Source organism: Chiroxiphia lanceolata, chromosome 13 (genome assembly GCF_009829145.1).
Source record: "Chiroxiphia lanceolata isolate bChiLan1 chromosome 13, bChiLan1.pri, whole genome shotgun sequence".
NCBI classification, from domain to species: Eukaryota; Metazoa; Chordata; class Aves; order Passeriformes; family Pipridae; genus Chiroxiphia; species Chiroxiphia lanceolata.
Genome location: NC_045649.1, coordinates 10,347,718 through 10,419,327, shown reverse-complemented (window position 1 = coordinate 10,419,327; position 71,610 = coordinate 10,347,718). Strand labels below are relative to the sequence as shown.

Below are 71,610 nucleotides of genomic sequence, written 5' to 3'. Positions count from 1 at the left end.
AGGAAAGTCTCAAAGGGGCTGAGGGTCATGGCTTCATATCCCAGGCACAGGGCAGCTCAGTTCTTCCTTGTACACCTTTTAACTGTCATCACTGGGCTTTGAATTTCTCAGGGTCAGCATCCTTAGCAGGAGGAGGGAAGCAGCTTGGAGATTTGAGAGAGCTCACAACCCACCCTGGAGCACTACACATCTGCCCAGGCTCCTGCACCCTTGTGTGGAGTGTTGCTACTGCCAGTGATAAATACAGAATATATTGTTTTGTTTCTCATCTGTTAGGAGGGGAAATTAGCTTTTGACTGTGGTGCTGGAAAACTTTGAGCAGCACATGACATACAACCTTCCCAGTTAATAGGTGGAAACAAAAGTGGTTTTACTCTCCTAAATAATGTCCCCAGAGGTCTGTGTGCCTCTGACAGTGTAGTTAAAGTTGAATGGCCACCTGTAAAAACTGACTTTCAGGAACTGTAAGTAACATGATGGCTGGGGCTAATCTTTAGTCTTGCCACAATTCTTATGTGGGGCCTCATCCATTTGAATAGCTACAAAGCATCTTCATGTCCATATTAAGATATAATATGTGACCTACTCCCCCACCTTTGTCCTTCAACATTCTCCCCCACTTTGTTTTCTTGGAGGATGAAATAGCAGCTGAAATATTGCTTCTGTAGTTAATATACCTGGCTACAAATATGGCAGTAGCCTATAATTTAATTTAGGAAAATTAGAAGGCTATTTCTGACCCGGCAACATTAGAAATTGAAGTCTATTTGTCACCTGCAAACACAGACCTCAGATAGCAACAGTGCAAACTTCTTCATATTGGTCCCTAGGGTGATACTAATGTTGGCTGGGAGGAAGACAATTCATTTTGTGGACACTGTTTCAGAGCAAAGATTACCTACTGTGCTTAATTGTGTGCCTGGTTAGGAGGACATTGTATGGCTGGGAACAGTGTTGATGTTGATACACCTGTGATCCCAGGACAGAGATTCAGCTTGCTTTCAAGCTGAAGAATTGGCACTCATAGTTCTAGCAGAATATGAGAACAAATACCAAAACCCCACCCCCCCAGCATTGCAATCAAAGAGTTGTCCAGTCTTCAGGTGTGATGTCAGTATGTACAACCAAACCACTGTGGACATTTCACATGCTACCTTGTAATAGACTTGAAATAACATGTACCAAGCTGTAATTTGCTCATTAAAAACATCTAGAGACAGTTAATTTACCAATATTTTTTTTTAATGAACTAAACACGGTTTTATCTACTTAGAAATTGATGTCTATTATTACTTGCTCTTTCCAAATTCTGGTTCAAAGAGCCACTGTTTTACTAAGAATTAAATACAGCTATTGGGTTTTGTACTTGTTTTTGTAGTTAAGAGCATGTGTAATTAGCAAACATTACATTGTTGTACAGTGTATTTTGTTGGTAGAATTGTGGATGTGTTTTTCTGATGCATCTTTGCAGGTGTAATTCACTTATCTTTCAAAAAAATCATCAATAGAAGTATTTGTAACTGCCCCCTTCTCCATGTACTGACACAGTGCACTGTGGATGCTCCAGCTGGGTTGGACAAGCCTTTGGGCAACCTGGTCTAGTGAAAGTGTCCATGGTAGGGGGGGTGGAATGAGATGATCTTTAAGGTCCCTTCCAACCCAAACCACTCTGGTCTATGACTCCAGCTTCTGGCCCTATGACAAACTGTTTTGCTTTACAGTTTTCAGGCCTGTAGGCTGCTGTCATTCAGGAAATACCGACATCTATTGAATTTCTTGGAATCTGTCAGCTTTGGGTATTGGTATTTTTAAGATTGTGTACTTGCTCAATGCAGCTCAACTTTGAGTGTTTCAAATCCTTTTAAGCATAGACTGATTAAAATAATTTAAAACTAGTACTGTATTTATTCAACAGTTTTGTGAATGAATAAACAAAGGAAAGGATTGCATCTTTATTAGCATGGTGAAGAATACTGCTTCTGTGGTCTGCATGTTGTGATGATGATTTGACTTCCTTGGAGTCTGGGTGATACAGACAAAGTTTACAACTTGACTGTTGCAAGGCTCAGTGTTGTCCAGTTTCAAATAACCTGTAGCTGGCCTTGTGTTTCTGTTTTGCTAAATGAAAAAGCTTTCGCCAACATTTTCATTGCAACTGAGTAAATTGCCAAAGTAGTAATTAGGCTGAGGTTGGATCCCGTTCTCTGACTTATAGCATTGTCTCACAGAGAAGGCAGCAAGGGAATTATTTACCTTTTAATTGTAGTTCTCTGAAGGTGGGAGTCTCTATGGATTGATGCTCAGGGGGTCTCAGCTGTTGTGACCTTGGGTACTGAATGACTAGATTAAATGGTAAAGTTTAGAACTGGTCATAATGAGTTAGTACAAAAAGATGCCTTAAGGGGTCTATATGGCATATCATAGCCCCTAACTCCCAAATCCTTTTCAGACTAATTATAATAATTAGAACTTAAATAGGAATAAAACCCCAGCTCTCAGGGGGAGGTGGGAGGATGAGTGTGGCTCTAATAGCGGACACCATGCTCAGAGAACTCAATTATAAGCAAGTAATTTTCTTCTCTCCAAAAGGTAATTGGCCTCTTCCACATCTCTTTTCTCACAGATGATGGGGGAGAATTGCATGGAGAGGGTGCTTGCTGCCAGTAGGATCCAGGGTTTCTGGTTAATGTGCGGAAATGAAAACCAGCAATGGCCTTAATATCCTCTTGGACTAAAAAGAAATGTCCTGAACACTACAAAATGCCCAGTAGGATACATATGGAAAAAAACATTAGAGTATAGTAGGTGGATGTATTGAAAGCATGTTGTCTTCATTGCCCTGGACTTAGATGACTTCCATACAAATCCAGAACAGGAGCAACTCTTAAAGCTTGTTGTTGCATTTCAATATCCCATTATTGAGACCATCCCACAAATAGTGTTATAATTTGGCTAGATATTCCTCTGAGACTGCCAGTAGTGGCCAGTTAGTTCAAATGTGGCAGCAAATTCATTATAAGCAGTACAGCTTAGGTTTTGCATTTTTAACATGCACATTTAAATTCCACTTTTTTACAGTTTTAGTTAAGGAGCTTCACTGTAAGGTGTTGCCAAGAAAAGAAGCTGCAAGGATAAATCTGTACACCCCTCTCCTGCTGCTGTTTTTCCTTCTCTGGCCAGGCCACCCCAACCAGCTCTCCAGCCTGGCAGATGTACAACTCCTGAAGGATCTAAGTGAGTAGAGGTTTGCTCCTGCAAAATTCAAAAATACTCTGCTGATATTCAGTTAAGTTTGAGTGGGTTCTGACCCTTCAGAGTGTTTGGGATCCTTTATAATTCAGGAAATTGATTTACTGGGATGCTGACTGCAAATCTCTGCTGTATAGATTGTGGATAACGCCAGTGGAACAAACCTGTGATTGAAGTTATGAAATCATAAAATGTCCTGCAGAGGGCAGGTTACTGGCCAGGTTGATATCCCTAATTTGACACCTTTCTAGTACCTCTGAGATTTGCTTGCAGTTAGTAAAATGCATAAAGTTCTAGAATAGAAACATGTGGCTTTTAGTTTTAAAACATTTTGTAACTGACTGATTTCATCTGACAGTAGTCTCAGCACAGATAGCAATTGTTTACAAAACCAGATGTTTTTATCTCATATTCTATAATTCTTTACAGTCAGGGGGGAAATAAATAAACCAGTTTCCCAAAGACATATCTTTATATAATAACAACAGACTGTCTTCACATTCTGTGTGGTCTCTGCTCTGAGAGTATTAAAACTCTAGATGTCCAAATGTCTACATTTTTAGGGACTTTTCAGACGAGGCAGCAGCCCTTTTCTTCCAGCTGCCCCCAAATCACAAAGTTAGTTACGCATATTTCTGTCTACAGTGCCTTTAAGGATGTACTGAAAGTGCAATTACCCCAGGAACCCCTTGGCTGGAAGATAAAACTGATTGTTCTCAGCTTTCCAATAATGGGTAGAGAACTGCACAATGCTATGCATCTGCAATGGACTCTGTACTGCTTCTTGCATCAAATATTGGGAAACTTTTAACTAACAAATCTCCAAATGGTGTTTTTAACCTCACTGGTGTTCAGCATCTGTAAAAGCTGTGGTTGCCATAGTAGCAAGTTGTTGCCTGAGCGATAGTGTTCTCATGATGTCATCAGAAAACAGCCTGTTCTCAGGAATACCTTGAACTCCGTATATAAAAGTGCTGCCCTCAGAGTAGTTCAGCACGGAAACAATAAGAAATGCATGTTTTTATATTGTTATGAAATACCTCTTTTCTATGTGCTGGCACATCTTGACATCTGTGGTGGAATTTTTAAAGAAAACAGTAGAATTGCTTTGAACTTGTTGAAAAAGGGTTATTATGTAAAATGTGTATCTGACAGTGAGTGTTTTTTACATCAACCACGACGGTTACGTGCCTGTCCTATAGGCTGGCTATTGTTTAACTGTAGTGTTTCATTCTATGTTGCAAGGTTCATAGGAGTTTCTTAACTCCATTCCTGAAAGAACTCCAAGTTTAAAGCTTAGTGATGGTTTATTCTTTTCTGTTCTCAGCACTTGACAAAGAGTGCCCTTTTCCTTGACATATATTTCTATATAGAAATAATAGACACTCTATGAATTGTCTCTTTTTTCTGGGCTGGATTCATATGTGATAAGTAGCAGCTCTGAGATGGAGGATCTGAGATAGCACACACTGCTGTGGGAGTGGCAGCAAGGGAAGTTGCTGTGGTCCTCTGTACTGTACAGTGCATTTCTACACATCCTTATCTTATACCAAGAAGTTTTGAGTAGAATGAGTCATGTGACTGCATTTACAGCTTTTTTTACTGCATGGCCATGCATCCAGGGCCCTTTACATGGCCCCCACACATATGTAGAGTGACCGAGCATCTCACCTGGACCATGAGAGTGTTCACTGAGACTGTTGCTTTCTGGCTAACTGTACCAGCTCTGGTTGGGATAACAGAGCAGGTGTGTACTGGCACAGCTACTTCTCATGCCATGAAATGCCTGCTCTGTTATCCCAACCTGGCAGGTCGGTCTATTCCAGTGTAGGGCAGAACTCTTGAGGGGTCCAGCCCCCCATGTTTAGGCTGAAGAACCCAGCCAATTCTTAGTCTCTCTGAAACTGCTAATATTGTATCACAAGATCAGGTATAAGCTGCAAAGATATTGATTTAATCTTTGGAATGAATTATTTACTTTGCTGTGGGGATGGTGGGACATTGTCCCAAGCTGCCCAGAGAAGCTGTGGATGCCCCATACCAGGTGGTGTTCAAGGACAGTTTGGATGGGGCCTAGAGCAACCTGATCTAGTGGAAGGTGCCCCTGCACATGGCAGAGGGTTTAGAACTAGGTGATCTTTGAGGTCCCTTCCAACCTAAGGCATCCTATGATTCATTTTAAAATAACTTTAAATTAAGCTTTTGAAGACAACAGAGATTGAGCTATGTAGATGGAGAAAGGTAGTGTTTGTAAGGGAATGTTTGCACTGTGTATGTTTCACTCGAAGTCAAACAAAATATTTTGCAGAATCTCTTGTATTTATTATCGATCTCACTGCCCCTCATAAAATAGAAAGGATTATTTTCTGCAACTGAAGGTTAGGTGTTTTTTGTTTGTTTGTTTGTTTTTTAAACAAATAGCTGTTAAAATTGTGTGATCATAATGAAGAATAAAAAGATTCTTCCAGCCTCTTCTTTCTTCCAGAAAAAAAATGGTAATTGGCCTGATCCAATTTTTAATAGTGGCATTTATTACCTGTTGAGGCAAATAAGTTTGTTTAATTCCCATTTACTTTTCTTCCCTTGGAAGGATAGTTCATTTATATTTCATTTCATGTAGGACACTCTGGACTTGAGCTGTCTTGTAGCAGAGAGAGCTGGAGAATGGAGCAACAACTGTATTATTGAAGAGCTCCATAGCCACAGACTGGGAAAAGCATGATCGGATGTGATTTTCAGAACAGATGCCCAAGCAGAGTTGGCAGTTAATTAAAAGCACTATGTACTTAATGATTAACTAATCACAGCGTGATGGCATTCAACGGAGATGCAAGAAACTTCTCTGCTGGATTCAACAGAGAAACTCCTAATGTCTGCCTTCAGGGTACCGTACTTACAGCCGTTTGCTTTTGCATTACCAGCAGAGACAACATGAGCAGTTAGTCTGGCAAATTTCATTAAGCATTGCTTAGCTAAAACTTTAAAAGCAGAAAAGATGAGCTTAGTCAATACTGTATCAGCTATACCTACAGCATAGCATGTCTTTAGCAAAGATATTTCACAGCCATATTGTCAAACAAATGATTGCAAAGCGCTATGAGCATTTAATCGTGTTTCATGAGGAAGACATAGTAAGTATTATTTCCATTCTACCAGTGAGTAAATAAGGGGCAGAGATGTTACATGACAATTGATATGTCTGTAATCAACAGCCTGGAAAGGTCTGGATTTTCATCAGCAGATGATATTTATTTTCTTTGCAGTAGAATTACAAAATCATGCTTATAGAGTAACACCTATTCACTTCAAGGTTATCTTACTCTCTCCATTTTTTTTGTTTGCTTGTTTGTGGTTTTTGTTTGTTTGTTTGTTTTTTTTTAAGATTTACCCTCTTATTCATTTCTTTTGTGCAGGATGTAACACTCTTTTTGCCTAAATTTATGTGCAGCACCTAGCAACATAAGATGCTGTGGTGTGACAACACAAATAATTACGATATTGCATTTCTGCATTTCACAGATTGTGATCATAGAAAACCCAGTTATGTGCAAAATGTGATGCAGAAAGCCAAGGCATTTTCAACCCAATTAGAAAGCAAATTTCTAGGAAATCTCTAGGGTGATTGGTTTTTTGTCACAATTCTGCTTCATGGTGTGGATGCAGTCCAGGCAATTAGAGCTAGAAAGGAGAATGACAGTAGATTTAAAAAAAAAAAAAATTAGTTTGAATTCAGTGATGATACTGAAGAGAACATTTTAAAATTATTGTTACAGATTGCCAAAGATAATTGCTCCTGTGTGAGCATGTTTGGCAATATAAAATGGCTACTTCTTCCAGCAGTGAAGTGTTCTGCCTGCATGTAAGGATGTCTGGGTCATACTCCTGACTTGTGTAGGCTGTGAGTGCAGGATATTCAGCCTCTGTGTTCTTTCTTCTCAGATTTGTGGGTAGCAGTATCTAATATGGGAAGAAATGCTTGGAGTAATTAAACACGTACACTGTGCACGAGAGATTCTTGGCTAGAACAGGCTATCTCACCCAACACCAAGGCAAATTGGGACTTATTCTCTTGATATAGTTTGAAGATCATTTACTTCTTTGCAGTTAGATCTAATTGAGGGAAAAAATAGCATTTATTACCTCCAGTGTCCCTTTTGCCATGGCCAGCTGGTGTGCACATACTGTGCTTCAGTTTGAAATCAGCTTTTCCCAAAGCAGAGCTTTTGGAAGAATAAGCAACCAGCTTTTCTCTTTCAGGAAATAGGTAGAATAATAAGACTGACTGGTTGCCCCTGTGCTGGCAGCAGCCATTCCGCCCATGTTCCCATCAAGCAGGGTCTGTGCCCCTTCATCACCCTGATAATCCCTTTTACTGTCATTCCCCAGTGTTGCTGCTCTGACTGTCCAGTTTCCAGCAAAGCAGATGAACAGTGAGCTGCAGGCCAGGCACAGAAGGTAAAGGTGTTAAGTAGAGGTCCAGTCTCTTGGTGCCTGATGAAAGCCAGGATGTCCTTCTCTGGATCCTCATGGCACTGCTGCACTTTTCTGGTGCCGCCGCAGACAGGACAAATTCGTTCTGCTCTGCGTGCCACCTCGTGGCTGCTGGCATGTAGCTCTGCAGAGCTGAGACCCTGTCCCGGGGATTTTCATGTGCTGAGTGGGAGTCACGGACAGAGCAGCCCAAGTGTTGTTGATCGCTGTCCAGAAGCCTGAGAAGGTGAAGCACTTGTTAAATTCCCTCATCCTTCTGTTTCAGATCCCTTGTTGCACTGTGGAGAAGCCAATGCAAAGTACCTAAAAGTAAAGATGATTTTAGGATAGTCATTACTAAAGTCAAGTTGTTTCCAGACCCCTCTCAGAAGAGAGGAGTCCCCAGGGCTGCAAGGCTGTAGCACAGCTATGGGGCTCAGAGGTGGGAACACTGCAGGACTTCTGCTGCAGTGCGTGAATCTGCAGATTTTGACACCTCTTTTAAAAAGGGGTAATAGCTGTTTTTCCCCATCCAGGTAGTTGTTTTTCTATGAAGAAAGACATCAGCAGAGATTGACCTGCAATGAGCTTGCCAAGAGAAGTTGTCTGTCTCTATTAAGAAAGCAAAACAATAGCTGCTGACCGAGTTAGAGGCAAGAAGGAAACCAAATATTGGCACAAACTGATCTGACAGTACACCTTCTTTGCTGCTCTGAGAGGAAAAAAGAATAAAAAAAAGTGTTGCTAAAGTGAATGTGCTTGTGCTTTCCACATATAAGAAGAATATAATGTCCTTGTTTTCAAGGTAGAAAAACAAAGGGAATAAGTGCAACACGAGCAAAGCATGAAGTGGCTCCTCTCCATGGTAACATGTTACATCAGTAACATCTTTTTTTGTGGTAAGGCATATAGGAAGCTCTTAAGCCACACAGGAAGAAAACATCTTGACTAGCTCTCTGAAATAAACAACCAAGAACACCACACATGAGAGATACTTCAAATTGTATTTGGGTTGTGGGATGTTACTTCGGTATCATAACGGACTCGTGCCAACATATCAGAACTTTCCATTGTCATCAGAGGGACTTTTAACCTTTTTTTTTAATTGAATCCTGAAACCAAGATTACTGTAGAAAAGGCAATTCATTGAAAAGGCCATTTTTTTAATGGGAACAACAGTAATATAGTCCCTGTTACAGTATCCTGGGTGCAGAGAAGGCTGACCTTTCTTACAGGTTGGCAATATAAAGCTGAGAGCAATGGGAAAAGCCAAGAAAGGAAAACCTTTCTATTATTTCAGATTTCTCTGTTAAGATTCTCCTCTAGATTTTCAGTCACTTCAGGACAAAACCCCAGAAAAGAGATGCCAAGAAACAATGAGATCAGAAAGAATGGCTCGTGATGGCTGAAGCACTGAGTTGCTCTGTGGGAAGAGACAGCCCCAGTCACACGAGCTCAGCTATCAAGTCCTGATGTCTGTCAGAAAACACTCTGATAGTGTTTTCTGATCCCTTCCCTTGGTATCTACTTGACAATGTCCCTTCCAAGAAGAACAAGCTAGTAGGAGGAGCGGATCAGTGAGAGAGTGAGTGGTGTTCTTGCTGATAGTTCAGTGTTTGTATGTATGCCCACCTGAGGGCGAGTTCTCCTCTTTGTCACTGCATGAGACAGAGAATAGTGCTGGTTCATGCTCTGACAGGAGCATTGATGAAAAACCAGTGTTTGCCAAATGGAGAAATTATAAAAGCCACCAAAGTAACAACAAAAAAAAAAGATGTAGAAGTTAATATCTTCAAATACTGGAGAACAAGAAAAATTTGAGGTTTTTTTATCTTTAAATGCTAGAGACTCAGATAAAAAATTGCTTGCAGTTAAAGCATCAAGATGGGATGCAGGTAGCTGACTTCCACCACTGCTGAAGAAAGGCTACTTTGTACAATTGTTAGAATGAGAAAATTCATTGAGATCTAACCTTCAATATAAAACCCTTACTTTCTAAATTGTTTTTAATGTTGTGAACCATTGAATGATAAAAATAATTTCTCATTATGTTTGTCTCATTTCTATGTTACTCTGAGTTTATTAAAATGTCAGGTTTTTCTTAACATAGAAAGAATTTCTAGGTGAAACTTTATATTAGAACTTTATGTTCGAGTTTTTTGTAAAGGAAGATGATAACAATGTGTTAATATATTGAATTTCAAATTTCGTATTTAGCAGTATTGTCCTTCTGTGAAAACCAGTGAAAGCACTAAGTAAATAAATTTTCCAAAACCTGATCCTGTGTTATTTCCACTTGCTTCAACAACTATCCACCCTTTATTAAGACCAGCCTATAACTTGCAAAGCAGGGTAGTGGGGTAGTTCTTCTGTGAAGAGATATGTACACTTTTTGATGTGCCGTGTGTGGTTCATTGTAGTTTTTCTACTTCCTTACAAAAGAAAAAGCATCATATTTTAACATAGGTATGCATTAGCTAATGAAAAGGTTCAGAAAATATGGCTCAGAGCAGTACAATAGCACTCCCTCCCATTTTTATACAATCAAAATAGCTTTACAGAGAAGGACATGCTACTTGGAAAACGAGCCTCGAGATCAATCAGTTGATTCTGCTTGTTGCTATGTAAACTTCTTGCTTAATTTTCAGCATCCAGAAGCTTAGAGGATGAATTGACCTTGTGCAAACTTAGCCAACCTCAGCAATCGCCCGCCAGATGTGCACTTCATTATTTAGGTGATACCACACTGTCAGACTCCTTCTGAAATGAAGTGGACATGCCAATGCAGCGTCTGGTCCTCAGATCCTTAGCTCCAGTAAGTAGAAAACACTGTACAGACGGAGAGCTGATTCCATGTACTCCAGGGAGACTCACGTGGATTTGAAATGTTAATCGATGCAGTTCAGAGCTCTCTGAAAGTTCTGTCCTGAAAGTGGTAGAACTTTAAAAATTCTGAGCTACTTCATGTCTCCATTCTAAATGTGTGTTTATAATGTGTTTCAGAGTTCAGGATTTCAAGTATTTATATAGGTTTTATAGCCAATAACCCTTAGTTATTTCCATTTTTATACTACACTTTAAATGTATTTGATTTCAGGCTTTGCACATTTATACTTGCAAGAAATTGTGTGCCATCATGTAAATTAGACTTCTACACCTTTCCTTTTGTGTTTTTTATTTGGCTTTTTTTATAATTGTTTGTTTTGGGTTTAGTTTAGGGGATTTCCTGTTATTATTTTGTTTCAAAGAACTGGCATCACTGTCACATTGAACACCTGTGAGACTCCCTCCGTGAGAGGAAAATTGAGCAAGTGAGTCCCCAGGACTCAACATTTCCTTCTTTGATTAGCAGGTTCAGGCCATAGGGAGGAAAGGCATTGCAGAGCTGTGGTCCCCTCATTAAATGTCCTGGTTAGGACACAACTGGTGCCCAGCTACCCTGGAGATATATGATAGCTACTGAAAAGAACTGGATGGAGTGATCAGTAAAATTTGAGGCTTTCTATTTCCAGAGTGGGCAGTGAAAATGGCACAGCAGGCTCTGGGAGATCCACAAAGCAGCAAAAGTGAGCAGAGGCACCTTGGAGAGCAACCTGCTCCAAGAAGAGAATAAGCAGAAATAGCTCAGCTGAATCAGTGCAAGCCATGCAATGAGTGGATTTCAAAAGAGCAGTTTGAAAAGCGTGCTGACTCTTGCAGAGAGAAAGGGGGACTTGTAACAACACTGATTTTCCACCTAACTTGATGATTGGTTGTGAGTTTTACTTTCTAAATAAACATGTGCTTGGGGGCAAGAAGATGGCAGTCCCCCTCTGAACCTGATGTCTCTTTTTTTAGGAGACAGCTTAAGAATTTCACACCTCACTTAGTGCCAAATTTAATTTAATATTTTTTTATAAAGATTACTTGCACAGTGTGGAGGCATTTGGTTTAAGCAGGGTCTGAAAGATTCTGAGCCTTCAGAAGTGTGCAGCAGAGCATGCCAAATTAAGCTGGTTTTCTAAGCATAAGCAATTTCTTTGATTTTCATTTATTTATTCATGTGTAATTACTTAAAATTACATATGCAGCTAAAAGAAAATTCTCTGAATTCATGGGGAAAAAGACCATTTAAGCTTTACAAGGATGCACAATACTGTGACAGTTAGCTGAATGGGAGTTCTTCTAATGGTATGAGGGTTATTTTATGCAGTACTTTTGCAGGGGAGGAGTTTACTTCATTAACTGATGATGTCTAAAGCTTTGACCATTTCATTCTTTGTACATTCAGTATTCTGTTCAGCCATCATGCCAAGCAGCTTTCATTGTAGCCTGCACTCCCGTACATTTTTGTATATCTGAGGGGGCCTTCAGGTTCCAGATAAAAGATTTGTGTTGTGAAAGGTGTTATACTGCCACTGGATAAAACATTCTTTCTTCATGGATCTGCAATCCAAACAGACAAACCGGGAAAGGAGGAAGAAGGTGGGTCATGTCTGAGACATCTACTCAACAGGTGAGAGCAGAGAAAGAAATCAAAATTCATGACTGACTATAGCATTCCACACAGTACCAATACTGTCTGCACCCTAGGTGCAAGCCCTGCTCTGTTTTGAAGGAACATCTCCGTCCTCTCATCAAAATCTATCACTCTTTTTTCTGTAAGGAAGTAATCATGATATAAGTATACAAGTATAGTTCGACCATACTAAGATATGCTCATGCATATTTGTTAATCAGGTTTATTTTATTTTTGCCATGGACAAATCAAACTTAAGCTTTGAAATGGAGCTGGTGTAACATATTAGTACAATGGAGATCCCAAAGAGAGAGAGAGGTTTTGCAGTTGGCTCTTAAACCATGTATCCTCACCCCAAACAGCCGTGCAACAGTTGGTTTCAGAATGAGTGACCAAATAGTGTGTACAGTCTAAAACAGATAGAGATGGTTTGGGTTTCCCTTGGCCCTGAAGAGAGTAGGCCCCCTGGGGTCTCTCAGAGGAGAGGCAGTGGAACAGTGTTGACCTCAGTCTTCTGGTTTCTTTCTCCAGGCAAGAAACAGAATAAAGAGAAATTATCAACAACGTTCAGCTTTGTCTCCATTGCTGTTATTGAAGAAATACCTGGTACATCATAATGCTAAAAAGCAGTCCGGAAATACATGGAGAGCAAGGAGGCACTGCAGTCAACCAAAGTGACTGATAAAAGGCTGAGTGAGAGCTTTCCCAGAGGCTTCCCATGTCACCTGATCAGTACTCAGTTTTCATCAGACCATGGACAGACCTGGTGTGTGTCAGCCACGAAGGGAAAATCCATGAGGATGTGGCTGGAGGTACTTGGAGAAGAAGAAAGCACCCAAACCACTTCTCCTTGTGTGTACATATATATCTGGAGGTGAGTCAGCCTACTGGCATGAGGAGAAGAGAGTTGGAAGCACAAGTTACTTGCCTTAATAGCACTGTCAAAAACTTTTAGTTTTCTTTCTTCAAAAGCATGTGAGAACCAGAGAGGACAGCTTAAGAGGAAAGTTGCTCTAATGGAGAGAGATGTGGAGGCAGGCCACTGCACTTTAACTGTATCATTATATCACTGTGGACTATCCCCCATCTGACACACACTCTGAGCTCTTTAAAAATCCAAGCACAAGATGTTTAGCTTAAAATTATTTAACAATATTTTTTCTGTGTTAAGATCCAGTTTTTCCCCAGTGTTGATAAGCCTGGCCTGTGCTGCTGGTGCTGGAATGCATGGAGTAGCTGTATTGTTTTAAGGAAACCTGTTTGATACATGAGCCAAATATTGGAAATTTTGAGACTGTGTTTTGCCCTAGAAATCTTTTTTTTGCAGTCCATTCTGTTGCAGACCTGTTTAAAACTAGTTCTTTAATACTTATGGAAGCAAAACTTGCATTTTGAACAGGTCAAGGGAATGATTTCAGCCGTAGGTTTACTGTTGCAATAGAGACTGAAAGCATTCTCATGTTAATTGATTATTTGGGAGGAAAATTCACCTGCACACAAAAGGAATTAAAACTGTAGTTTTCTTTAAAAAACTGACTGAAACAGTGCCAAGATTTTGTCTCTAGAAATATTATTTATCCTATATTACATGTAGCCAGTTTCCAGGGCTGATCATCCTGGAACTGCATCAACAAAGGGTAATGCTTATCTCTAGTGAAATTCATCCATTAAGAAATGTATCTCTTAACATCTCAGCAAACAGGTATTTAATAGCACTAAACTGTGCAAAGGCTGTCCCCAGAGCATTAAATTTCACCTTAAATGCATCGTAATCATAAGTATATTTTGAATAACAAGGTAATTGTGCATGAAAACTGTTAATTACTTATGCAAATGGTTTGCTGCACTCTGGATCTGACAGTTGTCTGGGCTGCATCTGGTTTTCTTTTTTTTTTTAAAAAAGTATCCTTGTAGTAATTTGTCCTTATTGCCTCTTTTAAAATTCCTTTAACAAAATATCCCAAAATTCTAATAGTTTTTCATTGTGTATAATGTCCACTTATCAGCTTATTCTAAAGCTTTGTTTCCTGTTGAGGCACTTTTACAGCAGTGTTTGATTTGCTTGAATTAAGTTGCACACAGTTCTTAATCGTCTTTGACAGCTAATAGTTTAACTCACTCTGCATTCAGTCCTGTCAGCACATGTGTGGACTGTACACCCATGCGCCAGCTGTGCAGTTTTCATCAGCAGTGTTAGAAATAGGTGTTACCTGCTAAACAAATAATACTGGTGGGGAAGAGACACTAGTGAAAAGCAGAAAGAGGATTGAGAATGTGTTGGTACAAGCAGCACTGCTGTCAAATTTGTCTTAATTGTACATGCAGGATATTCATTGGATGAAAGTTTTAGTCCTAATTAAAAGTGTTATTTCTCTGAACTGTCCAATTTGAAGATGAAAGAGAATTCATTGAGGTGTGCAGAGAAGGGCTTTGTACATCTCAGTAGTGAATTTTTTTAATGATGAGAAACTTTGGGCCAGTGTTCAGAGCCCAGCCCTGACCTCGGAGTACCTCTGCTGCAGGGCAGAGACAGACACCGTCACAGGCCTTGTGCAGAGAGCACGTTTAAAATGTTTTTCCTGAGAAGTCGGTGGACTCCAGTTTCTCACTTCCAGGAGCCCCCTGGTGCTGAGAGGGTTGAAGAGCCTGTGTGTCCCTAAGTCACAACAGGAATTTTGCAAGTTAAAACCACTTTTCTTATGGAAGTCTCAACAATGTTATTTGGCACAGGACAACTTTAAGGAAAATATGCTGTTGGGAATATTAGCAGTAGATGATGGCTGGTGTTGTTTTGTGAAAGATTTCTCAAGTACATTGACTTTCCTGCTGCTCTTAACTACCTGTGGTAAATCACAGTTGCTGCAGCTGAATCCTCAAACCTGCAGACATAAAATCAGAGCTTCAAAAATTTGTTTGCCATCAAATACATGAAGGAAAGTAGTTTAGCAGTCTTCTATGGTCACCAAAAGACAAGTAGCAACCTATTTTATTCCTCTAAGACTTCTAAGTCTTTCTGTTATTGCAATATTTGTCTGCTTTTTGAGATTGGATTGATTTTGCAGTCACTTAAATGTGACATCATCCATCAGAAACCAGAGAGAAAGGATAAAATTATATATAAACTCTCCCCATTGTTGCTCTCGGGGAACTCCACGGGTATAATTATGCCACAGAAATAGGTTGAACAGTAATACAGAAAACTGGAATAGGGCTAAACAAGAATGACTGACGTGTGTTGTCCCCTGTAAAGAAGAGTTTCCAGGCTGTGTGTCTTTATCTCATGTGGCATTAAGAGGGATTCGTTGCCTGGGTAAAGAAAAAAAAAGTAAAAAGACGCTAAGGAAAACTTAAAATATCATTGTATTTGCAGGACATTATCACCAGTGTGTGAGTTTGTATATGTAAAAAAGATTCTTCCTCTATTAGTGTTTTTAGATTTCTCATTAGATAAGGAAGAAAACAGTGCCCAGCGTTTAATCCACCTGAGAAATCACTGGAGTTGTTACTCTCTTCTTTTGGGTATTGACTCCGTTGGCCTCATTCTGCTACACTGTCGATCACCCAGTAGTGCTTTTGTTGGTCTGTCACTCTGCAGAGATCAAAAGCAGTGAGAATCAAGCCTTTTGCAAGCACACGAAAGCTTTACCACCTGGAAAAGCGTGTCAGCTTTTTTGATTTATTTGTTCAGAATTTTTCACTTACTGCCTTCTGGGTCAAATGACAAGTATTTGGAGGCAGAGTGTAGTTTCAAAGTCTCATTTTTTTAAGGAACCGAATTATATAGCTCATCTTAGTAGAAAAAAATATTCCTGATCAAGACACTTTACTGCGTCATGTTTCTCAAAGGATAAACCTACTGAATCTCTAAGCTGTTTTTCTTCACTAGTCTGATTCATCTAGTGAAAATGGGGGGAAGGCAAGTACAGTTATCAAGGCCCAAAGGCAGAGGATAAAAGTAGAAAAATTGGCTTCTCTCTTCATGACCCTCTCTTTGGGAAACAGTTTTTGCTTATTCGAAGGAAAAAAAAAATTATTTTCTTTATTAACTTCTGAAGAAGTGTGTAACTCAACACACAAATCTATACTCAGTGACATGTTTTCTTCCTAGCTTTGCTCTAATATTTTTGACAATCCCCATTAAGCCTAATATATCATAGTATTTTCTTCTAGAAATCAATTTTCAGAGACAGCTGGCCTGGGCTAATACTTTAGGAAAACATAGATATTTTAAATTTCTTAATGTATTCCCTTAGAAATATCGTAATAGATGGGGAAATAGAGAGGTGGAAATTTTCCTTAGATGAGCATGTGCCAGACCTGTTTGCTTTTGAAGAGCTGTGATTGTCAGAGGTCCAAAATGGGCCAAGTCACATTAGCACTAATTAGCACTTCAGCAGCATCATTTGTGCTGTAAGCGCTGAATTCACCACAACTTGCTACTGCCTCATCGTGGCAGCCTGTGAATAAATCCTTAAGTACCTAGCAGATGCTCTGATGTTTAGAGGCTGTAAACCTTGCCACTAACTAGATAGCATGATAGTCTACATTTCTGAGAACCTGATATGTTCAAAACGAAAAGAAATATACTTCTTCCTGTTACTAAGGTGAGAGACATGCACTAATACTGAGACAGTGTTTTCATATGCTACAGGTTTAATTACGTTATTTTTGTAAAGCATTGTTCCAAGTTTTTCTAAATTCTATCCAGTATTGCATTATTAATCTAATTTGCAAACTAAAATCTGGAAGATTTATTTATAAGAAAGGGCTTTTTTGCACAGGCATCTGCCTGCATGCTTGCCTAATTCCCCTGTCCCATTTAGAAATACGAGAGTGAAGGTGGCTGCCTCTGAAACAAATAATGCAGAGGGTCTCTTAACAAAGCAAAGGGCTGCACTCGCTCTTCTCTTGCAAAATTCAGCGGCGCTGCTCCCTGGCTGTGTGAACAGCTGTGGCTACAGCCCCGAGCAGGAGGGAAGAGAGTGGGTACAGTGGCAGTGAGATGGAGCAGGAGGGAGAAGGCAGCATTTGGTGGAGCAGTTGGGTAGAGATGAATTTAAGGCAAGGGACGGTTGGCAAGAGGTTTTTGAAAATGGTCAAAACATGGAACAGAGCTAGAAGTGTGTCCCATGATGCTGACAAGATAACCGAGAGACTGGCTGGAAAGAGTTGCATGAGGACTCTTAAATACATTTGATTTGAGCAATGTTTCTAATGCTGATGAGACTGGACATGCTTCATAGGACTCCTTGAAGCTTGTTTTTATACTTTAATCAAACTAAACCTTCTGACAGCAAGCAAACAAAGGGAGTCTCTCTGCTTCCTCCCTGAAAAGGTCCCTCTGAGAGAAACTTTGTTTTTCTCTGACTTAGAAACCCAGTAATGCTCAAATGTGTTCAAAAAAGACCCCAAACAAAACCCAAAACAACGACCAACAAAACCCCCAAACCTTGTTTAATCATCATGAAGAACTGCCTGCATTTTTTTTAACTGAGTGCCTTATCTAAGGGGATGAAACCTTTTAGTAGTAAAGGAAGAAAATTGCCTTGGAATGGATGATTTCATTGGTCATCCATCTACTGCACTTTAAAACAGTAAATGATCTTTCTGATGTCTCTTCCCACCAAATATCAGTCCTCATTTTCAGGGTTTCTCTCAGGCAATTGTATGCATTAGGGGATGCTGCTTTAAAGTAATAAAATATGCTATGAGTGTGATGACCCAAAATTAATGTTTAATGCCACAGAAGAAACATAACGTTGAATGCTTCTCCCAGGGTTAAGTGGGGTATTTAATCACCAAAGTTTTGGTGTTTGGCCTTTTAAAATACTTAATTGCATACATTCAGGAGTCATGGCCTCCAGAGCATTACACAGAAGTTTGGAAAGGTTGGGTTTGATCACAAAACACTGCTTATATTGATTTCTTCTGGTATTCACTAAAACTTACAAAAAAAATTTAAACAGCACATTTCTGTTTGTATAATCTCTATTATGATAAGTACAGGAAAATGTCTTTTTCTTTCCTCTGGATTTTAGTTGTGAAAATGATATTATGAGAGATTATGATTCAAGAATACATTTTCACTTGTCTTAACTATTAAGAGTAGTGACATCTGCCTTAGAGTTTGAATTAAAAAAGGCATTGTTGTCTGGTTTATTATTATTATCATTGCTCCTACATTCTTATGCAAGTCATAAAACCATTTTAGCATAAATTCCTTCCATAAATGCTATTTTTAAGTGCTATTAGAGTTGAACACCAGTCATTAAGTCCTTCTGAGCAGTAACAACTGGGAGAGTTTAATGGAGCCCCCATCAAAGATGAACATGGAAGAAGATGGAGAGAAGCTTCTGTGCATGCTGCCTGTAGCCTGGAGGGGAACAGAGCAAGGAGAACCTCTATAATTTACTGTGCTTCTCTGTTGTAAGGAAAAAAGAATTAAAACACGTAACCTAAACCAAAGCCCAGTAAAGCCTGTGGGAGGCTTTCTGTTAACTTCAATGTGCACTAGATCTGGTTGATAGATTTCTAAAATATAAAGCATTTCACATGGTGTGTTGAAGAGATTTTTCCATGCAATGGACGCACATAATGAGATCTTTCATTCTCTCTTTTTCCCAGATTTGGCCTTGAAGAACACCCCAGAGCTGGATGTTGCTGAACTTTGGGCAGAGTTAGATTCTGACCTGAATATTGAGGACAGAGTCCTTGTCTATTTTTGTTTGTTTCCACATGTAAGTTCTTTATCTTTTGCTCTTCTGGTCTTTGTTATCTGCAGGGTAAAGGATTCTGAACCAGATACAGATTTGCTCATGTAAATCTGGGCTATGGGGGCAATACCTCTTCTCTGTACCTCATCAACAGACCTTACTGCTTTCCTCCTGCAGCAAGTCTTGTACTCACAAGGGTTACCTTTACAGATAAATGCTGGTAAGTGTCTATTTTTCTCAGCAAGAATGCACAAGGTAGAATACCTCATAGAAAGTCAAGATTTGCTTTTCACTTAGATAAGTGCCTACCAGCACACCATTGTATCCTCCTAGTCGATTTGGTCAGCTGTTATTTAGTTTCTAGAGTGCATCTTTGTTCAAACCACCTACATATCCCAAGTATCAGAATTTATTTTTTTGTATTAAAGAGCTGGTTTTCTTTTCTCTATGATTCTTTACAATGCTATTCATGGGAGCAATGAGGAATTGTTTTTTCTGTACAAAACAACTCGTTCTTCAGAGAGAAAAGCATATTGCCCTCTTTGTGTCTGGAAAAGAGAAAATCATCCCTTATTTCTCATCTGGCACTTGGACATTGGCTCCAAAAGCATTCCAGTTACTTTTTGGACTGGGCATCTATTTTACGGTGTTTGGAGTGCTGCAGATTCCAAAGGCCATCTCCTGCTTCTCTATTATATGTACTGCCACAGCTTTTCCCGGAAAGACGATTATCCTTTGCTAGCTTTAAAGTCACTGAGAAGGCTTGAGAAAGAGGAGATGAGACATCAGCTGAGCAACAGTTCTCCACCCTTTCTGTTCCTTTTCATCAGAAGATTGGGATGGAGGTGCTATGTGCTACTTGGGAAGGCTATATACTTACTTAATGAACAAGGGAGTGGACAGCCTGGGACAGGGAGAAAAGTCATCCATATCCCTTTCTCAGCAGTATTTGACTGAAGCATTCATTTTGTTGTCCCCAGCCAAGTTCTGAGTTCAGTACCTACAGTCTGAAAGACTGCTGCTGTCCCTAGGGAGTCCAGACAGGAGAGTCAGAGCAAGCCCTGGGACCTGCAGCAGGCTACCAAGTATCTCCAGTTCTACTGTTGGCTCGTTTGCTTTGCTGGTAGATATTCTTCATTTTGCTAAGTTTAGGACCTCACTGCATGAAAGAGATGGGGCAAGCAGGGGAAGGTGACTTCGCCATTATTTTGGATTAACTTTATTGTTTTCCAGAAATAAATCTAAGAGGTCCAAGAACAGATATAGGGTGAGGAGAAGTGCCTGTGTCACCAAAGGGACATTGCTGTGCGTTTATGTAAGGTTTATCTGAAGGTTTCCCTCTGTAGTTGAAGGAATGAGCCATCAAAGCTGCTGTTTCCAGTTCCTGGTTACCTGTAACAGTTTCAGGTTTCTGTGGTTTGTCCCAGGATCGTGTGGACATCTCACTGGCACACAGGGCAGAGACAGAGCACCTGTTCCTGCTCAGCTTAATTCCATTAAGTGCTCTCACAGCTGACAAACTCTAAGCAGTACAATGAAGACTATGACTGTTTGCATTGCAGACCCCTTTTTGATGTTCAATAGTTCAATATCCCAAATTATTTTAGTGAGTAGGTGTGATGAGAGCTTTATAGAACTGCGAACAGTCCATGAACCTAATACCCTGGGACAGCTCATTTGCCTAACACAGAGCATATGAAATACTCAACTGCTATAACACAGTGCAAATATTTACTGAAATCAGTTTTTAGTGTTTACCTTGGAGTGGGAGAGCACATTTTGAGCAATTATTCTCTGTTATGCCCAGCTATACAACGCAGAATATATTCAGAACAATCCTGTAGTCAAGCCATGAATATACATATAGATGCTTTAGACAATGAACTAGTTAAAATGTATCCTGTTGTGTTGTGCTGAGCACAGGAGAAATAAAAGGTGTAACTAGGCCCAGGATTCTGTGTCGGAAATGGTGTTTTATATATTCAGCCATAATTAGCAAGATACAGCTCAGAAGGCCCTTCAAGAGTTTACTGTGGCATTTCCAGTGTCTTGTCTAAACAGCAAAGCTGATGTCTTTGGCAAATTCTTATCAGCATCTGGTAGCCCTGAATATTTGTGTTGTACAGAAAAGCAGCAAGCTGTTTCTCATGGCACTCAAAGCTGGGGGCTCCTGGGCAGTGCTGTCAAGGTCTCTCACAGGAAAAGTGTTTGTGCTTTTGTGCCCTGCTCAAGACTGTTGGTGCCACTGCATCTTTGGCAACATGCTGCTGCTGCCACCAGAGCAAATCCATTCCGTGCTCAGAAACAAAGGACTACAGAATGAGATTCCTGTTAGTGTGTGGCACTGGTAAAGCTTTCCACCTATTCCTTTAAGCAGTTTTTCAGTTCCTTTGTTTCTTCGAAATTGAGAGAGATGAGCTGAGGAGGATGCAGGTGAAAACAGTCCATGGAAAGAAATTTTCAAAGAGGTCACTGCTATTTCACTGGATGAGGAGGAGCTGAAGGACAGCTGTTCAGGCTTGCTTAGAATGCAGATCTGTAGTAAAAGGTAGAGATTCTCAAACATTCATCAAACACTTCATACCAGGGTATGATGTTTTTCAAATACATTATTTGCCAAATGGTTTATTTTTCTCTTTTCTCCCCCACTTCAATAGATTTTAAAAACCCCTACCACCTCTGTTTATGTGGAGGGTTTTCTTGAGCATTTTGGGAAGGTGACACAAAGAGTGTAATAGTACTCATGTGTCTGTGTTCTGGTACCCTTCTGTGTGCTTTGGCCTGTTATGAACAACTATGCAATGTTTAGGACAGTAGAAACTGGCTCTGTGTTGTGTGTGTGGGCTCAGCTGCCTGTGTGGTGTGTTACTACAACAGGGCCTCGTGGGTTTGAAAGCTTGCCAAGTGCACTTAGAAAATTCCTGAGCTTCAACCCCTTTGCTGTCCAAGTTCTTGCTCTTTTATTAAGGTTTAAACACCTGAAATACTTCATTTCACTATGGATATGATTCGCACTTGAGAGGAGATGAGAGTGACAGATGTTTTTTGTGACTGTGCTGTTGAGTTCTGCCCTTCTACCTCAACAAGGATTTCAATGTGGCATCTAAGTAAGTTGAACACCACAGAGGTGTTCAGCCTTCACTTGGTGGCACTCTTTTTATCACATAAAGCTGTCTGTGGGTGCCTGGAGTCATTTGCTGTGAGAGACCCTTTCATGGATTGAGGAGGCCATGCAAACAACTCAGTGAGATTTAAAAGAATCAACAATTCACCTTACTTCTCTGAGTCTCATAACTAATGTCACCCCAACTGTGATCCTGTGTTGGGGTATGTTCCTTACATATATTCATTTGCCAGAAGTCTATTTGTAAACAATTCCTATCAAATTCCAATTCCTACCAAACAATTCCAATTGTCAGTGTGACAATCCAGGTATGAGGATGATTATAGTGTTTCCAAAATTTAATAACCAGGGACAATGGAAGGAGGTGAGGGATGTGGAAAATCCTGCTCCACTGGGGACTTAGTGCTCCACAAAGGTATTTGCAAATTCCTTACAATAGTTTTTTTTACTCCTGAAGCACGTACTTTAAGAATACAACTTTTTCTGTATCCAATTGCCACATAACAGTACCAAGGTTTTATGTTGTAGATGTAAATCATAATTTGAAGTCAGGTGACTCTTAATGTATGGATTAATTAGAGAGAGGATGGATCTGCAGTATAACATAGTTCTAACGGGGTTAGGGCTGAAATACTACAAAAAAAAGCTATTTTTTTTCCTCTTTGTCTGGGAGCCATTATCTATTTTAATTCCTCTCTATTGAAGTATGAATCATGTGAATCCTACCTTTAATTTGTTTCTTTATCAGTGCTTTGTTGACTTCACAGGCTATACAAAGCACAGCAGGGGAGAGCTGTGAGACTATGTATCAAGCATTATAGCGCATTAGAGTAATCACTTTTCTCTCTAACACATCAGATGTTGTCATCAAGTTTTATGAGTATAGGTGTTATTTTTCTCAGAATCTCCTGAAACAATTCATCTTAATTAGCAGCAGTATAAGCTTCTTCATAAAGTTGGAATACATCTTATCGTGAAGAAATTTTGTGGTAAATGCACCTGCTTATTATTTCTAAACAAAGCGATAAAAAAAGAAATTCCATGGTTCAGAAAGTTTCTTTTTGAAATTAATTTGAACCTGTTGGTGTAAGATTAGAAGTTGCAGTATTTTCCTCTCAAGGGATCAGATGGTAAACTCTGCTTTGTGGTTTTCAACCTGACTGCTCTGAGTGTTCCTGAGCCCCATCCTTTCTCCTGGCAGACCCCAGTAACTGCTGACACGGTGCCAGTTTCCCAGGTATGCAGGTTGCTTTGTTCTCCTTGCTGTGACGTGACATGTTTTTTATCATCCTATGTGAATATGTAGATATTTCTTGGTTTTCCACTTTGGTCCAAAAAAAAAGCCTTTTAATCAGGGTCAGCAAATGCACCACAATTCCAAAAGACAAACGATTGCAAAGATATAATCCAGCTGTTGATGTCCAATGCTATGAACAAGTTTCTTAAATGTATGCTCAGTTGTTGCTCACCAAATTTTCAATTCAAAAGAAAATATGGGCCAAATAGTCCCTGTTCCCTGAGCAGGGCATGGTGGTCAGCTGTTGTACCAGTTCACGAGCAGCTCCCAGTAAGCTGGCACTGGTGTTGAGAATGTTGTTCCACACAGTGTTATTTCTAGTCCCAGTCTTTTGCTCCTGTTTTTTTTTTCTAAAGGGATTGATGAATAGAAGACCCTGAATGAAGTGGCTTGGCATTTGTTTTCTGACGTGGCAAACAACAAAATACAGCACGGCCATAGCGGTGTTCAAGGCCTCCTTATTCATCAGCAGCCTTAAAGTAGCTGTGCCCTGTCATTATGAAACGCTGTGGATATTTTTTTTTCGTCGGTTGCAAAGTGGAATTTGACAAGGAAAATGCTCAAAGGGCGATAAGCAGTAAGAGACATCTTGTACATTTGAATAGAGCGCTTATAGATTATTTTTATTATCATCTTTTTTGCTGTGGGGTGGTTTACTCTTTAAAACTCTCAGCACTATTCCAAGTTATCCTTGCAAGATTTGCCTTTGGGTGAGCATATCCCCTTCACCTCTAAATTTTTTACAACCTCATGCTGGGTACTGTGAGGCTTCTTGTGTTTAAGAATAAAGGTGTCTTACGGTGCTGATTGTCTGAGACCAGGAGCTGGTTCAGCACTGTGAGGGCCTGGAATATCATCTGCCCTGCTCTGGCTGGGGCCAGGCAGGAGTCAGCAAACCTGCTGACCTTGCCCTCTCATTCATGGATTCTGTCATGCTGGGGGTAGCTCACATGCAACGTGGCTCTGAGTGTGCAAGGCAGCTTCATGTTGCTGTCTGAACACCCTGTGCTTTCATTTTCTGTTTAAGTGGGGATCCAGCTGAACTAGCAACTAGCATGTTTTTTATCTAGGTATTGCAGCCTTACTCTATGAAAAGATTATTTGAACTTTCAGAGAGCAATGGACATTGAATTATTTCCCCCCCCAATGATGTTTTCTTTTCTGGTGTTGAATTGAGTATGTGAATTTGGGTGTCAAAACATGTATCTCGAGTTCTGAAAAGGTGAGAAAGTGTGTCTGTATATATGCAGTCAGCATCACAGCTTTGTGCAGATTGTCAGTACTCTATATAATGCCTGGCAAGACAGGTTATAGCAAGTTCTGGCATTTATGGAGAAGCAGTTTGTCCGTTCATGTCACTCGATGCAACAGCTGCATCTGAAATTTGTTGCCCTTTGTTTATAGGCTGATCCTGGTATTTGGAACTCTTAGAGTGTTTCACTGCTCAGGTGTCCAGAATTTAAAACAAAATCAATTATAACTGCCATAGGCAAGGGGTTTATGGTCATAATGTTCCAATGACAGTGTCAGGGGAAAGCATCAGGAACTTCCAGCTAATATTTATGTGCAGACATTTCTACACAGTCATCTTAAAATAGCAGTAATTGGTACAGGAAAAGCAGATACAGCATGGTCTCTGTCCCTACAGAAGAGTAACTATATAGATAGGTAATATAACGTTAGAAATAGAAAAATAAGATGTGATACAAAAATGCAAGTCATATTTTAGATGGAAGATAGTTGGTTTTGCTGCACTGGCTTCTAATGGCAATCTCTTTGCAGGTTACTTCAAAAGTGGTGGATTGAGGCACACACATAATGACCCGTTCCAGTCAGAAACAGAGACAGCTTCAAAGGGTGTTGCCAATGAGATCTACAGAATGGGACGTGTGAGTGTATACAAGAGCAGTGTTGGTACCATTTTGCATGGATATCTTCCTGACAAAAAAACTAAAGAAAAAAAAGTCAAGACTGCACATTTTGGGGGATTAATCATCTGAGATTTTTCTTTAATTTATCACCAACAGGAGTAATGTTCACTTTCTGTTTTACAGGGACACCCACATAGACTTTAAAAAGCATAAATAAAATTATGTCCACACAGGCTGTGGGTCTGTGCAGCAGCTGTTCACATGACACTATATTTTATCTGCATACATTTAATCATTTTTTTTCCTAAGCAACTGTCTCAATCTGTCAAAATATTTGTAAATGGATTCAGTTTCCAGTGAAATTTGCTTTCACTAGCACAACAGAAAGACAGGGAAGACTTATGCCTAGTGGGAAAAAAAAAAGCAAAATTGTTTTCCATTGCAGGTTGAACAGCTCAGTCCTAAGGCGTTTGCCTTGATGGCTGTGTGAAGCCAGTACTCTCACTTAGCAGCTACCTCATTTCTGGGCTGAGATGTTTCATTTCATCAGACGGATTTCTCCACAGCTGAACAAGCACAAACAACATGGTAGGTGACAGAGGACAGCTCTGTATTTCAGTAGAGGAGGGACTCACCTGAAAAGAAGGGATATTGGGGATTTTTTCCTATTTTTACCCCTAACACCCTCTGTCCTTCTCTTGTTTTCCTCATCCGTGTAATGTATCAATGCTTCCCTTTTGGTATCTTGGAAGCCTCTATAGTCCAAGGGTACCTGGGGATTTAGTGATAATTTACTACAACTAAACAGATGAGCTGGTAACTGCCTCCCATCAGTTCTGCAGCAGATTCAGTGTCTGTGTTAGCCCAACCTCCTTGTAACTGACCCTCTGAGCACACAGATGTGGGGAGTAGATCACTTAAGCCTCATGGCTTTCCAGATCCATGGCTGTCCTTTTTGTGAGATAACACAGGTCCTCATAGACTCATCAGATAGGGAGGAGCAATGTGTCCTGAGAAAATGGTGATGAGGGCAGGCATCATTATGATGCAGAATTGCTTTCCAGAACTCTCCTGGTTTAAAGCACAGGATGTGGGATCCCTTCCCCAAATGGAAACACACAGATAGGCCAACACTGCCCACTGGTATGGTCTCAGTCTTGTCTAACTTCAGCTGCCTGGGGGCTCCCACAGCAGCTTTTGTACCTGCAGTCATATCAAAGCTGTGCACTTGTAGCTGTAGAAATCCACGTTTTGATTGCACCCTGAAGGAAATAAGCCTTACAGCTCATATCAATATATTGAACTTTAACTTTGTTGTATAAACCAGAAAATCCTGATGTCAAGTCTATTTTTAAGCCCTAATCTGTAGCAATGAAAGTGAGAGATTGATGTGTTTGCTAAAGCAAAGGGATTTCTATGTGCACAGGACTACCTGAGGCCTTACAGAAGGCTTTGCAGGGGGAAGGAGCTGGTTCATTTAGTTGTGTAACTCAGTGGATGTTTTAGTCTTGGCAGGAGCTGCTTCTAGGGTAACTAGAGCAAAGAACACCCTTTCCTTACGCACCAGCAGTACTGAGCATTTGGCATAGTCTTGAGCCCATCCTTTTTGCCTCTGAATTAGGTTACAGGTAAACCAGGTACCTTATTTTCAAAGCAGAAACAGCTAACAGCCACCCTGCCTTGGCTGAGACTGTTGTGTATGCTTCCAGCTGGGACCACTGATGCACTTGTTGCTTCCAGCTGTGGCTTAAGGCAGGCACTGGGACAAGGCTGACCATCTCCTGGCAGAGATAAATGCCCTCCTGTCTTTCCCAGACTTATGCCCCACCATATAAGCAATATAACCTCGCCTAGGCAATATGTGCTTCTTCAGATTGTTGTTCCAGCAAAACTCTTTGTCATTTTCTGACAGCCACCAGGAATGTTGAAATCTCATGCATTTCACACCAAAACCATCTGTTGATGTCAGAGCTATGTGCAGGGTCTTCAGTACTAAAGAAAATTAGACCACTGATTATTTTGCTTGTGGCTCCTTTGGCATTCTGGACTTGATACTCAGTGATTAAGTGGCCAGATGTCCTGAAGCTGTTGCATACAGCTGGACAATAAACTGTCTGCTACAGAGAAATAGCAAAGGCCTTCCTCCTTTATTAGGGTAAAACTGACAGTTTTATTGACTGGCTTTTTGCCTTGGTCATATTTACAGTGTTACGCTCGACCTATTTAAATCATTTCAGTAGCAAGCTGGATACTCTCTGAAAGCAGTTCTGATTCCAGACTGAAGAATAGGTAGTTGTTTAATGAATGCAATGAGCTGTCATATAGCCACATTTTAATATGAAAAATAATTATTCCTCTCTAACAGCTGACAGTTTGTTCTGCTGTGGGCAAAATACAGCTTTGATAAAGTACATTGCCTAAATGAACTCAGCTAGTTTGAGAAACACACTGCAGTAACAAATCAGTGCTTTTACTACCTGTATACAATACATGATTTTATGTTTTTATACATAAAAGAATCTACTGCAGATATTATAAACACAAGATAAATAAAAAAAACAACCAAACCAAACACAAAAAAACAAAAAAAAAAAAAAACAAAAAAAAAAAAAAAAAAAAAAACACAAAAAACCAACAAAGAGCAAAGAGAGCAAAGCCAAGAGCAAGTATTGGTCCACATCAAATTAATCATGTAGTTGATAAATGAAGGATCCCTGCAGCTCCATCTGCGGGGCTGTTTCTCAGGCTCTGGTCTTGTAGGCCACTGCTGCTCTGTAAGACATCAGAAGGACTTCTGTCAAACTGTGGCAAAGAGAAAAAAAGCCTCCTCTTAAAAAGACCCTAAGCATATTCCCACAAATGTAAGCAAGCAAAGTTTGTGTTCGCATGCAAAATTAACAGTGAATGTGTCTTAATTAGTTGTAAATTAAGCTATTGTGACAGCTTGGCAGAACAGGATCCAGGAAGACGAGACACTCCTTTACTCTAAAGACATGACTTAGAAATATTATTCTAGGAAATGCAGCTACACTCTTCTTGATATACTGTCCTGATCTGCTGTCACACTTGTATCTCACCCCTCTCAGGCCCATAAGATGTTCCAACAGAGGTGCCGGATATGTTTCTGGGGAGCAAGTGACAGTCTCCCACTTCAGTGTTTACATTGGTGGCCGCACTTAATCAGAATCATACCAGTTTTTTTCCTTTGTTGGTTTTATCCTTTTTCACTACAGCAGAGAAAGCCAGGATTTTAGGACCGCTCTGCTGGAAAATGTCACGTAAATATTACCGACCCGCTCGGCCAGCAGGAGCTTTGCAGGGCACGCTGCGGATCGGGCTGTCCCCCATAAAATAAATAAATAAAAAAAATTTGCTTTGCTGTTATTTGGACACTACAGCGAGGAAAGTTCCGTGGGGCTTCTGCGCTGCCGGGGCGGGGCAGCAGATGGCGCTGGTGCTGCAGGAACCGCCGCTCGCTGCCTGTTCATTGACTGGAAAACAGGTAAAAAGGGGGAGAAAAGGAAGGCATTTCCAGGGACTCATTTCTCTGGCTGTTGATATGGTTTAGGGAAAAAAGAAAGTGGTAAATATTAACAAATTCCACTCAAAAATAGCGGGCTGTGTGCCCAGCTATTTGACTAAGCGCACCACCATAAGGCTGTTGCCAATAGTCTCACAAATAACTGAAATTTGATCGTACAGAAGTAGTAGTTGCAGTAAAATAATCGAGGTCTGATCATATAAAAGTAGTAGTTCGATTAAAGGTAGAAAATTGTGAAGCATAATGTATAGAATTGTTAGGAGTGCTATGTCTGAAGTATGCAACCATGGATACCTCACCAAGAAGTTACTGGACCATGTATACTGCTTGGAAATCCCCTTACCCTTCCCATCTTGATCTGAGTATCAAGAATTCCAGTCAGTACAGCTAAATAGAACTAAGCAATAATTGGTTTTGAGTAAAGATATATAACCTATGGAACCGATCACTGTAAAGGTTAAATTCAAGAATGGACTTATGTAACAGAAAAGAAGTATAGAAATGAATGGAAGAATGGGCTTATGTAACAGAAAGGTATGAAAATGAATGGGTATTATTGCTAAGTGGAACAAATTTGGAGGAGCGATGCCCCGTGTTCCCAGCAAGCTGAATAAAGAAGTGTCTGCTTGTTTACATCTAATTGGTGTTGGATAAGTTTCTTTCGTCCTGTTTGGTGACAAGGCTGTGCTCAAAATGTGCTTTGTTTTCAAACAGCTTAACTAAGTAAAAACCAACAAACAAAGAGCAACAAGAAAAAAAAAAAACACAAACAAAACCAACCCAAACCAACCAAAAAACCCCCAAATAAAAAAAAAAAAGCCAAACCAAATCGGAACAAAACAACAAACAACCAACTCCCCCAATCTAAGGTCTGTATGAGCATGCTGAAAGACCCAGGAATGTCTCCATCCTCAACTGACTGGGGGAGTGCTGGAGGAATGTGGAGAAATGATAACAGGCACAGCCAAAAAGGGGTATAAATGAAACAGTTTCAGAAGAGAAGACAAGTTTGGAAAGAAATAAAAAAAAGTATTGTGACGTATTTGACTACCCAGATCATGCCAGAAAACGAAAGGGAAGTGTACAGGTATTGTACAAGAAAGTTTATTTCAGATTCTCTCTCCTGTACTAGCAATATAACATGATCCCATTGTACCTATTATCTCACCCCATCTATTGTTTTGCACAGCCAAACCCTTTTATGTAAGTTGTTATATCTCACCTGACTTCAGTCAGCACTGTCAACATGTACCAGCTGTCTCTCCCTGTGCATCCCCCTCCGTTCCTGCCAATTCTCTAATCTTTTCAGGAAGACCACCTTTTTTCACCAATTTTTCTGTCTTTCAATTCTGAGACTTATGATGGTTTACAATCCTTTCCAGTCTCATAAACTTTGTACTGTTCTTAGTCCTTGTAGTTGCTTTCTAATAGTCAGCCTTCCAGTTACCTTAAGATCTCTTACCTGTATTTATTGTTTCTACTCGGGTACTTAAGCATCTCTCTAATTTAATTCTCTGTATTCTAATATGAAACTTGAAAGAAATACAACTGTTTATAAATAAGGCTTTTATGGAACTCTATTGTTGCCTACAGCATGTTGCTGAAAGGGCTCATGAAAAAATTAGAGAAAATTCCACATGATGATCTCATTGATTTTCCTTCTGGCTAGGAAAAACATTTGTTTAGCACAACAAACTTCTTGAACATATTATAGCTTACAAATGGAGTATAACATATATCCACTTGTTTGTCATGTTGAAGGTGATTTATTTCTGGATGACATAAAAGAAATCTCATGATTCAGCTACTTCAGCACTGAAGTTAGCCACATTTTCAGCAGAACTTTGCTGTTATTTGGACACCTCAGTGAGAAAACTGCTGTGGGGGACCATTGAGTTCTTTGCTATTTCAGGGTGTCACAATGGTATCTACTATTTAAAAAGTCTGGACCCAAGTGGATGCACAGTGTTTTTTAAGTAAAAGCTAATAGCTGTTGCTGCTGAGTAAAAGAAAACTCTGTAAACCAGTGTCTCAGGGGAATTGTACCGGATGCATGTGTTGTCTGTCTGAGCTGCTATGTATTAGCATAAATCCATGAGTTAAATCATTATTTGTAATTTGAAGTTTGCTGAAAATCTTCTAAAGTGAGACCAGGAAGAAGATGCACAATTATTTTTGTTTTGCATAATGAGCCTGGCTAAGTAGAAGGTCACCTCAAAGTAGAGTTTTTCAAGGATACCAACATTTCCTTATCCTATCCTGTGCGTCTGATAAAATGGCTGGGTCTCAAGATGTGTGCTCCACTAATTGAAGGTCATATTAGCATGAAAGGGTCTAACCTTGGCTGATAGCTACCATTTCAATTTAACATTGGTTTTCTTATAAAGCAGAAGTATGTTTCTCCTGCAAGAGTTACTCTTCATAATGCAATCTCATAAAATCTAATGTAGAATGGTACATTCATGTCTATCAATTTAATCTTCCCCTTATTTTAAATAATTAGAATGAATGAATAGAAATAAAATCCACATGTAATAGCAAAGAGATAATATCATGTGTGTATATGAAATATCACTTGACACTGTTTCTACAGTGAATTTAAGCCTTTGTTGATCCTAAGCAAAAAAAAAAAAAGTCAACTGGATTATAACACATAGCCTCAGTGAGGGTTTCCAGAATCTTAGAAATTAATGCAGTGTTCATGAATATGGAAGAGGTTTCCTTGTGGGATTCAGAAATGAGGTGACAGTGCAGCAGCTGGCCAACAAATCCATGTGACTACTGGTACAAGGGTATAAATATCATCCACTGCTGCAAGCACAACTTAAAGATGTGGCATAGATCAGTTTTTAAGTTGTCTGCTGTGCAAAAGAACTGTTGTCTCAGTCAAGAAACACAAAAAATAAAACCTATGGTTTAGGTTTTATTGTGGGGCCAGGGCATTCCTTTGAAGCTTCAGGTGCTGGCTGAGGCAGGACACTTGCCTCAGTGATTCATTGCTCCTAATCAGGTCAGTTGTTTCTTACAAAACTAGCATTTACTAGGTACTTTGGTCTTATTTTAGCATTGAGAAGTGTTCTGAAAAAGGGGTATGACTAACAGGTGTAGATTCTATTCAAGTATGAAGAAGTTAGGTGCATTTTAAAAGTATTTAGAGCTAATGAAAACCAAAGTATTTTGAAATTAAACTCACGTGATAAAACCATGATCCTAAATTGAAGTTCTCTGTAACTATGTTAATGCTGTCCAGCATAGTTGGCTCGAATTGCTATCTAGATGTTAAAAATATCAGTCACCTCAGATAAGCTGTTATCAGGTGTGCAAATTAGTTTGCACATAAAATAGGTCTTGACAGGTCCCAAAATTAAAACTACCTGGTTCTGTGTGGCATTATTTAGTCCTACTTCACCAGAGACCCCCATCTGAAAGTTGTCTCTTTATTGATTTGGGACATAATGGAGAATTGGATTAATGATAGCTGGGATAGCAGCATGATATAGCACGTTTGGAAGGGGACATATTACAGCTGCCTTTGTCTGAGCATCAGTACGTGACTCTGGGAAGGTTTTGTGCCATGAGCTGGATTTCTTGTAAAAACTTGTCAGAACGATTGGCATTCTTGATCAAGGGGTTTGGTTTTTTTTCTGCACTTGACTGAGAATAAATTATAACAGTATAGTTAGTATTTGTTTAGAGAGAAGAATTTGTAGTCATACTGGAGAATGCTGAGCAAGGAGACAACTCTGAAGAGATGCCTCTCTTTTTCTGAGTAATTGGGCAGCAGGATCCCGAAGCAATTTGTTTCTTATACAATCTTCCTCGCAAAACTCTTTGCTGAAATATGTGGATACCTGAGATGTGTCACCCTGAAAAAAATCAGCAGAGGAGTTCCTGAAATTTAATTTTGTACACATCAACACGTTTCTTGATTAGACTTTAAGCTTTCAAAAAAGATGCCAGTGTTTTGCTGCAGTAAAATTAGGACTTAAATCTTCATCCAGTTGCTTTTTCTCACAGCACTGCTCTCTGTGGACAGAAGCAGACAATCTGCACATGCTTTGTTCTCTATCCCCATCCCTGGCACATGGTCACTGACATTGTATAGACCAAAACATTACTGCAAGCTCTGGTTTCCCAAACGCTGTCAGGTCAGAAAAATGGTTGACCAAGCTCAGGTGACTTATTTTTCATAGTTGTTGTGTTTTGTTTTGTTGATGTTGCTTTGTGTTTTTTTAATTATAGGTCAGAAGAAGAAAAGGCTCATTACAATCACAATGTATGCCATGCATAAACCCTAATTTACAACTGCGGGGGGAACACTGCATTCTGGATTACCTGTCAGTTGTAGACAGCAGTTATCACTTCAGACTTACAACAAAGGAGAAATGGAAGGCTTCTCTGCTCCCAGGTACTGTTCTATTCTGCAGTGTCATGGTGAAATATTAATTACATTTATCAGAGCAGGATTAAACGTGGAATGAATGATTAATTATTTGGCACTGGGATAGATTAAAGTTCTGTCCGGGGTTTATGTATTCATTAATTACTTGTTAAATCAAAGCGACACCACTTTGGAGGAGGAGCAGTCTTTTCAGCTCTGCTGGTGCAGTGGTTTGTACAATTTATTTGGTGTTCGAAGGTGCTATCTGTAACAAATAATTGTCATGATAATATATTCTACTTCTTAAGCATGATGAAGAAACCTTTAAGCGTGTACTGCACAGTTTGCTTCCTTGCAGGTCTTAGCCTTTTATTTTCGTCCTGTATGATGTTTTGAAAGGCCGTTTAAGATTTAATGTAACACATCTTTGATGAATTTTTGCTATCAGAGCAGAAGCAATAGTCTGGAATGGCTTTACTCATGATCCTCAGCAGAGGAACCTGCTACCAGGAGAGCAGATAAGTGTAAGTCCTCTGTGCTGGATGGTTACCTGCCCAGTGCCTCCACTAGTGTGGTCATTCCATGCCACAGAGGTCACGTATTCTTTAGCAGGACAGGACAGCAGGAGGCTCATATTAATGATTGTGTCTAAAATATGTATCTTAGAGTGTTTCTGAGCTGATAAGATTTTCCAAGAACCTTGGGAAGGCTCCACTTTTCTGTTGATGGCTTTGTGTACATGGAGATGTGCCTTGTGGTATTTTCACTGAACTTTTACTGGGCTGATGTCAAGATTGACCAGTTACTGCAGTTACTTGGATTTGATAGCACTTTATGCATATAGTGGCACAGACTGAAGGCTGCCAAAAGGTTCAGCTTTGCCCTGTCCTACCTTCCTTAAGAGTAGGTAGCCATGCTGTTCTTCATCATTATATTAAATAGCTTATAGATGATATTAAATAGCAGCTGTGTTGCCCTTAATTGGGGGAGTAGGGGACCTTGTAGTCATGTGTGCCATTGAACTCTTAGCTGATATTTTGTGAATAATAAAAGCCACCAGGTACCTACATTGTTTTCTTTGTACAAGGAATTCCTCCTTTCTCCTCAAAAGACCCGTTTTCATGATGTTCAGTATTTAACAAAGGGAGCCAGGACAAGGTTTGCCACTTTGTGACTAAAGGTTTACTAACATAGGTAAATACTTATCCTTCAGCTTTTTGTTTTCTCTGTTCACACTGCATATTGTTGAAGTGCAGAATCACAAGCTGTAGGGTCTGAGTGTTTATAGGAGTTGTAGAGGTTGATTAAAACCAGATTCTGTCTGAGTCCACGTGGATGTCACAGTGAGAAGAGAAAATAAGAGAACTGGTCAGAAACCCAGGTACTTCTAGAAATGAAAAATGGGGAAAAAGTGTCAAAATATATGAACACATTTGAAAATATTAACCTCCCCCAAGCACCAGCCCCCCCCTGCTCCAGAGAACTCGGCTGTCTGGGACATTGCTAGGACCACAGGCAGCAACTGCAATGAGATGGTTATCCCTTCAGGAAAGCCCTAAAATTCCAGGACTTGAGAGAAAATATTATGAATGTAGCACTGCTGAGAGATGCTAAAGAACGTGTCACACTGAAGATGTGATATACCACTGGAATCAATAAACAGCCCTCTGACTAACTGGAAACAGTGGTGCAGTTTCTCATTCCTGCCTCATTTAAATAAATCCATTAGTATCAGGAATCAAGTTGTGTGTCCCAGTGGTGCTGTGTCATGAAAGGATATTCACTAACCTAAGTGTAGGGGACCCTTTTGGGGGAGCATGCCTTTTCTGCAAAGCATTTCCCAGGTTTTGGAGGCTGCTGGATTTGTGAGTTGTCATATTTATTAGTCAATTCCCATTTGTCACTATTATTATTAAAAATGACAACACTAGTTTTTGTATCCTGGACTGTGTTGTACTGGTCTGAGTAATAACATTCTTTATTTTAAGTCAAGAGCATTTTGTTTATGTACTCTATCCACAGGGGAAAATATACTTCTTCTATTGCTGCAATGCACAAGGGACAGTTAAATCTAATAAGTTAATCTAGACTTCTAGAAACAAAATTAAATTTTCAAATAAAGGCAAAATGATAGCTAAGGCATAAATCTTTTATTTAAAATAAAAAATAAGCTCATTCAAATGCAATCAGAGAAGACAGATGTAGGTAAAAAACAAGTAGAGACAGGATATATGGTGCATAAATTTGCTATGTCTATGTGATAGATCAAACAGGGTGACCTTAAAAATGTTCCTAAAACATCAGCTAAAATATGAAATTTGCATATATTTAAATACTGCTTATTAATGAAAGATGGACTAGAAAGACTGTTAACACTGAAAGTAAAATATAGCACAGGTGTAAAGTGTATAACAGAAAGGTCACATTAGCTATCAGTGGCTAAAATGTAAATATTTACTAGCTTGAAGCTGGCAGGAAGTTCCATAAATTAGAAATATTATCTTCTACTATTTAATATATCTTCTTAGGGAAAATATTTAGCTGAAAAAAAAAAGACCGTGATTCAGCAAAGTTCATAACTAACTAAATGCTTAACGTCAGACATCTTCTTAGATCCAAATTACCTTAATGGGACGACTCACAGGTGCAGTTTTACCAGAGACAAGGGCAGGTCTCTCTGATGAAGCATGTTACCAAAATCATAGAGGCTGCTATGAAGTTTTACCTGCCTTTGGATTGGTAAAAAGACCTATTTATACTCAGATTCATCAAGTATTTTTCATTCTCTTTTTCTGGTCCAAACCTGTGGTAGATGGTTGTGTTTCTAAGTGTCAGATCAGATGGGCACCTGGGAGGTGGCATTTATTTCCTATTCAGGAGAGAAAATGCAGCTTGTCAAGAGGACCTGATATTAAGTCATAAGGAGCTCTTTTGCGTAAATAGTCTCCTTGGACAAAAAACTGCCTGGGGTTTCTTGATTCCTGCTGTCATTCTTTCCTGGAGACCTTTTCCTCTGTCACCCTGTCCTCACAGCAGCATGTAAGCCATGCTACTTCCTGGGCCAGGATGTGTTGGGATTGAGTCCCCCCCAGGTGTCTGCAGTCAGCCTCCAGCTTTTTTACCATGTCCTCAGAATGGGAATTTCTCCAGCTACGTAGGCAATGGCATAAGCACCTCTTGTTCAGCTCCAGTGCCCTTAAAGAGTTTGAGACTGGCCTGTCCATCTGGTCATCCCTAGAAGTACATTGTAATTATCTCCTGGTTCTTAATAAATCTGGGTTTTCTAGAGATTTCCGCTGTAATTGGATCAGCCATTAATGTAGCCCAGATTTCCTACAGTATTCTGCTGAGATTACACCTGTTCCAATACAGTGACCCAGTTAGAGCCAAGATACTTGTGTGACTATGAAAAAGGAAATCCATTTGTAAAATGTTATAGGTATTTTGATGTACAGTATCACAATAAAAGGCATGTATTTAATGTGAAAAGCATTGTCCAGCCCCTGGAAACAGCAGATGGATGTGTCAGTGGCTTTCCACCAATCCAGATATGGATGTAGGTACTGATAGGCAGAAGGGGATTTATCTTTTCAGTTGCCTTGTGTGATGTTTTGTTCTGCTGTTTTGTTAGCTCATTAATGTTCTTTTGTGGGGGTTTTGTGAATGATTTGCTTTTAAAGTGGTATAATCCTGAAAGGTCTTTTTTGTATTCATTGCTAGGAAAAGTGTAAGTTCTTCAAGCCATTGATTAGTGACAAATGCCATCTTTTGAGAAGTTCTCTTAATCTTTGAGATGTCTGTTTTGAAGGTCACTCCCATTTATTAAAGAATTGCAACTGTACACCTGAATATTTCATGAACTGCTGGTATTGTTTTTAGCTTTTGCAACACTTCTGCATAGGAAACAAGTCAGATAGCAGAAAGATTTTTAAAATAACCCACATATTGACCCGTTATTATGTTGTCATTGGTTAAGCTGGATTTTTTCTGTCACATTTTTATTACATAACACAGGACAAATAAAAATCTGAGGTGGTGTATATGTGCACTGTGGGAATACTGTCTTCACACCGAGTGTCAGCTGTGTGGGGTTGTTCAAGCAGTCCTCATAAACCTCTGGTAACATCTCCAGCATATAGGGTGAAAATACAAACCTAGAGAGCAATAGAAAATAGCCAGGGGGGTTTGCAATAAAAGTGTGTAGGTTAATCACTGGATTCCCTTGAATGCCTTGCATGGTACACGTCTCGGGCCCTTTTCTTTGGCCTCAGTTGCTGAGGGACGTCATTCTCTGTGTAAGACAGGATTTGGTGCATCATAAAAAGCAAAAGTCTCTCACTGTTTCTTGATGAGGGCTCTTTTTGCATGTGGCAGGAGCCTGTCATTCCATAACAAAGGTCGTGGGCTCCGTCTCCACTGATAATTTGTGTTTAGGTGTCTTACATTTGCCCTGTCTCACCCCATGGGAATGGGCTGTTGAAGACAAGGTCCCTCACACTGTGGGATCATTAAATCCAGGTCATCTATAAAAGATTTGGTCTGTGAAAGAAACTTTCCTATATGTTGTTGTAATAAAACATGCCTTGGCAGGAGACATTTTTGAAATGCTTCTTGCAGGACTGCATCAGTGTAAAATTTAAAATTTGCCCTGTACTCTCAGCACTCTGAAAACTCAGCTTCCAGGATTACAAGTGAACTTTACTCACCTACTGTTTTCTTTAAACTTGAAACTTTTGGCTGCTTTGTAGGCTGATTTAGGTTACAGAATCATTAGAGCTTGCTAATTTAGGGAAATTAGGTTTATTTGTTTACAAGAAGCCTGTTCAAAAAATGATATACTGTTCCAGTGTGGTCTTTCCTATGGATTAGGCACAGTAGAGTATGTGTATTGGGGCAGCCAAAATACAAGTAGACAATTAGCTTTTCTACCAGAGACTAGTTTTGTTAACATTCCCTTGATTTGACAGCTGGAATAGATGAATGTCATTACTGACCTTTTCGATTTTACAGCTTCTTCACTTCCATAATTCCAACTCCTGCAGCTGCACAATGGAAATGAACTTTAATAATGTTCCCCAAACTCCTGAAAATGCCTTACTTAACAGTCACATTTTACAACACTCTAAACAATTGGAACCTTTCATATCACTGCTTTTAAAACCATAGACTAAATCAATTAGCATTAGCAATTATGTGGTGGACATTTCTCGACTGTTTTGTAGAGCAGATCTGAATAATCAGGCATTAAGTATCCACACTTCAATGTGATATATGATGATGGAAAAATTTATTCCTGAGTTTTAATTATTGCTGGAAGATATTCTCTAGGTTCTGCAATTAATGTCTTTAATTTAATGTTATAGGGTCAAATACTATTCACTTTAGTAATGAAAGAGCAGAAACCAGTTATAGAATGTAAGTTCCAAAGGTGCAACTGTGTAAGCTGTGGTATCCCACTGAAATCGAAGTAATGACAAGATGTTTTTCTAGATGAGACTGCTGTTGTTCTTAATGTAGTTAATCATAGTCCGCATTTTTTTGAATTATGTTCTAGTTAAAAAAAAAAGAGAGAGAATTAGAGGGGATTCCATCACTATGGAGAATGTGAGGTGAAGTAACTTTAATTTAAAGCTATTGTTACAGTTGGGGGTTTTCGTTTTGGGGGTTTTTTGTTTGTTTGTTTTATATACAAAATAAGACTAGTCAAGATTTGATTATCCAGATCAGGTAAAAGCATAGGATTCAAAATTGGAAAGCAAGGTGAAATTGTACAGAATGGCAAAGTTAACCTCAGAAACAAGAATCCAAATTGTTAGTGATGTTACTTGATGGGCTCTAGGGGTGACTGGGGCCCATTGGCTGCCATGACTGTGGGGCTTATGGCATTGACCTCTTGCTCTCCCTCCTGCCAGACAGCCTGGTTAAGTCCACAGTGTATTAAACACGTTTTAACATATTCTAATAGTCCTTTTGAAAGGCTTATTTCAAAGCTCTCATGTATCTAATGGGTTGAGTCTCTTCTGAGAGTTCAAATATCCTAATGAGATTAACTCATTAAATAACTGCCCATCACTTAGTTGCTGATAATCTGTTTTGTTTGTGACACTGGAAGAGAGAGCTGCCTCTGAAAATGTTAGCACTGCTTGGAGATGATTTCTCTTTGAATATTTTTAGATTATTACGTTTTCTACCCTAGACAAGCCAGTATCATTTTCCCTGTCACACAAATGGATTGGACTGTGCAATAACAGTCTTTCTCCCTTCAGGTTGGTCAGGCAAAGGTGACAGGTTTTGCCACCATGACACTACCTCCTTCTTTAAGGAACAAGACTTAAACTTCCCTTTGACTAATTAGTTGTCTCTCAAGGGATGGATTTGTCAGCACTTACAAAAGCAGAATGGCACAGATGCCTTCCACAGATCCCAAGGAAGGAAAAAGTAAAATAATTTCACCTCAAATTTTACAAATTGGCAAAAAAACCCACCACAAATAAAATACACATATGAATATTTATGAATCTGTAAAAAACATGGCAGAAAACACAGGATAGCACTAAACCTGTATGCTAGTGTCAAGTGGCAGGAGATGTTGCCTCCTTTTAACAGAGGTGGTCTGAGTCTCATTTCTGCTGCCTTATTTGTGTCCCGGTGATCAGGGACAGCTTAGGAGTGAGTGGCTCATTGGGGAAAGGCCAGAAAGGAGTTTGGTTTTGGAATGCCTCATGCAGGGAGCCTTGGCATGGAAACAGGTGGCAGAGGGGCCAGGAAGAAGTCCAGGCAGTGAGACCTGGTTTGGCTGTCGAGTTATGCTGGTTGCTCCAGTTTCAAGATGCAAATGTTCTGTCCCTGGACAAAGGACACACATAATGCCAAGCCTGTGAGATTCCTTTGAGGAGCTGGCTGGCCTTGGATTCCTGGCATGCTTTAGCCTTAAGGAGCCTGGGAGTTTCCAAGCAGGATTGCTCTCAGGTGTGCTCAAAAGAAACAAGGAGCTGTTTCTGTCACCTTGCACTTACACAAGGGTAGTAGCATGTGTACTCACAGCAGCAGCCTTTGGGAAAATAACAGTGCCAAGCTCTAATCTGAGATGTCCCTATAGCACAACCAGCACATAACCATGTTGGTTTAAGGCACAGTTTGAATGGTCTGAACAAGCCGGGATGTTTCTGTCCTCTTAATGAACCCACACTTGCAAACGAGTATGTGCTATTATGATGACTGATTAAGATCACACTGGTATTGTGATGATACTAGTGTAAAATTAGTAATTTCCTTTATAGCTCTTTAGGATACAAAACAGTATTACATGCATTGTTTAAAAGATTTAAGATATTTTTCTTACAGGCTATGCTACTCAGGTGTTTGTCTACACAGTCTTTCTGGTTGCTTCTAAAGAAAGCTCTGGTTTATTGATGGTCAGCTGTCCAGGAAACTTGAAGGGTGCTCTTTAACATTTTTCAGTGGTATGAGATTGTCTTGCTTTTCAGAAGTTATTTTTGGCGAGAAAAGCTCACCAAAATTTATAGTTTTGCAAATAAAATGTGAGCATTTTGACTGTTGGTAAGGGGAAAATATAAACAACACCATTACATTTTTCTCCTGTGTTTTCTGGTATTGGTTAAACCATTTAAAATAACAATGACTTTTGAATTAGGACAGAAAGTAGGAAGGGAAAATATTTTGTTTTGTTTTTTGAAGCTGTGGTCTCTTATTACTGTCACTAGTAGAAGGACGCAGAAAAATTCTTAATTGTCTGCACAAGGACACAATACATGTTCATCACTAAGGTGAACAATATCTGAATTATTGAATCTACTAAAATAAATCCTTCTTGTGTTTGGTGTGGGGGGTTTTGTTGGCAATGCATTTTGAGCATAGCCCTATGGTTGGTCAAATTTTCCAACATGATATCTTCTATTTAATATATTTCTGAACAGCCTGGGCTGTGACCCTAAGCACAAATATTGGAGCCTACATTACACATATCTTTACTTCTTTTGCATTGTAAGATAATGTGTTATACTTCAGAACTGTTCTCCACATTCTTGGAATGAAGAAGTGGAAATATCTCTGTTTCCTAAGAGTGGACCCTGTTTGGGTCCATTCAGATGAAACTGCAGTCAATGTCTGTTTGGATGTAGCACCACTTAGTAAATAAATCAAAACAGAGAGCAGCAACATTCATTGCTCATTTTTGCTTGCTGTAGACTTGTTTTAAAGACAGCAGAAGGAAATGGGAAAGGAGGGGAACTGCCAAAGTCACATCTGTACCTGACTGTGTCTAACATTATCTTTTATGTCAAATCATTATCATACCCAGGAAAAACCACCGGTGTTTAGTGCCAGCTGTCTGCTGATTCCAGCAACGGAACTGGGAGAAGACACCAGGAGCAAGGCAGTCATTACAGAGATATGGTACCTCTGTACTATTGACACTTTTAGGTGTTTGCAGTGTCACTGTGGGATAGTGGCAGGAGGCAGTGTGGTGTGGAGCTGGGAAGCACATGGAAATGACTTGGCCACTCAGCTGAGCTGTGACAGCAGTGCTTGCTGCCAGTCCACTTTCCGGGAGGGAAAGGGCAGCAGGAGTGCTCTAAAAGAGCATCCAGCACAGTTGCTCAGGACTGGCCCTGACAGTAGGCATCCCAGTACTGCCTTCTGTTTGCTTCAGCGATGAAATTTGTTGACTCAGAAGTTTGATTAATATTTAATGTGAGAGACAACACATTGATGCTGATTTAAAAGAAGAAGCGAATGTACACTGTTATCTCTTGGGCTTTTCACAGATATGAATGATGACAGATTTCAATACTACATTCAGAATTACTCTGGGAAAGGATGTGTTCAGTCCAGGATGCTGTCCATGGTGTGGGGTGTGCTCTGGAAATGCAAAATAATAACAGCTTATGTTAGTAGCATAAACCGCCGATTACATGTGCTTTGATGTGAAGAACCACACTGCCAACTGAACTTGTAGCTGCAGTCAGGGACTGATTCACCACATGATCATTTTTAGCCAAGCAGTTTCTGAATCATGGGCCTATAATTGCTTCAGATTCCTGGTATTGATCTCTTATGTCAAAATAATTGAACTTTATGGCTGACTTCTGATGCTTATTGAGAAATCATATAATTACTTCCAACCAGCTGTGAGTCAATAGCAATTGAGTACATACCACTACTCAGAGTGCTTGATATATAAATTTCCTTCTAAATAAACACAAGACCAACAATATATTAATAAATCTAGGAGTCTGGATGCATGGTCCTAAGTTACATAATTACATCACCTAATATTTGTAATACCTGAAATATCTGTTGTGTGTTTGCATATAAAATATACCTACTCCAACCCCAGCCCTACAAGCTGTGGGACTGCTGTTCCTGCAGAGAGCTGCAGCAGGCTCTGCACCAATGCAGCAGTTTGAGACACCGAGTAGGGATCGAGGTCTTGTTGGCCTGGCAGAAACTCTTCTATTTCCATCTGAAGTTCACACCAGTCTAGAAAACCCTGTCCTGAATATCACTTGCTTTTTTTAGCTTTGCCTTTACTCCTTTGTTTATACCAATGAACTGTCTGGAGCCTTATTTACAAAGCCCTGTATCCAGCACACAGTCATCCTTGTTCTCCTTCAGAGAGGGTCTTCAGAGTAGACATACACGTATAGTCTGTTCTTCAAAAAGCTCATACTTCTATGATTTCACAAAACCCTATCATTTCTGTTGACTGCAGGTTGGTGACAAATAAACAGTTGCAATCCTTTTGAACAGGCAGCTTAAAAAAGCTCCCTGATAAGCTGAAACTCTTTTTCTAGAATGGCTTAAGCCGAGAACTTTTGCACCCCACTGCTGATGGGGAAAAGACACACAGAGAGCTGGTAAGGGACTTAGGTGATTAAAAAATGTTTTACTTGAAGGTAGTGAAGGCTTCGTGTTGCCTCTTTGAATAGCTTTAGCTGTCAATTTCTACACCAAATCCTACCTGAGAAAGCACATTAGCTTTACTGAGTCTTGTTTCCCATGTAATCACTGTGCTGCTAGTGCTGGTTTTATTCACTCCTGCATTCCTTTAAATATTGTTTTATTAATTCTCTTTCCTTAAGGGGAATGAAGCATTAATCAGCTAGTGCATTTAGTACCTACTTACATTAATATCTAGGCAATACAGTGATTTAGAATTCTTTACACCTTTTTTTGCAGGTTTTTCTTTATATTCCTTACTATCTTGAGGATGCCTTTCCTCATGACACTTTACAATAAACCTTTGCAAAATGAATAGCTTTCATTATGAAATCAATGATATTCCCTCTAAACTTCAGGGGCAATGTCAAAGAAAAGCTACTATAATTGCTAATGCTGAGCCGTTTTTTATGGCCAAACTCTACTTTCCAGATGTCACAGCAATTCAGTCTTCACCTTCCTCAGCACTTTTGCCTTCCCTTGTCACTGTGGTTCTCTTTCTCAAGAAAGTGACTGTCAGCCATGTCTTTTTCTGTTCTTATGTCTTTACTCTGTTTTCTGTTTGAATCCAACCTTAAACGTACCCTTTTAAGCATAAATGGCACGAAGTTTATACTTGTGATTCTGCATAGCAGGAACCTCTGGCCACTACCTCTCCTAAAGCATGATTATAAGAATGAATTTAAATTCTTAGTAACTACTTCTTATGCTTCAGAATTAAATGTGTTAATTTTAATTGCCTTTTTTTTCAGGAAGATCTACCATACAGACACAGAATACTACCTGTGATCAGTAGACTCTTCTTAGTACTGCCTTAGGTGTTAGAGATTTTAATTGGAAGTGAGGTTCACAATAGCATTTTTAAGAAGCCAAATCCAGGGTGCTTACTGGGACTAGCCCCGGGGTGCTTCCTGCTTGCACTGGTTGGGTCCAGATGTGAGCATTCTGCTCAGTTTGATCCTGGCTGGCACATGGAGACAGTTATGGATCTCTGGGGCCCAGAGGAAATGGCTGGACAGAGAACTTCCTGGGACTGCTGCATCGGCTGTAGACATGTAAGTCCCTCAAAGTTCTGTTCAAGATTCAATTAGGCACATTGTCTCTTAAGGTGGACCTGTGTTCTTTTGTGTTTATCTATCACAGCAACAGGGAATGTGGACTACTGAGTTTGGTAAAAGCCTTATGAACTAACAGGTAGAAGTACTCAGCAGTTGTTCATTAAAAGCAGATAGTGTGGCTGTTCCACTTTTCAAAATCTTACCAATGTGCAAAATTGCATCAGCCTGTCTCTGTGTCAGAGACACGGTTTCTTCCCTTTCCATTTTTTAAGGTAATCCTGGGGTTCAGAAGAAAATGCAGTTGAAATCCTAAAAGTTGTCATCATCTTGGTATTCCCTTGATTAAAAAGTTTAATGTGTCTTCCTATTTTTAGTACAGAAATAGACATCTGAGTCATTAATTTATTTGCCTTCTTTGAGGCTGTTGAAATGTAAAAAAGATGAGTTAGCAGCCCCTGGCAGTAGGGGCTATAATGGAGATGTTGACAGGCAGACTTGTAGCAGGATCAGGCTACCAGGCACTACAATTAGATTTCACTCAGAGAAGATACTTTGACTTCTTTAAGTAACAGCTGTAGTTAAACAACTCTTTAAAGTCTGTCTCACCACCATACATGTTTAGATGATTGAATTTTTCTCATAACCAGTGTACCATACCAGTGGTTATCCTGATGCTCTGTTTCACTTCAAAGGCATACAATTGTCTTATCTCATTTCCTGCCTTAATTACTTTAAATGTACTGACAAGAACAACTGACCAATTATTAGTACTTTTTCTCATCTTATCTCATTTGTTATCCGTGATGCTCTTCCACGTCGTAATTACTTCTCAATTTTTCATGACTCAAAATAGGAGATGTACATAATGAATACAAATAGCAAATTGATTAAATGTAACATGCATTGTAGCACCAGTGAGATTGTCATTTGTTATTAATGAGAGAGATTTGTCAGGTGCTCGTGAAAAGGCTTGTGACGCACAGCAATCCAAACCTAAGAGCTGGAAGGCTGTAGCTGACCTTCAGCAGTTTAATTGTCATTCAGCACAAAAGGAAGCTATGCATGATTTTCAGGATAATTTGATATTTCTCTGTTTTGGTGCCATCTTAATTTTTTGGGCTTTAACAGCAGAACTTGCAAGTCAGGACAACTAGGTATATTCCAATAAATGGCCTGTCATTGTAAGGCACCAAATTTCAAAGCCAAAGCTGTCCTGTAGGAGCTAAAATACTGATTTTACAAAGCCTTCGCCTGCACTGGTGTGATGAGCAGCACAGAGTCAGGGAGCTCATGCAAGAAATACAGGAACCTGCTGTTCAGATCTCTATGCTGGATTTAACCAGGCACACAAATATATACCTTTTGCATCCTTACTAGTTTACCAGCCATCAAGCAATGGATTTTTCCAGGGCCTTGTTCAACTGCTCCTGATCAAACTGGTTCATGTTACATAAATAAGTATTCACTGGAAGCTGGTCTTCTACATACTGGAGGGAAATATTTATTATTAGAGTTGGTGGCTTTGAGAGACCTCTTCCATACCAACGTCTGACAAGAAGTTTGATAGCCAAAAATCTTTTGTGGAACGAGGAAAGTTTTCTTTATTGTATTCAAGAGAAACAGATCGGAAAGCTTAAAAATGAAAATGGCAATGCAGGAAATTACTTCCCAACCTTGAGCTCTGAGCCTTAAAATCCAAACAGCTGAATCCTTGTCCCCTAGATGCAGCTCCCTAATTTCAGTGTGGATCAACAAAGGGGGGTTTTTTTCAGAATCAGAGCCTTGATAATACCTTATTTCACTGTTGATGTACATTGCTTTTTCTGCATTAACTTCAAAAATACTTTGCACAAGGTGAAGGTCTGACTCATGGTCAGTTGGTTTTAGCCATGGACCATACTTAATTAAAAAAACCATAAAACATTCTTCCTTTCAAATTACAGTGTGGACATCAGTATTATTTACCTGAGTCTATAAATCAAATGAAGATTAACCCTTGTTATTTAATTCTTTCAGCTTCTGCTTTCACAAGTGAATGTAGGGATTTTATGGGCATTATTTAAAACAAAAATTTTGATCATAAAGCCTTTGAAGAACTAAATAAAAATGTTATGCAGTTGTTAAACACCACAAGAAGAATCTTTGAAATTTACTGTGAAATTAGAGACTTTATTCTGCATAATTTATACAGTGAGTATTCATAAAATGGACTACAATTGAAACTCACCTGTCATCGAAAGTAAAAGGATGGAAACAATAGCTAAGGGAGACAGGGAAATAGTGTTATGGATGTTATTTCCTAAATATTTTCTAAGGAACGGTTTCTACCAGTTACTGAGGAAATTAAGGAAAAGTGACAAAGCAACAATCATTTGCAAGTAATAGTTCTTTTTTCTTTTCATTATCTGTGCTGCCTGCCCTCAGATCTCCTGCATTGTTCAGATTTAAAAACATTTCCTGCTGTAATAGACAAGCCAGAGACTTTCCAGCCAGTCAAGGAGGAGAGCTGGGCTCCTGCAGTGCAGCTCTTACCCAGGGCAGTGCTGGTTCTGCTGCTGCAGCTGGTACTGAACAGCCACCTTGGCTGTGCCCACTAATGATGGGTACTTTTGCTGGTTCAGAGCTTGGTTTGATTAAACGTGTGAAAATTGGGCTATAATTTTCAAATAATAAGTTGGACTTCCCCCATTCTGCTTATTTTCTTTTCCTGCCTCCTAACCTTCCCAGGGGGATGGGACTGCTTTTTCTTGCCTTTGGAAACACTTTTGGCTCATCAGGGTTTTCTTCTTTGCCCTGCTGCTGCCAGAGGTCATCTCAGGAGTGCCTGTTTTATCTCTATAAGGGATCTCATTGCTAAACAAGAGTCCCCTGGGCAGGATTTACACCCTTCCTCTGGAAACACTGGAAGCTTTTGTCAATTCCTGCTCTTTCACACTCATGTCAGCTTGCCAGGGACTATCATTCCCTGAAAATTTAACAGAGGAGACCTGACAGGATTGGTGCTACAAAAAATAAATGTTTAATAATGACAGGATAATACATTTCTACTAAACAGCTGACATTCTGCACCTAAGCACAATGGGCTAACAATTCCCTTTAGGACTGTGCACCCAGTAAAATATTTATGTAACAGGTGGATGGACCAAAGGTACAATGAACAATGCAGAAGAGGCAACACCTTATGACCAAACTAGCAGAAATCCTTAGTGATTTTCTCACAAAATATGACTATTTGTGAACTCTGAAAGAGTTTTGGGACTCTTGGCCCAGAATTCTTATGTATCTTTGCCTACATCCATTGTGTATTAAAGGTTGTGCCATCTATGAAACTACTATGCCATGTTTCCAGCCCTTGAAGAGATTTCAGGTGCTTGTTCCAGATGTGTTATGAACAGGTGAGTGACCACTGTAGCCATACACTTCAATAAACTCTCCTTTCATGATAAATCTGGCTAAATTTTGAAACATTATGCTGTTAACACCTAAGCACTTAAGTTGTTCCACTGGCAGCTGTGGGAGACTTTGTGGAGCAGCAAAATATCAAGCTTTATCTCTCTCTCTCTTCCATTTATTCACCTTCTTTCATGTATAAAGTCATGTGGTTAGGGATTGTTCAACCTGAGGGAGGAAAAATGCATTTATACCTTTAAAAGTGTACCTGTTTGAGCTACCTATCAAATCCAGTTTCCCCTAGTCTTCCAAAGTATTTCTTGAACATAACCACTTGAACCTGGACTTAGTTCATAATTGGAAAATTTTTAAGGACATTTTTCTTCTCTTGGCCCTTTATACTGTATTTGAATTGATGTAAATAGCAGAAGCAAGAAAAAATATTTAACAATCTGATCAAAAGTACTGTTTCTTCACTACTTGTATTTTTACATCTTTGTTGGATAACTCATGACACCACACAGACCAAGCAGTTCAAGGTAGGTTAGAGCAGAATTACTCATTTATCCAATTAAATACTGTTCTTCTCTACACCTACAACTGAAAAATCTGTGCCTCTCAGTCAAGTAGGGGTGGACACAAGGCAGTGTTCAGCAAGGACAGGACTGTTCTCCATCATGGGAGTGGTGACAGTGGACTGGTTCACCCTGGAAAAGCAGATGGTACAGTGGGTTGATACACCTTATACAAGACCTGCTACATTCTCCCTCTGAGCTACTTTCAAACCTGGGGCCTGCAGGCTGAGTCTTAAGTTAGCAATGCATCTAATACATGTGCAAACATAAAAGGAATCTTTCCCTGCCTTTCTTCTCAACTTACAGAAATATTCTAATTAGTTATTTCAGGTGGCAGAAGGGGAAGAAATTTGGAGCAGGGCAAATGTGTGACTGTTGACTTTGCAGTAGTTCTGTCAAAAAAATATATTCTACTTTTAATACACACCATTTGGAAAGCAAAGCCCCTTTTAAAATACTTCAGAACTCATGTCCTTTTTAATTGCCTGGAATTCATGGTGGCTGTGTGAGAAAGCCATAAACATATACAATCATAAAAACACATTTAGACAACCCAAACAGAATCAGTGCCATATTATTTTAGTTTATTATTCCTGGTGGAGTACAGATTGGTCTTCCTACTTTGATATTTATTTATACCAAGGAACTACAAGAACATAAATGCCACTCTTGGGATAATCCTAATGCTGAGGTCGAACAGAATATGCATTGCATCTGTCTCATTTGCAGTAAAATGAAGGAGTGTTTAGGTGTAATCCTGCTAATGAAGGACAAAGTTGAAGGTCAAATGTAGTTTTCAGAATGAATGTGTCACTGTGAAGCTGAGAGAACTGTAATTCTGCATTAAAAAGTTTTCTTAAAATATCAAATAACTAAGATGAGGAAAAGGAAAATGTAGCTCTTTGGTTTTATTATTCCTTTTTCTTTGAGGCCACTCAAGGATTGTGCTTGAGACTTTAGTGCTCACATGAAAAATTAATGATGGGTTTTTGCTAGACAGAAAGCCTTCTTATTTTGCACTTGATTAACAAAGAAAACTCAATGCAAAAGTGAGATACTCAGCAGGGGGTGGTTCTCTCAGAGTCCAGCTCACAGCTTCACACCACAACATTTATTGACACGGGAAAATACCCACTTTTATCCAAAGACAGTCAAACAGGATATGTGCAGGGCTGTACATACTGAATAACAAGGAACAGATTCTCCACAAAGGAAAATGTCAACCAAGATAAACAAACAGCCTCGCAGCAGGCTGACCCTGCCGTGCCTCTGGGCTGTTTGGAGTCTACTGCAGAGCCAAGTGCAATGTTAGTCTTTTGCTAGTTATTGTCAGGAAGTAGATTATGAGCTGAAAGGCTGGAGGGTGACTTCAGACAGTCTGCCTGTAGCGGAAGAAAAGCCAAGGACATGTAGGCAGTATATAACACATACAAGCCAGGTCTGCACTCTGCTCACATGCCACTGTGATTTGATATTCCTCACCTACAGAGATCTCAGTTTTTTGGGGGAGGGGGGAAGGGCCTGGGTACTTTTCCCACAGATCTTTTCCCACTATGTAAAATCACAGAGTAAGCTCACATGAGCTTGTCCAACCGAAAGCATCCTGCTTTAACCCTGTCATTCCTGTGTACATCCCTCAATTTTTAAACCTTCTTGTTTTGGTCTAGTCAGCTAACTGTGCATTTTCTGGGACTCAGAAGGGCCATCTGCTACCCACACAGTCAAGGGGAAAGCCACACAAAAAAAGAAGGTATGAATTTTACAACTTATAATGGAATTACAGTGAGTTTTACTTATTTTAAGCTTAAGAAAAGACAGACATCTGTTACTAGTATGTATTTATGATTTGTCCCCAAATACAGGAGACTTCCATATATCTGTTAAAAATAAAGGTGCACAGTAAAGAGCTGAGTGGGGTTATAAATCTCAGGTCAGACTTGGGGTTCCAAGTGTGAAGAATGAAGCAGATAACTCTGGACAAACTGGACCAGAAAGCTTTCTTTTCTTTTTTTGTTATACTAGAAAATGGAGAATGACATTCACCCCCACGCTCCCTGCCCACCCCCAGAACTCCCCGCCAAATACTCCCATTATGAACTACAAGCTCTATTTGTATGTAGGTTCCAAAAGGAGTTTTGAAAATACTATGCATAAGTACTCAGTAAAGGTACAGAATTACTCTCAAACATGTAGAAACCTGTTATTCTTAAAACTTCATTCCCACAGGCAGCAAAGATGAAGGTTTCCCATGCAATCTGGAGTGACTCTTGCTTTTGAAATAAGGCAATCTGGAGAACGTTAAAGTTGGTAAGAACTGGTCTTTTGCAGGAGGATGCAAGGCAGGGTGTTTAAGTTATAATTTCTAAATGATAGGGAATCTGTTACTCTGTGGATAAGAAGACACAAAGCCACAAATAGCTCACCTGATAACAGCACTTATGAGCTTTCCTGAAAGATTTCATATTTTGTCTGATTTAGTTACGGTTTTTTTGCCTGAGCACTTCTTTTGAAGTTATCTACAGTGGTGGCACCAAGGTGCAGTGGCTAGTGTACAATTATAGAACCAGGTTGGCAGACTGATTGAACTGGCTAGCTGCCATTTTCACAGCAACTATATTTTTTCCTTGTGGATTTTAGATCAGATCCCTGCAGGAACAGATTGAGTGGAGTTTTTATATTGTTATTATGAATGTTTTGTTATTGCAGTAATGATTTTTTGATATTTGATAATAAAGCCTTGAGATTATAGCAGTGGAAGCCTCAGAGTACCTTTCATAATCTATTGATTTTGTAGGATTTCCATGGTGCTTTTTTTTCTTAGCTGTCATTGGTCATTCATTTTTTTAATTATTTTTGTGGGGATTTCTCTCACTACTTTTGCCTGCCACACAGTGCTGCTGCATGTGAGGTACATACAACCAATGCACTTACGTTATCCTGTCAAGTGCTGCTAATCAAATACAAGGTAGCACAGCCCAAGTTTGGTCCTGCATCACTAAACTCAGGGAAAGCTTTACTTCAGCTGCACTAAGTAAAGGATCAGACCCTATCTGAGAACAGCTGGATGTTTTTGATATAGTGAGGTTATATTCCAGTTTGTAACTAAAAATTTAGACAGCTAGTAGGTTTTAGGACTGAACATAAATTATAGCCCTAAATTGTAATCTCTCTAGAACAGGAATGGTATTGCTGTGTGTAATCTGCAAAACATCCTGACTATTTTGGCAGGAAAGGCAGAATTTGATGACAGACTTGTAATTGCAGCTGTGAAGCACAGAAGTAGAGATGTGCCTGGGAGGGAGAGGTGCCCTGCACTCCTGGGAGCCTCCCACTCATGGGAGCAGCTGGGTCACTGTTACACCCTTGCCAGCCAAGAAGCTGTCTCTGCTCTGGCTTGTCCAAATTTATCCTTATGCTGCTGAGTGGCCAGTCTTGGTTTGTCCATCAGCTGCTGCCAAGCAGATGGCACTGGCTGTGTTTCCCTCACCTTTGCTCAGCAAAAGCTCTAATTTGTGTGTCCTTCTGCTCCCCAACCAAAAGTGTCCATGAAGTCTTACAGGCATGTATTTATTCTTGAGACTTACAAAGATTTTTTACTCTGACTGAGGTTGACTGACAGGCTCAAAGGTTCCTGTAAGGCAATATGACAGAAAAATAAGAACAGACAGACAGACAGTAATGGCATGACCCTCATTTCCTTAGGAAACCAAGCTAAAAATGAAAATGTAACCTCAGACCCTTTGCTGAGGGCTTCCCTTTTGAAAGCCAGGATGAGAACAGATATATTCCAGATCAGAAGAGACATGTGGAGATTACTGTATTCTTGTGACTATATTAAAGGAGCCAAGAAAAGAAAGTAATTGTGAATAACTTTTAAGTCCTCTTAAATCACCATTATTATTAAAATTATTAATAACAATGTTATTGTATTTACTTTTCAAAGGAAAAAATGGTCTCATGGTACAGTTAAAACCAGAGAGGGATACCTGGGGGACAGAATGCAGAGGTGCTCCCCTGTACCTGCTCTCTGCCCAAGGGACAGACTGAGGAGTGGCTGCTGTCCTGTACTGCACTGGGCTGTAAACCATGCAGCAGGTAAAAACAAGTGAAAAAGGAAGCTGGCATCAGTGGCCCTTCCCTAGGGAAGGTATGCATACAGCAGAGAGGTGTTCCATTTCTGTCTCATGTAACAGAAGCTGTGTGCAGCGAGCTCAGGAGAGGAAAGCTCCATGTCCTACCCAGACTAGCCTCACCTACAAACTGTAGTAGCTCACAGGCAGTTTGTAGCCATTCAGGTGAGTGTCCTGTATCTGTATGACTTTTAAGTTTTATTGAAGCTCTTCAGTCAATTCACCAGTGACCTTGAGAGATCCTCTCAGATGTGCTGGCAATTGTGTAGTTGATGCATTTCCATACAAGGCACTAAACCCTTACATATTGGAAAAGTCATTTGGTCTGTCAGAACTTGCATGGAAAAATACAAATATTTCATAAGGACAAGTGGGCAGATTATTCTCAGGGTATTGATTCCACATTTTGGTTTGCTGAAAACCTGCTGCTAAATAGACCTCCCCACTGGAGAGACTGAGCAACATGGTCATTTCAGGGAGAGACTCTGGGGATTTATTGATTGGACGTGAGAATACTAATCATGAAATAGCATAGATTGAACATGCTTTTGTGACTACCATTTGCATATAAAGGTAACATTTCAATATTAGGAAGGGAAGACATTTCAGAACATTAACAGTAGCTGTCTCAGATCGAGTCATATTCCTTTACCACTTCTTCAGGCTTCTCATTTTCCAGGGTCTAGAGAACTGGGACAATACACATATAATGCTGTCTGTAACAAGTAAGTTATCAAATACATTTGCTATATTGGACAGATACTGAAAATGAAACTCCTATCTCCAGCAAACCTAGAGAGTAATGTTTTCTCTCCCAAACTTACTGGAAAACTGTATACATTTTGGGTTTTGAAATAGCTTTCTGTTTGCTTCTTGTAATCAAGAAGTTAATTCAATTAATTTCAATCAATTTTTGTAATCAAACACTTTAAACTTGCCTTCCTCTTTACATATTAATTTTGTCAGATTGAAGTATTAAAAAAACAAAAATGAGGAAGCCCTTAAAATTTTGAGCAAGACTACACTGTTATATAGTTTATCATATTTGTATATTTTGCCCTTTATCTTTCTGTTGCGTTAGGGGTTTTTTTGTTTGTTGGGTTTGGGTTTTTTTTTTACTTTGCTTTTTTAGAGTAGCTCATCAAAGATAGAACGTGTATCTTCTTAGGCACTTGCTAGTCCTCTGCTTTGTCAGTGGACCCCCAGGCATCTCCAGTGGCAGCCCCAACAAAAGGATTGCAAGCTATCTGCAGAGGACAGGCAGTTACATAGGCCTAAATGGGCTTGGAGGACTTATGTCTGTGTATTTTATCTGGCTTGGGGCATTTCTCCCTTGTTGGCCACGCCAGCCACCCTGTGAATTTCAGAGGTCAAGGTGAAGAAAATAGGCACCTCGTTTGAAACCTGGACCCCAACAAAGCATTCACTACCTTTTCAGAAGTATCTAGATGTAAAGGCTGAGACAAATAATATTTTAGGTTTGTTTGTGCTAGTGATGTAGGCTAGACCCAATGAAAGGTCTAATCTATGCTTCCATGCACAAGTGGATGCAAACTGCACTAATTCAGTGCAGAACACAGAATGCTGGAGTTTTCTGTGCTGCTGTACATTTGGGTATGTCAAAAGCAACCAGTATGAAGACACTGCACTTTAAGTAACTCCTGAAGTGTAGTACAGCTTTGTTTATTAAGGTAGAAATCAGAATGGCCCAGACTGAACTCTTCTACTTTAGGTGCAAATCCCTCTGATTACGGGCTGATGGTATGTTATACCTTGTGCCTGCTGTTCTCAGTTCCCTGCAGATGGGATTCAACAAGGTACCTCAAGCACCAATAACATGAAGTACTTTACTAAATAGGGTCCTGAAAGACATCAGACCCTTAAAAGCCAGTTTGGCCTGCTGAGAGATGAGCAACTTCACTCCACATCTGATGAGAGGATCCAAATTGTCAGTTCAGTGGGAGAATCTTTCTATTGTAGGGATGAAAAGCTCAGGGGATCTCACTCATGCTCAGTGGTCTTGTAATTAAATGTTACACACTTGATGAGCATTACACTGCAAGCCTCAAGGCTAATTTACATGTTACCACCAAAATGTCTTATTTTATTTTGCTTGTAAAAATACTGTGCAGGCATCATTGCATGTCATTGCAAATGGTTTGTTATCAATGATGCTTGGGTGACTCAAAATTACTAAAAGCTGTACATAATTACTGCTAAAAAGCCCCATACAGAACCAATAGTACTTCCTCTACAGTAGATATTTTATGACTAAGAAGGCTTTCCTGATGTGACTGACAATGTTAGGATCACAAACAAGTAGCCTGCCAGCAAATAAAGAATAGCATTTTGGGGAAACAAAGTAGTTTGATTCAATTATAGTACTACATGTATCATTAAAGCGTATGTTGCTTTTCTGGGAGTTGTCCATTAATTGAAAATAGGAAGGCAGAGTGGGAGGAAAGAGAGAAAAATGAAAATAGGTGGGAGCTTCTTGTAAGCATGGTGATAGGTATGATGTCAATATGAGATATTTACTGGCATATTTTAATGCTTTATGTTGTAAAAGTTGCTTTTACTGATTTGGGCCACATGACTCATGTCACTCTTTACACAAGATAAGGGAAAGGAGACGAAGTTTCTCAAGACTCTGGGATCCATTTAGCACATACTCCTGTATCAGCTTCTTGGTCGGAGGAGGTCATTCCACAAGAAGCATTTCAGTGCACACGTATCAGATGGACTGAACGGCCGTTTCTTACAATTCTCTATTTCTTTTTTACTTGACTGACTTCAAAGCAATGCTAAAGCACTGCAATCGTTTATTGGAATATATTAATAATAATAAATTATGGTTTCATTCACTGAATTCCAGTTCTTAGAAGAATAAACAACCTTGTGCAGATGCAGAAGAAAGGCAGAGAAATATTAGATGACTTACCCACAGTCTGCAGCAGGTGAGTGAAAGAATTAGATACAGAACCTCTGGCCTCTGGCCTTTCTTTCAAATAATCTTTCCTGTGTTTGTGCCACAGTAAAATGATTTTGCATATGTCCTGTCTCAGAAATATGAAAAATATATGCAATATGCAAAGCAGCCAATTGGGCTGCCTTTTGGAATATATCATCATTTATGAACGGTGCATCTTGAAGCCTAAACAGATTGTGTGCAATTAATTGCAAACTGTCAAAGAGACTACAGCACTTTACTGCCAATTTGTAAATAAAACCTACTATGCAAAAGGACGGAGGCAAGTGAGGTGAGTTTCTCTGGATAAAGGAAAGGCAATGCACAAATGCAGTGCAACACAATTTTTACACTCCAGCCTTTAAGAATTTTGCTGACCCTGTAAAAAAATGGTGTGGTGCAGAGTCATTGAATGCAGGTAAGCTTCTCCGTAGGTAAACATTTTACATAACCTAAATGAAGAACTCCCAGCTTACTTGACAAAAGAATAAAGAAGTCACCATGTGCAAAAAGAAAAACGTTCTTTTTAGTAAAATCTTGGAAAAATACATGAGCATTTTTGTACCCTAAAGATGTGCTGAACAATGGTGATGATGATGTGCAAACAAAGCAGATTCCCTTTATGTCCCAATTATGACCCTCAAATGATCTTTGTTATAAATATACTCATCCTGGTGACTGGCCAATACCTGACTGGATTCCTTATCCAGTGCTTTGTATCACTGCTGTTACCATCCTACAGCTCATTGTTCCCCTCATAATATTCAATAAATACAATATGTTTGGTGCCACTGCTGATCTGCTGAGCCAGTCAGTGGCCAGCCCAGTGACTCAGTCTTGATCTCAGCTTCAGAAGAAAAATGATGATGCCTGTCTTTCTAGGTTTGAACCCCCCTCCGGTGAACAGCATCACAAATGTGATACAGACCCTCAGTAATTACTGAAACAGCAGTTTGTCACAAGCTGCCTGCAGCACTGATGGACAATCTGCTTGTGGATATAGTTAGAGGAAGGAATGTGTAAGAAAATATGATATTTGTGACAGGCTTAACTTGGATTTTTTGTTTCAGGGGATGAAATGTACATGTGGAGGCAGTGTTGATGAAGAACTAGGTACCCATTTTCATTAACAATTCTTCCCACCTCTCTGGTATTTAATATATATACAAAATTTACTCCAGTGTAAATAAGAATTTGGCTCAAGTAGCAACCACATCTACATGAAATGTAATTAGCATCTCCCCTGAAGTTCACATATATCAGCAGTTTCCAAAACAAGTAGATTTAGCCCTCAAGGAAGAGCAGATCTGCCTACATAGCCCGGTCACCCTTCACACTGGTACCACGGAGGGCGTCCTTGTGTCACTCAGCAAACAAAAAAATCCCTTCTCTCATCCCCTGAGCCTCGTAACAGCCCAGAGCTTCCTGCAGCATATAGGCACTTCCCTGTGCTCTGTGCATCTGAAAAGAAATGGAAATCTAGAAGTCCTCTTCATGTGAAACAGTTCTCTTTATTCTTTTTCTGCCCTAATCTTGTAGTGCAATTGCAGCTCCAGAAATGACAAAACATCTGAGTCCACCGATGGTGAGGTAAATGCAAGGATGAGAGATGATGAAAGAAAAAATGGACTCTTAGTCTGATCGGCTTTGGATGGAGCTTTACAGGGAATCAGGACACCAAAGGATGCTGTTGTAGGGGGCAGCTGCCCATGCAGGGGAAACACAGCTCCAGCTGTCTGGAAAACCAGAAATATAGAATTGAGAGGAGGGAATGCACTGCTTGGCCCCAGCCAAATTAACAGTGACTTTTTGTTTCACAGCTTAATATGTTGTTCCTATTAGTCAATTGAAGACATTTTGTCTTCTATGAGATGTATTCTCTCCTCCCCGACTTAAGGTAATTTACTTCCAGGATTTTTTTTTTTTTAACTAGATTGCACTTGGCTCTAGGTACAGAAGGTTTCCTTCAGAAATCTTTGCTGAGCTGATGGCACAAACAGCTATGTTCCTCCAGACTCTATTAACTCAAACTGTCAAAATCTACGTGTCCACCTCCCCTTGTTTGTTATTTTGTTTATTGCAGTGCTGGAGATTGCTCGCGTTTCACCAGAAAAGGCTCTCCAGTCCGCAGCTCTCGGATTTTCCCTCTCGTGTCACTCAAGCAAACTGCCCTGAGCTTCCCTGCTGCCGAGGTCGGAGCAGAGCCACCGCAGCCCTCTGGCCCCCGCCGGGAGCCCGGCACACCAGCACCCGCTCGGAGCCCCGGAGCTGCGGGAGCACAGACACACACACAGACACACACACACACATACATACACGAGCTGGGCTCCCCAGCGCTGCCGAGAGCCAAATGGGATTTTGCCTGAATGAGTACTGGGGGGTGGGTGCTCGTTCAGAGCCACAAACAACTCCTTAAAATACCACGAGTGCTCAGAAGATGGAAATTTGCTATATTATGATTTCAGAAAGCAGCAGATGAACACTGGACATAATGTCAAGTCCTCCTCCCCGCTCTGAACAGCTCACTCAAACCCACTGAGCCTTCTGAACAATCCAGCTTCAGCCCTTGACTGTTTTCATTACATTATTTTGATGCACTGTGATGAATGCAAGAGATCACTATACATTAAAAGCAGAGTTCAATAACCAGTATGGAACAGTGTCCATATGCTGGCTGACAGCTTTACCCTACAGTTACTGGGCTAGTAGTTTTCAGCCAAAAGTCAGGAGAATTTGGTACTCAGTTTTGCCCTCCCATTCCCCTCTCTCTGCCACTGAAGTAATCTGAAGTAATAATTTTCAACTGAATATTTTCAAGTGTTATCTGTATCTGTAGTTGCCAGTAAGAGCTCAGCCCTGTTCCTCTTACCACCAGCTCTGCAGATGCTCCTGGAAAGTGGGCAGGAGACCTCTACCACCCCTGGCTATTCCCAGCAGGACTCTGAAGTGTTCCAGCTCTGGTGAGGTACCAGTGTGTGGTGAGGAGCACTGATGCTCTCCTGGGATACCACCATGTATGTTATGTAGTGCTTGTATGTCACTAAGATTTTGGAGGGTAGAATAGAGAGAGCCTATTATTTTCCTTAGAAACAGTTTTCCTCCTCGGTCGTCCCTCGACATCTACCCCTCACAACAGGCTTGTGGTGCAATATGCACTTCTCTCCTCTACAAGGGCTCTGCTCCTTTTAGAAAAGGCTTCCAGAAGGATACCGACAGCACTGAAATCCCATTTGGTCTGCTTGGTTTTTACCAGCCCTACTCAACTGCCCTGCAAGAAGAGAGAGGAATATTTTCCCTGCTCTCTGGAGTAAAGTCCTCCATTACCACGTCACAAAAGAAAACAGGCTGCTTGGTAGCTAAGGAAAAATGCTGACTTTAAACCTGAGCTAAGGCTCTATCATTTACACTAATGAGCTCACTGGTGGGGAATTTGTAAAATATTACGATAAAAAGTAGCTGTAGTCAGTGTTCGATGGAATTTACTATTTTACTTTTTTGCTGAAAATAGATATAAGTACTAATAATTTTCCCATTCAAACCTAGAGAGAAATAACTGCAGCAAGAATTGTCCCAGTAGAAGTTCAAAGATCTTGTAAGTAATCCATTATTATAAAGATTTATTTTTTAACCATGGGTTGCGTCTAAATTCTTCTGGGAAGGCTACAGACTTTAACTGGTTGAATAACAAATAAGTTACTCAGAAGAAGCCCTTAATGAAATATTAACATGTCAGGATTTTAATTGCTGGTAACTTATGGTTACAAGTTAACCCCCTAGATCTGCTAGTCATCCTTGTCCTGTCAGATTTTGATTTCTGATGGAAGTGTGCCCTGGGATGCCCAGGATGCCCTGTAATGGTCTCTGTGCCAGGTGCCACATATGTCCAATATGTGCAGTGAAAAAGAGAAGGTATTTAATAGCCTTAGTTATCATACAGTGTCAGAGCAGTAAATGACAACTGCTAAGGGAATCTCCAAGCTACTGTAGGTTACAAGGACTGGACCATTCTGTTCTGAGCCAGAATAAATGAGTATGGCTGGAGAGAGCAACTCTGCTATAAAACTAGTAAAAATGGAAGAAAGTAAAGGGCTGGGAGTAAGCAAAGAGGAACAAAGACATCTCAGCTAAAGGGCTGGAAAACTCTCTTAGTTTGGCATCCATGTGAGATATGAATGTTTCCAGCATGTTTGTCCTCCCTCTCTGGTTTTTGGTTTTGGGTTTTTTGTTTGTTTGTTTTTTTGTTTGGCTTTGGTTGGTTTTTCAGTCACTGGTTCAACACCTGGAAAAGCTGGCCAGAGATGCAATTCAGTGCACTGTCTTCATTGCTTGTGACCACTCACTGCTGCATGCAGACAAGAAATCAGTCCTAATGAAATATTCCATGTGCTGGTTGTACCCCTGTAGCCTTCTTTTCTGCCTGGGGGTATCTGTGTTTCTGCAGTGCTGTCTCAGCCACCTCATTCTCCTGATGGTTGTGGCTTTAAGTCATCACTTTGATAGCAATTTGGGAAGGGGTGCTGGGGTGTATGATAGACACTAATCTCAGACAAGGAATAGCTGAACAGGAAGAAATGAACACGGTGACTCGTTTGGGGTTTAATGCTGCTGAAAAGGACAAAGGGGAGAAAGCATGTAGCAGACAGGAGAAAAGTGTATGGAATGGATACAAGAGGGAGAGCTGATTTATGGGCTGTCACTGGTGTGTTTTCCAACTCCCTGAGTCCTGCAAGCACTAGGAATATGACAGACCAACAAAAAGGATCAGTGTGAGAGACTATGGAAGCTTGTCTTGTATGCAACTGATCACAATTACTATAATATTTCAAGAACACATTGCATTTTTTCACAAAAATATTGTCAAATCCAAGGCTACTGTATCTTTGTCTTCATACGGCTCATCACGAGATTTGAATTTTCTGGCACCTAAAAGTTTGTCTGCCTGTCTCCTTTCCTCCATCCTGCCCATCACTTCGTACCCAATATGGAAGTGCTGAAGTGTTGCTGTTGCTGCTTTTTCCCAAGAAGAGCGGCCACTAGAGGGAAAGATGCACACAGAAAAAGTTCCTCTCAGCACCTCTGGGGCTTCCTCCGTAAGGAAAAAAAAAAAAATCAGAATTTTACCCAGCATTTGTAAGGTGGCCTGGTTTATCCTTTCAGACAAAGTACATTGAATGAGATTATTTTTAGTATTGCAGTTGCACCGTACACCCTGAAACATAGCCAAAATTAAGGGCCAGGAAAAAAAATCATTGGCTAAATTACACAGAGGAGATTGGATTACCTGTTCAAACAGAGCTCTTAATTCTGTGTATAAATAGAATCCACAAATACAAGTGCACTGCAGTAGAAAATAAGGCCAGCCAACAGCCCCTAATAACCCTTAATTATTAGGAGTTTCAGTTAACATTTGGACAGCTTTGGTCTTAATTCTTTTAAGTTTGAAGTGGCAGCATGACCGAGGTGGCCCCATTTACAATTACAGTGAGCACACATGCTGTTCCAGGCCATGCTGGCTTCAGCTGAGTGTTCTCTGGCAGCTTGGGTTGGGATTTTGCCCTGTTAAAATATAATTACCTATCTGAATGGGAACTAATTTCCAGTTTGAGTTATTCACTTGTAACAATGCACTTGTTCTGACAGAAGTCTGTGACAAGAAAAACAAATCAAGCTCCTGACCTTGGCATCATCGCTCACTTAGGAATTTTTTGTACCTGAAAGAAAATCTGCTGATATCCCATGCAAGTAATAAATCACCTCACGTCATCAGTAAATACAGCTGTAAAACAGACATCTCAAGGTAAGACTGAAATCCAATGTTACTTTACAAAAAAAAAAAAAGAAAAGCTTGAGAGTTCTATACTACACATGAACAATTATGGTTGTATAAACCGGAATGTTCAACAATTGCCTTAAGGATGGTGTTTTCAAATGTCCTTAGCAGCGAGCTAATATTCTTTCCCAGTTTTAAATTTGCCCTCTGTAATATATATGGGACTTCAGAAGTCAAATACTGTATTGCACGCAGACAGTAAAATGCAGCAGGTGACATTTATCCACTTTATCTTAATAAGCTTAATAATTTTGTTATTCTTCAAACTATACAAACTCAAATACATGTGTAGCCCAAGGATCCTTCAAGGTAGATAATCTTATATTAATTTATTGCTGCAATCCACACTTTGGTTAAGATTGTGTAACTGTTTCCCCTTTGACCTTCAGTTTGCAACTACCTGTATCAACCAAAAATTTCCATTCCTGATGCTTGGGTTTGCCACTATTTTGAACTGCAAAAGTTGAATTTTTATTTCAACATTTTATCACAATCTTTATGAACATTTCAAAACACATGGAGGTTCAGGGAAAACACTAAGCTTATTTTGTTTGATATTGTCTAGCCCGAAGCGAGATCTGAAAGTAAAAATTAGAACTCTTTTTCTGTAGGAAGGAGTGCATGATTAATGTTGAGAAGCAATCTGGTTTCATTTGATCAAATAAAATTACAGAACATTCAGATATGAGTATAGGCAAATGCTCACCTGGCAATTTTTGTCAGGTGCATACCTTGGAAAGCATATGCACTGTCTAGTTGTCCATCTATTGGTGGGTTTTACCCTCAGCAATGCCCTCTTTCTCCTGCAAGCACAAGCGATCATGAGAGAATTCCCTTGGCTGGTGGTGTTCTCCTCCTGGCACCTGAACCAGTCTGTCTGTGCCATTTTCTGTCTTTTGTCTGCTGAGTATGACCTGCACTGGCAGGCACGTGGCACAGCAAGTCTCTGGCCTTTGTCATTCTACAGAGTGTGGAACACTACTGATAATTTCTGCTGGATGGCACCGTAGCAGTTCATCTGCTCCTGCTGTGCACTCTCTCAGTGAACTCAGTCTGCTCTTTGAGTTACCTTAACTGCTTACTGTGGAAGCTGAAGGTGACACCATAAGCAAATCACCATAAATATATGCAAACCTCTCTTATAACAGCAAATCAGATGGTTGTAGATAGGCCACAGTGTAGACCAGCAAGAGTTGTTTTGCACTAAATCTCATTTTCACCCATCTTTGGACTTTGCACGGAGTCCCAGCAGATGCTTGGGAAGACAAGTATCTTAAGTTTATATGGGCATATATAAATCCCCGAATTGCTTTTTGCTGTTTATACTTCATAAGCTAATATAGCAGTGAACAAACTGCATTTTCAGAACTGTGAACAAACTGAATTTCATATAAGTTATCCAGTTATGGGCCAGATTTTGCATTTCTTACTCAAGAAGGATTAAATCAAAAGGCAAGTAGTCAGTGAAAAGGTGATTTTATACACAGCTAGCTAAACTCTTACTAAATTATTCTCTCAAAGGAAAAATAAACGTTTCCAGTAGATTTCTCTGCACTTGTTTTTGGAGAAGCTGATGCCTTTGCCCTTAGAGCCTTTCTTCATAAGTGAAGCTGAAGTTAAATGTCTAGTGAGATTGAGTTTCTAAGGACGATTTTCCTAAAACAGGATTAAGGCTCACTGATAGTTTAATGGAGGGCAGGTAATGCTGCTGCTGCTCCTGATTTAAACTGCTTTGTAGCTAAACTATATTTTGGTTTCTACAGATAACAGCTCAGTACCTCTGAGCTTTAAACTTACTTCTGGCTCTCTGTAGTTTTTTTTCTGGAACAAAACAAGCAACCCTCTTGTGATCTGAGCAGGATAGTATCCAGTCCTGAAGCCGTTCTTTGGAAACTTAATGAAGATCACTCAATTATTATTTTCTTCCCTTCAGATTATTTCCAAGTCGTTTGTTTGCTTGTTTGTTTTCTTTGGGTGAAACATTAGGGGAGTTCTACAAACTAAGAGTCTGTGGTCAATCTGTCAGCACTGGGGTAGTAGCTAGTTACCACACAATGCACAGTTTACGTATTTTCTCCATATTCACAGAAGTTTTTTCTTAAAAGCAAGCATCAAAGAGGTCTGCTTGACAAATACCTTAGTTTCAGTCTAACAGCTACAATATCCATTAGTTTGTAAATACCTTGACACCATTTCCATTGTATCTGAATGACAATTGGCCTTTTGTATCTCAATGACATTGATTAACAAGGCAGTTTGTAATTAGATGGGTAACATAATTCCTGGCCCTCTGTAAACATCTGAATTTGCAGATCTCGACTCCTAGCTTGGGAGCTCTCTGCTACACATCACTAATTATGCCATGTTCTTATATATCAGTCCCTACATCCTCCTGCTGAGCCTCTCTTCTTTTTTCCCAGTACGACTCAGAGACTGTTGTCAATACAGAGAGAATCAACACAACTGCCTAGCGCTGCATGTGACATTTAATGAAAATGAAGTCATGTCTCATTTGCATGGCAGGTGTTACTTTATTCCAGCCAGGACTGCAGAAGCTGGGTGCTACGGTGCTAGTCAAGTGTGCAAGACTGATAGCCGATGGCAACGAGGGTGTCTGGCACAGGAATCTTTACATCTCCCCCTTGCCTGCCTGCCCCACCTCCTGTGTGAGGAATAGGGCTCCTGGTAGAGCAATTTGTTCATTTTTCCAGGCCCCCCTGTTCTCGTTCTTTCTGGTAACTCCGTCCATCAAAGCCCTCAAAGTGGTCGAGGTGGTTGGGGGTGGAAGGCCCACCCAGCTTCCTGCCAGGGGGGTCACCACTAAACATCAAGCAACTTCCAGCCCAGGAGGGGAGACTCTCTCCTGGATTCAAATCCACAAGCCAAAAATAAAGAGCTCTATAGCATAATTGACTTCTGTCGTGCAAAAGAAGTGTCTTACAAGAGTAATATATGAGTATTTTTTTACATAAGAAAGAGCCATGTATGTTGAAAGAACGGGTATGCTTTTTTTGAGTCAAGCCCTCAAAAAAATTAAAAGGGCAGAGTCTTGCTCCTTCAGTTTCCATTCCCCCTTGTCATTTCGTCAGTTCTGACAAGGATGCAAAATGCTCATTTTTGCTGATTTTTATTTGCTTTAGCTTTATTAGTACCCCTTAGAAATATTAATTTTATTTTAAAGTTTCTGATTCTGACTTCGAACTCAGTTAAGACCGTCAACAGTACTAACACATTGCTAATCCTAAGCATATGTCTTACATGAAGTGACTCCGCCCACTCACTTTTATCTCATTTTCTACTTCTCAGGCGAGTTTTTGTTTCTATTTTATTATCTCCCCAACTCCTCTCTGACCACTCTCCTTCCCCTATAATCATTTTGCCACTAATTTGGTTTCCAGAGCACTTCACTGCTGACTGTCTAAAGTAGATGCGTGGTACTTTGATCCTCCCTGAGGAGGCTCCTGATGCCATTGGTTCCCGCTACATCCCGTCCCCTCAGAGCCAGCCAGTACCAACCCACGGGCAAACTCGGATACTTCGCAGACACTCTGAGTAACTTTACAGACGCACATTTAACTTAGCAGGGCAGTAACATGAAGAAAGTTTTATTTAAAGCAGTTTTCAGAAAGAGAGATCGATTTCCCAGGCAAAAACTTATGAACCCCACAGTCGAACAGCACAGCAAAATAAACTAAAGCCGTTACCAAAATTCATAATGATTTGCAGAGAAGCCCAGTTTTGGATGATATTCAGTTTCCCAGAGAGGATGCTACAAACTCCATGTAAGTTTCTATCTCTGAACATAAGTTTTAACTTTAGAAACAGATCTGCCAGTTAGAAAATTACTTTGTTCCAGTCGTTTGTTTCTAACGGTTCATCGGTAAATTTCTTCATTTACAATACCGGGTGATGATCTTTTTTGACAGCACATCCAGAACGAACAGTGGTCAGATGTCCACAGAGACAAAGCAATCTTTGCACTTTGGGAAACAACGACAGCCCTACAGCCGCGCTCCGGGCTGGACCCATCCGTGGGCAGGGCACGTAGTGACTTTCTCTAACAGCGGGGCGCTCTGCCGGCCAGGAAAGGCTCTGGACGCTGTCAAGAGTTTTTTGTTCGGGAAGCCTTGCGGTCTGTTCCTCCCCGGGATGCGAACGAGACGGCTGAAGGAGACAGCGGAGCCTGGACACCCCGGGGAGGGGGACCCGTGGCGTCCCATCCCTCGGTGCACTCTCCGGCGGGGCGGGCGCGGGCTCACCGCGGGTGATGCTGTAGCTGCTCGGGAGCGGCGGCAGGCCTCTGCCCCGCGCAGCAGCGCGCTCCCTTCCAGCCCGCCTCGTCCAGGAGCGCCGCGAAAACCTTTGCCGGACACCCCGGTCCGCGCCGAGCTGCTCCGCGGGAGTTCCCGAGCCCCGCGCCCCCCGCCCCGCCGCTCCCCGGCGCTCCTACCTGCGCGGCGCGGTGAGGACTGCGAGGTGCGGGGCTGCGGTGCGGTGCGTCGCGGGCGGCTGCCGGGCACCTGCTCCCGCGCCCGCGGCCGCGCCGCCCCACAAAAGCGGCGGCGGCGGGCGCCGGCGGGCGGACCGCGCGGCCATTGGCGGCGGCGGGCGCGGCGGGGGCGGGCGCGGGGCGCTGACGCGAGCGCGGGGCCGGTGGGGAGGCGGGGCCGCGCCCCGCGCCGTCTTTGTGCTCGCCGGCAGCCCCGGCAGCGCCGCCGCCTCCCGCCGCCTCCCTCAGCCCCGCGCGGCGCGGCGGGCGGCTCCGCTCCGCCCGGTCCCGCTCCCGCACCCGCAGCGCTTCCGCGCCGCGCTATGTGTGCCGGCACTCCCGTTCCTCCTCGCGGCCGCTTCCCAGCCGGCGGGGCGCGCCCGGCCCCGCTCTGAGCGCGGCGGGGCAGAGGGAGCGAGCGGAGCGGAGCCTGGACGTGCCGCCCGGCGCGGCGCGGAGCGGCGCGGAGCGAAGGGAGCGCGGCGCCATGCGGGGCCCGGGGCTGGGGCTGGGGCTGGGGCTGCTGCTGGGCGCGGCGTGGGTGGCGTGCGGGCAGAACGAGACGGAGCCCATCGTGCTGGAGGGCAAGTGCCTCGTGGTGTGCGACTCCAACCCCACCTCCGATCCCACCGGCACGGCGCTCGGCATCTCCGTGCGCTCCGGCAGCGCCAAGGTCGCCTTCTCCGCCATCCGCAGCACCAACCACGAGCCCTCCGAGATGAGCAACCGCACCATGATCATCTACTTCGACCAGGTGGGGAGGGCGCGGGGGGCTCCGGGCGCGGCGCCGCGGGAGAAGTTGCCGGGGAAGGCGGCGGGGCCGGGCCGGGGACGCGCCGCCCCGCGGGGCCCTGCCCGCGGGAGGGGGGGCGCCGGGGGCGGCCGCGGGGCAGCGGGACTGGACGGCGGTGGCTCCGCGTTGGTGCTGACGGTGCCCTTCCCTTCCAGGTACTAGTGAATATCGGCAGCAACTTCGACTCGGAACGAAGCACTTTCATCGCGCCCAGGAAAGGGATTTACAGTTTCAATTTTCACGTGGTGAAAGTGTACAACAGGCAAACCATCCAGGTCAGCCTCGAGCGCCGTCGCCTGGCTCCGCGGGCACCGCGGGAGGGAGCGGACGGGTCCGCGGCCCGGCGGGGCCGGGGCCGTGCGGGCGGCCGTGCGGGGACCGCCGCGGGAGCGCAGACCCGCGGCGTCCCCACCGTTCGAGGGGACGGTGCCCAAAGGGCCGCGGAGCCCCACCAGGCCTCCACTCGGCCCCTGCCCGCATGAGCTGTCCCGGGACGGGAGGTGATCGCCCGACGGCTGCCTGCCGCCCCCTCCCAGCCTGCCCGGGCCCGCGGGCTGCCCAGTGCCGCGGAGCGCCGGCGGGAGCATCCCTGAACAGAGCCCGTGGGAACCGCGGCCCCCAGTGGGCTCCTCACTCGCTCTCTGATGGCAGAAGGTTTCATAGGGATTTGGGGTTCACGGAGGTGCCTATGGCATGGATGCACTAACGAATCTGTGCATGTGTATGCAGCTACCTTATACATGCCTTTTGTATGTGGTTCGATGCATACACACCTCTAGGTAGGGTTAATAAATTACCGGCCTGAAGCCAGGTAGCATAACCCAGACAGGAATGACTGCATAGCAATGCACATTACAAAGGCGAATGTGCAGCTATATAGCACTGTTCTGGTGTAAGTGGCTTCACACCTCTAGATTCGGCAGGTAGTGTATTATTAATGTGGGGTATGCAGTCCCGGGATCATTAATGCGAGCTGAGCAGAGCTTATTGACTGTGTTGTATCATATTGTCTTTGCTGCCTAACAAAGGAAAACTACCTCTTGAATACACTTCAAAGGCGCTGACTCCGGCGGCTGTGGCTCTGCTGCTCGCTGTCTCTGAGGTTTCGCATAAAGCCATCTTTCAATAAGTACGAGCAGACCTCTTTTCATAGCCTGAAAACACAGGCACCCTATTGAAATTCTCCAAAATAGGATCAATGTTCTGCTTTATATGCACCGGGTGTTTTGATGTGGTTGTCGGTCTAAAACAGCGGTGAAAGACTTCTTCCTTTAGAGTACATACCTTAGCTGGGTTCAGATTGGTATTTCTTTTTTTATGGGACTGGAGTTTCAGCTGTCAAAAGAGGCCTTTTCTTAACTAAGCATCTCTCCTGCTAGGAAAGCCCCGGCGGTGTCGTTGTCTGACTTTAATTGACAGAGGGCTTTGTTTTATCTTGCTCTTTAGGTGAGTTTGATGCTAAATGGGTGGCCAGTGATTTCTGCCTTTGCAGGGGACCAAGATGTGACCCGAGAAGCTGCTAGCAATGGAGTCCTGATTCAGATGGAGAAAGGAGACAGAGCTTATCTAAAACTGGAGAGAGGAAACTTGATGGGAGGCTGGAAGTACTCAACATTCTCTGGATTTCTAGTGTTCCCACTTTAAATCACTTCTCATCCAAGAAAAGGGAGAGATCTCTTACAAATTCCCAAGTCGTAGCTGGGTTTAAAGAGTCATGGACAGCAGACTTTTTACATTCAGATATTAAAGAAGCTAAATCCTGCTTAGGTTTGTGTACATCTGCTTTGAAGAATTACTACTTATTTTTGTTGTGTTGCAGCCAACAGGCGGGAGACACTATAATTGATCAAAACCCCATTTATATTCTTCTCTCTCCTCCCACAAAATTAGTTCCCATCTCTGTGTCACTGGTGTAATCTGCCATTGTTCCCCCATGGCTTCTGCCTCACACAAGTAGACTTTAGATATTTTCATTGTCCTTTACAGCATATTTTGTAGTTTTGTTTTTAAAACATGTTAATCTTGACTCTTTCTCTGAGTTTAACTTTTAAAAAAAAAGCAAAGTATTTTTTGAATACATGGATGCCATGATGGAAGGGAAAATGCAATTCTTGCTGTGTACTGGCTGGCAAAAGGAAAAATTTCTACATGAAGAACTATTCACAGCCAAGGCTGACTAGAGTATTTCAATATTTCTATGTAATTCTGAGTGATTGTGAAATTTAAGGCTGCTAAATGTTTTGATGCTTGTTTTGCTCTTGTACAATGTGGCCCAACCAAACGCCAGGAAGTATATTGAACTTTTACTATTACTCTGTAATATATGTGTGAATATCGAAAATTAATTTTTGCTTTAATTCAATAAAGTTTAAATGGGACTTTTATTTTTCTTAACCAGAAATAAGGTTTCTCAATGCAGGTAGGTGGGGGCAGGAGGCTCGCCTTGGTCCCGGGGCTGCGGTGCTGGGACCGGATCGGGCGGGCCACCCCCCGCACCCCCCTGCCCCGCAGCCCCCCCGCGCGGGTCCCGCAAGCCCCGCGGGCGGTGCCGGCAGCCCCAGCGGACCCGTCTCTAGGAAGTTTGTCACCGACTCTGATATCCACTTATTTATAGCATTTATCTGTATTATAGTCTATAAACCAGATCGCATTTTATACGGCCGCCTAAAAACAACCGACCATGTGCTCTCGATGCTGGTACTGTTGATTCGCTAGTATTATTTGTTTACCGTCTTTTAAAGATGTAAATGCTATAATTTTGCAGTACTCAAAGAGATTACTACTTTTATTAAAAGGTGCGTACGAGGATTTCGATTGTATCTAAACTTTAATGTGAAATAAACCGGTGAAACGACCCCCGGGCTGTGTGCGTGGCGCGGCGGCGGCCGGCGCGGGGCTGCCCCGCGCCCCGGCTGCGGCACTGGCGGAGCCGCACGAACCCCCGGCTCCCGCGGAGTAATTTAATTAGCTCCAAGCAGTTGGGGGGATTAATACGAGCACAATAAGCAACACTTCTCGCTTTATTCACAGGTTCTGCCCTGGAAACAGACCGGCGGGGCGGGCGGGAGCGCGCTCCGCGGAGGGGCGGCGGCGGGGAGAGGGGCCGGCCGGGCTCAGCTGCAGCCGGGGATGGCCGCGGCCCTTGGACTCCAAGAGGAACACACCAGCGTCCTCTCAGTTCCTGCTCCTCTGTCGCCCAGGGGTGTGGGGGCCCAAACTGACTCTGGCTCCGCGGTTGCCTGGCGCGTGTTGCGATTTGCGCCTCGCAGGAGAGGTGGAGTCGCGGCCCGGCCCTCCTCAGCCCCCTCAACCTCGCCGCTGGCCAGGAGCCGTGCGAGGGAACAACGGAGATTTCTGAAGAAGGAGTAATGACGGAAAGCAGCTGGGCTGTGTTCACCTGGAGTTACAAACTGGCCAAGACAACCCACCCGTCTCCTTCTCCGGCCGCACGCTCCTCTCTCAATGTGAGACTCTTCATTGCTCTCCCCTTGAAGGCTCTCACCGCTCCCGCACCGCGCTGCCTCCCACCCGCCCGGCTGTCAGAGCCGCGCCCCCTTCGCGCCCCCCCCCGCAAGCGAAAGGTATGGTCAAGGCACGCAGAGCCGCTCCTTCCTCCCGTGACCACGGCGAGTGAGCAAAGTAGGCAAAAAAAAAAGGAGGGTGGAGGGGGCGAAACAACAATTGCTAGGTTGCAAGAGAAAGGACGGCGGCCTTGTGCCCTCACCGCGCTGGGGCCAGGCGGCAGCTCCCGGCCGGGCCCGCCGCGGGGGACCCCCGGCGATCGCCGCAGGTGCGGGGGCTGATGATGCTGATGCTTGTCTTTTGTCTTTTTTTTTTCCTTCCCCCTTCTTTTTCCCTCGTCTCCCTTAACGCGAAGCAAATAAACCCGCCACCTTCCGCTGAAAGTTTTCCCCTGGTTCTGAGCGTCTCATTAATATTGTGCAGCTGGAAATTACATTACTCCAATCGCAGCAAATCGCTGCTCTGCGGCTGTTACAAAACGCCGCCGTGGCTGCTTGAAACAGACTCGTCTGCTGCGCGCCCGCGCAGCGATCCCCCCCTCCCACCGCGCTCAGCGAGCCCCCCGCACCTCGGGGCCACCGGAGGCCCCGGGGAGGGGCGTGAGTTACAGCGTCTTTGCTGGGGAGGTTAAAGCCGCCGGCCCGGAGACCCCATGGAGCTCGGCCGCCCTTACCGGTGCCCTGCGACTGGGACCTTACTCCCGCCCCGTCTCTCCGCAGGGGCAGGAGGGTCCCGCTGCCTCCCCGCCCCGCCCGGAGCTCCCCCGACGGCGGCGTTGGGAAGCGCGAGGGATGTGTCTGGGCTGCTGCCCGGTCATTTACTTTAGCAAACGGGTTGTGTTTAAAAACTGCCCCTTTTTGCCATCCCTATGACCCCGGCGGTCAGGGGAGAGGGCGCCGACCCCGGGAGAAGAAGGCCGTGAAGGTGCCCCTTGAGCGGGCGGCGGGGGGAGCCTTCTCTCCGACAGGGCGGGCAGGGCGCGGGTACCGCCAGGTCGGGCGGTCGTCCCCGTGCCCGGGGCCATCACCGGTGCTTTGACCCCTCTGTTTTTGGCAGAGAAGTGTCAAATGGGCGTTTGGTTGCACCCCCTCGGAGCCCGTTTTCCTCCTGGAAACCGCCCGCACTCGGGCGGGCGAGGCAACGCTATTTTCCTCCTGGGGCAATGCTGGGCCGCGGGCGGTTTCTAGGAGGAGAACGGGCTCTGAGGGGGTAACCACGGCGAAGTAATTGGACACAGGTGCCGTTTTAAGTGTTGGAGCCACACAGGCTCCGGTGTCTGGCTGCGGGCACCGCCGTCCGGGCTCCGTGGAGCTGGGGACAGACAAGGGACGGGCTTTGCTCGGTGCCCCCGCCACGACCCGTGAACTGCGGGCGGGAGCCACGAACGGCCCCTCCACCGAGGGGCCTCGCAGTGAGGCCGTGTCCCTTCGGGGGTCCGGTGGCCTTGTCCCCGGCCCCCGCGGCCGTGGCACTGCTGGGCTGCTCCGGGCACGAGGCCGTGCTGCCCTCAGAACTGAAGAGCCGCTGCTCCGTACCCGGCTTTAATGTGTTTTCAGTTGATGTAAGTAATGTCTGATTGAATTTATTGCTGATTAGCGTTGAGCATCAGTTTACACAACAAGAAATTATGTTTTATTCAGTTCATTAGCATGTCTAGTGTTTGGTTTATGAGCATATCACTAATGGTAATGACCAGTGTTGATTGATTTCTAATGTGAATATAATTACACAATGTAGGGGAATTAAAGGAA

General features: G+C 41.8%; 1 protein-coding gene and 3 long non-coding RNA genes across 6 annotated transcripts; 3 read left to right on the top strand and 1 right to left on the bottom strand.

Moving 5' to 3' along the window:
- Positions 1 to 24,895: 24,895 nt before the first annotated feature.
- Positions 24,896 to 38,528, bottom strand: LOC116793300. Its single transcript, XR_004359440.1, has 2 exons — positions 32,480 to 38,528; positions 24,896 to 27,994 (listed from the first exon to the last, which is right to left on the bottom strand). It is a non-coding gene; the product is annotated as an uncharacterized LOC116793300 (long non-coding RNA).
- On the top strand, positions 25,417 to 52,322 carry LOC116793302. Of its 2 annotated transcripts, none has more exons than XR_004359443.1 (5): positions 25,417 to 25,810; positions 33,006 to 33,171; positions 43,857 to 44,159; positions 49,795 to 49,877; positions 52,071 to 52,322. It is a non-coding gene; the product is annotated as an uncharacterized LOC116793302 (long non-coding RNA). The 2 variants fall into 2 exon arrangements; XR_004359444.1 differs by lacking the exon at positions 25,417 to 25,810 and adding an exon at positions 29,534 to 29,850.
- A 27-nt stretch (positions 52,323 to 52,349) lies between these two features.
- Positions 52,350 to 65,292, top strand: LOC116793301. 2 transcript variants are annotated; one of them, XR_004359442.1, is made up of 6 exons: positions 52,350 to 56,338; positions 57,309 to 57,417; positions 58,109 to 58,239; positions 58,769 to 58,817; positions 60,866 to 61,022; positions 63,767 to 64,117. It is a non-coding gene; the product is annotated as an uncharacterized LOC116793301 (long non-coding RNA). The 2 variants fall into 2 exon arrangements; XR_004359441.1 differs by lacking the exon at positions 63,767 to 64,117 and adding an exon at positions 64,454 to 65,292 and having other exon boundaries at positions 57,309 to 58,239.
- Positions 65,293 to 65,695: 403 nt separating this feature from the next.
- CBLN1 (cerebellin 1 precursor) lies at positions 65,696 to 69,192 on the top strand. Its single transcript, XM_032701009.1, has 3 exons — positions 65,696 to 66,298; positions 66,493 to 66,612; positions 67,784 to 69,192. Exons 1-3 carry the CDS (start codon positions 66,032 to 66,034, stop codon positions 67,979 to 67,981), a joined length of 585 nt encoding a protein of 194 aa, XP_032556900.1. The 5' UTR covers positions 65,696 to 66,031; the 3' UTR covers positions 67,982 to 69,192.
- The last annotated feature ends 2,418 nt before the right edge of the window (positions 69,193 to 71,610 follow it).

What these genes read in the sequence shown, in the direction of transcription:
- CBLN1 (XM_032701009.1), top strand. Translation starts at nt 66,032, where the DNA reads ATGCGGGGCCCGGGGCTGGGGCTGGGGCTGGGGCTGCTGCTGGGCGCG. An exon ending in TGATCATCTACTTCGACCAG is followed by an intron (nt 66,299 to 66,492) that starts GTGGGGAGGGCG and finishes CTTCCCTTCCAG; the next exon opens with GTACTAGTGAATATCGGCAG. An exon ending in ACAACAGGCAAACCATCCAG is followed by an intron (nt 66,613 to 67,783) that starts GTCAGCCTCGAG and finishes CTTGCTCTTTAG; the next exon opens with GTGAGTTTGATGCTAAATGG.